The sequence below is a fragment of the Phaethon aethereus genome, assembly GCF_964289735.1.
Source record: "Phaethon aethereus genome assembly, chromosome: 1".
Taxonomy (NCBI): domain Eukaryota; kingdom Metazoa; phylum Chordata; class Aves; order Phaethontiformes; family Phaethontidae; genus Phaethon; species Phaethon aethereus.
The window spans coordinates 81,267,825-81,332,866 of record NC_138575.1 but is presented as its reverse complement, the minus strand read 5'-3'; the positions used below and the strand labels follow the sequence as shown (position 1 = coordinate 81,332,866).

At 47.3% G+C, this 65,042-nt stretch overlaps 1 protein-coding gene across 1 annotated transcript; it reads left to right on the top strand.

Annotated features, from left to right (window-relative positions):
• Positions 1–4,427: 4,427 nt before the first annotated feature.
• LOC309405649 (uncharacterized protein) lies at positions 4,428–59,714 on the top strand (the record flags this gene model as incomplete). Its single annotated transcript, XM_082000465.1, has 4 exons — positions 4,428–4,658; positions 5,468–5,586; positions 55,116–55,558; positions 59,647–59,714. The coding sequence occupies 4 exons, from the start codon at positions 4,428–4,430 to the stop codon at positions 59,712–59,714; spliced, it is 861 nt and encodes a 286-aa protein (XP_081856591.1).
• Between the last annotated feature and the right edge of the window lie 5,328 nt (positions 59,715–65,042).

Genomic DNA, 65,042 nt, shown 5'->3' with positions numbered 1-65,042 from the left:
CCATTCATTAAATAAAAACACCCTATGTCATATGTTATGTTCCTCCAAAATGTTTAAAGTTTTTAGCGTATGAAATCATATGGTGCCTGCAATTTTTTTTTTTTTTTTCCAGAATGCAGTACTAACCTCTAACTCAGTTACTGAATATTGCTGGAAGAGCTTGTTATTTTTCATTAGCGTTGTGTTTTGTTTTCATTTGGTAGGATCCCAACTTTATGCAATAGGCTTTTTCAGAAACACAGAACTATGTAAATGTGATGCTTACAACCAACCACAAAGAGGCTGCTCACCAAAAAAATAACCCAACACAAAAACATCTGCATCTGTAACAATTTTAGGCATTCTGGGTGACATTTACATGAGAATCTAACTCTGCTTTTTTTTTTTTGCTTTTTTTTTTTTTTCTTCTATGGACTATATTAATTGCCTTAGGATCAAGAGGTCTACAAACATCTTCCTTATATAAACAGAGGAACTGGCCTGGCTACTTTCTAAACCCTTTAAGGGAGATGACCCATCTCACATAGCAAAATGATGGCATTAAGTAACTGATCTCAGGGCTTGAGATCCGAGTTCTGGTTCTGGCTTCCCTGGGTCATGTTATGCATATTGCTGCAACTCTTGGCACTTACATTTCTCCCCTCCTCACCCTTTTCCTAATCTGTTTAGACTTTAAGCTGTTGGAAATGCTCTGTTTGTACAGTACTGGGTACAGTGGGACTTCAGTCTCAGTCAAGGTCTCTACGTACCAGGGTAATTAAAAATATAACAGTACCCATTACATTCAAGCTTACCACATGTCGTTCATGTTAATCAACCAACAAGGGAATCGTACATCTCTAGGATGCAAGATCCAGGGCATTAACCTGCAGTAATGTGATGTTATTACAGAGAAAAATTGAAAGTGGATTCTGCAAGCATCTGGGAACAAGAAAAGTGTTATGAGGTAGGTGACAGGCTCCTCAAGACAAAAGACACCTTGTCATCCCAGTGACCCCACACTGGAAACAAACACAGTCTTTTGGAGGATACCACTTAGGAAAAAAAAAACAAAAGCCATAACCCAAGAACAGCCTCTAAGTTGATCTTCTCTTAAGAAACCTGCATATCAGGTTCAAAACAATCTCTCCCTTTTCTCAGCCCTCTAAGAATTTGCAGCCCATTTGCCAGTAACTAAACTTACAGCTCCTTGCTCCTCCCCAGAAGTGCTCTACCAACACCCATCCCCACCACTGGCAGTCCAGCCGGGGCAAGAGCCTGCTGAGTCCAATTACCAAAGGGCTGCCATTGGTGCTCCTAACCCCGTCCACGGCTGATACAAACCAGCCATGCCTAAAATTAAGTAGAGTAAGCTGGCATGCCAAAAGGCAAAAAATTATTTCACTGAAGCTGGTCTATTGCAAAATGTACTGGGGCCGTGATTCAGTTGCTTATGGGAAAGATGGAAAAAGAAAGCCCTTGTATTTACCAGCATGTGTTCTGGGTTTCCCTCATAAGGAGTTAAGCATTTCTCGGAGCAGAGGCCTAATCTGCTGTGTTTTTTGACTCTAACAAGCTGCCTGGTTCTTCGGTTTGTTCTGGCTGCCAGCAGCTAAACTGGGCCATCTATTCAGAGACATTATCCAAAAGCATCACTTTAAAGGATTTGTCACCTTGTTATCTCTAGTTTGAAAGGCTTTTTGAGAACAACTTCCACTCAGAACATTTGCAAAGGACAAAGCACTGCAAATATTGTAGTTTAATAGCTTACTTGAACGACAATGACAAAACACAGATGATACTATGAGAGGCCCAGACAATTCTCCTTTTCTGCTGTTGCCCCCCACCTCAAGTCTGTAACAGACAGGTGGAAAACCACAGAAGCAGCAAAAGCTATGGTCTGACTCAGTAACTGCTCTTCGGACCTCTTATAAAGAGGCCCTAAAATAAGTTCTTCTATTCCTGGTGGTCTCCAGTACTCGCAAGCCATGTGCAACCTCTCAGAACTCCTTTGCCCTTCCAAAACAACCAAAACAACACAAAATTAATCCAAGTCCTCATCTGGCTTTGTGGATGTCTGAACAATTTTTGAGCCTACAGCACCCCATCATTTCAAGAGAACCTGAGAGCAGCCAAAGCTTCTCAGGCCAGTGGGGAACCCTTGCTAATAGGCTCCTTGCAAGTCTTCAGAGCAAACTGTTAGACCTTGCTAGACCCTTCCTTTGGGTTGCTTCACTCTGCTGTGGTTGGCTTACTCAGCCCCAGAGTTAGAAACAAAAACCCCAACTCTCAGCACTCGGCAATCAAAAGAGGCTAGTCAGCCACCCACCAGGCCAAATTAAGCCTGCTGAGAACTCAGGGCCAACTCCTCAAAGGCATTCATGTGTCTAAATACCTTTGAAAACCTGTCTCTCATGCTCTAGAAGATGGTTGGCAATAAGCCTTCTCAAGGTGCCTGGTGGGAAGGTGGAGGTTGGGCTCTAATGAGTAAATGGCTCTGAGGGTGCGAGGTCACTTCAGGGTTTAATAATGCTGAGGTTTCCAAAAGAATAAGTGTTCGGGTTCTTTTTAATGTCGTCTGCTTTTTCAGACTTGCTTCTTATCCACAGGTACCAGGAACTCATTCTACTGGAAAGGAAAGATTCAAAACTCTCTAGCAGTAGCATGGCTTCAGGACCATGAGCTTTAACACAAAAAACTGATCAACACAGCAAACTAGTGCCAAGGGCTTACACCGGGAACCGAGGTCCACTTTGGCTGCACATGTGAAGGGTTGACTTCAGCTCTGAACATATGATCTGGAGAAGCATTTGGGAAGACTTTACAAAGCCAACTAGCTTTGGGTCAAAGCTGCTGGAGTCCTATTTTCAAGAGTGACTTTAGCACTAGGGCACCTCAACTTCATTACAATCATGCAGACTTCCAAGGTCGTGTTCTCAATAATAATTACAGCAAGATCATGTAGCTACATCATTTTTCTGCCTGTGAAAACTGGTTTGATTTACTTGAATTGATTCTAGGTTGGTACTACCCCTTCTGTGAATGCTCCTAACAGCATTTTACAATAGCCATTTATTTCTTCTTACAAATTGTTTATTTTTGCAAGGATGACTTAGGGGAATCTTTCAGTGAGAACAGCAGTATCTACTACAGCTTTCTTGTCTCCCTGCAGGTTATTGGTAGAAAAAGCTGATGATAATGCTAATAAACTGGTTTTCTTTTGTACATTCAAATACCGGGCATCTGTAGCTTGGGCCTTGGAGGCTGGTTATTTCTGAAGAATTTTACAGAGTTTGTATTTGATTAACAAGCAATTTGATTCTTTTCCTTTTCAGCTCCTAACAAGCGATAACAGCCCATACTTCAAAAAGTCAAGTATGATGCTTTCTTTTCTCCAGTGAGTACTTAGCTCTAGGTCTGGAAAAGGTCCAGAGCACACAGGGGCACTGTTCCACAGTAACATTTTGTATCCTATTAAAAAAAATAACAACAACAACAGCCAACTCTCACATGAAATAAAATGTCTGTCTTTTCCTCCTTCTCTTAAAACACAAGTATTTGTTTATTCATTATATTTTCTTCATAAATGCCTGCACACATACACATTCACACTGAATTTTTTCGCTGAACAAATGTGTTAAGATGTCTTGTTTTGTTTTTATGAATTTAGTTTGGCTTACATTAAGCTACTATGAAAGATCTCCCATCTCAAGGGCCCTGAGGCAAGGAGTTTCTGGGTGATGGATGGTTTGGATTACTTCAGTTTGGGGGTGCTTCTCTTAAAAAATAAAAAAATTGTTGAAACCCATCACTTTTAAGGTGACTCATATTAGGCACCTTAAAGCTGAGAGACTGCTAAGTCACTGTGGAAAATATTGGCCTGGAAGACTTCACCCATCTGTGCAAATACACCACAATCCAATTAAACCGGCAGACTTCGCAATTATTTGCAGATTTCCACAATCCAGCAGCAGCAAGCAGATACAGCCCATATTGCATAAGCAAGTTGTCGCAAGCCAGCGTGCCCCACAGCCTGACAGAGCTCCCCAAAAAACCTGGAGGAGAGCTGGTTGGCATGGTGCGGTCTGAAGATGGGCATGCACTGCTCCTCAGCTTCAGGGGGCTGCAAAGGGGTGGTCTCCAGCCCCAAAAGCCCGGCTGCCCACAGCCGAGCCCTGGCCCCCATCCCAGCAGGGCATAGTTAAACATTACAATTTGCTGCACGATCCCCTTCACAACTTAATGACAATGTCATAAAGCCAGTTTAAGAGGTTTCTGCCTTTTGCCACCCTTGACCACTCGTTCCCACCTCAACTTTAGGCAAGGTCTTTAAAAGGAAACTGAAGAGTAAGCAAAGAAAAAAAAAAAGATTGTGGGGTAGGAATAATCCAGATGATTTTGCAGCTCTGCTGTAAACAGTAGCACTTTCACAACTGAGGAAGAGGGAAATGGAGGCCAACAAGTGGTCTTTCCTGGGGAGGGAAAAAAGATACTACACTCAGGAGCAGTCCCAGGACTATTTCCCAAACCTGTCTCAGCGTACAGCTGCACTAATGCTTGTGATAGCGAAGGGGAACGAGGGTCGGGAGAAGAGGGAAGGCAAGCAGGGTGATTTCTGTGGCAGTGCCACACCAGAGTTGTCTGGTAGGGACCAGATTGCTGCTGCCAGAGAGACCAAGGTACTCAAAGGCTCAGAAGTACTTAAGGTGCTCAAAGATACTTTACATTCACAGAAGCAGGACGTTTGCCCCTAACAGCTGATTGGAAACAAATCACATCAGCTCAAGCTTCAGGCTAATGTCTTCAAAACTCAGCCTAAGCTATTTAAAAAAAAAACGAACAAAAAACAGTCTTAGGATCTGCTTCAACATTATATTTTCTCCACCATCACCACTTCCAGCTGCGCATTTTCACCCCGATTTCACCTTCCCCCTCGGTGGAGTGGATGCTGCTGTTTGGCAAGCCATGGTTTGAGCGAGGTCACTCAAGTGCCCCAGGCTCAATGAGCAATGAAGGAGGGATAGTGAGGGGTTTTTTTTTAATACTTAGTGTAGCTCCCAGGTGTGGTTCACAGTGCAGCCCCCCAACAGGATGGTGGAGCAGTGGAAGGAACTGACTCTTTTGGCCACTCTAGCATCCACGCGTGGCCCCAGGTGCTCAGCCACAGAGGGGATTCCCAGTCCAGGGCTGGCCTCGACGGCTCGCTGCCCCACAGACTGCGTTGTAGATGGTGGTCAAGCTGGTATTTCCATGCAAGACAGGAGGAAGATTCCCCAAAGCAAACGAGCTGTTTTCGCTAGCTGCGAGGTTGCTGGATCCCAGTGCCCTGCACGATGTGGGCAGAGCTGTACGGAGGAGGTCTGCCAAAGCCAGCACTCTGGGCAAGGGTCCAACCAGGTAAGTAAGAGGAAAGGCTGGGATGAAAAGTGGTGGCCTGAGACCTGCCACTCTCAGGGCCCGCGATAGTCACCGCCCAGGGCTGCTGCAGGCTCTCCTGGTAACCACGAAGCTGCACAAGCCACAGAAGCCACTGGAGGAGGGGATGAAGGAGGCGAAACCTCACTACATCGCGGTAGCCAGCCTGTTCGGGATGGCCAGCTCAGGTGGGTGAGTCTGTGCCATTTCGGCAGCTGGCTCCAGGCTGCAGAGGAGATAGATGCTTATTTCCTTTCAAGACCCACAGCGGTGAAGGTGCCCGAACTCTTCCTTTCCAGGAACGAGGAGGAATCAGTCCTTTCAAATCACGTCTGTATCCTCTCCCACAGCACAGAGCTCATACAGCACCCCCACTTCAGATCCCATCTGCACTCAACAAGCTCTCCTGGGTCACCCAGCCTGGGGCTTCCTCATTGTTTTTTGGGGTTGTTTCATGTTCAGGGCCTGAAGTTTAGGTACTTTTTAAGGGATATAAATGTTATTAATTCTCTCAACTTCTTTGTTCTCATAGTTAATTATGCCATGCAAAATGAAAATATTTCACCAGAGAAGAACTAACAGACTCTCTGATAAGCAGTTCAGTAGTCTTGTCTGAACCTCCATTTAAAAATGGATTCAAGGAGGATGATGTTCTACCTGTGTGGTGTAGGCATAGAAACAAGGGAGAAAATGGGCAAGAAACTGAACAAAAAAGCAGAAAAGTTAAAACAAATAGCTCCTAGAGCATCCTTCTCTACTTGGTTTACACAGCTAAGGCTTTTAATCTGAAGGCTGGGGTTTGTCTCCATTACTGCTGATATACTCACCTTTCTTCTTATTCCTGTAGAGTATCTTCTTGCCAGCTCCTGCATCACTTTCTGGGAATAAGCTAAACTCTCCTGGCAAGTGAAAGATCTCATGGCTTGTCAGGTAACAGTCTATGGAGGTGCAATTAGCATTGGCTCATCATTTCTGGGGCAGTTTCCAGTGGTCTGTGAAAATCACAACGGTTACAGAGGACAGGATTCAAGTAATCTAATTTTAGCTGCCTAACATGGGATTGCTAATCCAAACTACTCACTTCCCCCGAAAATGGAGCACCACCAGCGGACAAGCCATCCCTCTTCCCTTGGACACCAAACTCACCACAGGTGAATCACCCTCTGGACGTGCCTGTGTCTGTTCACTCTCTACAGAGAGTACCTATGCGTCTGGTTCAGACTGGATGCGACCTTCTAGTCAGTCAAAGTTAAGCAAGTTGAGTCCTACCCATAGTGCTGGCATCTCCCCATGGTTTCCATTTGCAGAAGTGCTGTAACAGATGCTGAGGATACATTAAATGCTTTCCTAATGTCACATTCCCATGTCTGCAATCATGGTAATGGCCCGAGTGAAGTTTTGCAATTGCAAACAATCAGGAATCCATCTGCAAAGGAATCTGTCTATTAAGATGTGGCCCCTACTCTGAAAGTGCTTGAAAAGCCCTGGCACATTTCTTGGGCTAAAGATAAAAAACATAAAGGTCAGACTCCTGCAGCAATATGGAGAGTATCCAAAATGCACTCCAGTGACCCGAGGAATAGACTGACTTTTGCTTCAGGATCGTGCTAATTAAATACTGCTAACTACATCTGAATAGAATTAAGTCTAATTTTAGGCCCTTTCTGAGCTCCAGGGCAATATAGGCTTGTCCTGAAAGAAGAAATTACCGACTGCTGACAACAGGTGTCAGCAACAGAAGCGGCTGAACCAGGGCTGAATGTGAATTAGATGCAAGTGTGGACAAGGACAAACTAAGTTCAGCACTGTTTCTGCAGCCACGCCGAAGACCTCGCTGGAAGCATGGAGGAACAGGTATGAAGCATAACAGTCCCAAGTACAGCTACCCTTGCCAATGCGTGCAGCTAACCAGCACAGCTCTAATTTTTGCGGTGTAGATAAGGTTTGTTTTAGCACCATACATGCCAAAAGTACCTTAGGTTCCCATGGGAGTTCTTGGGTGGCAGCCAAGGGGAATATTTTGCAAAGAGTACTCGCTCCCCTTCCTCTTACTTCTTCCTCCCGCCCTGCAGTCCTCAGGGATTCCCTGAACGAGGGATCAGGTGTTTTTCTTCTCTTTTCCATTTTCCAACCTCATTTCCCCCACACCTCTCCTTCCGTGTGTCCTCAGGTGCGTACACCCCACACACCGCACGCCAAATCCAGCAGAAAAGCTCCTACAAAGGTCTTCAATAAACAAAAGGAGCAGAACACCGTTGGCCCCACCGGCCCTTTTGCTGGCAGCTATTTTGCTACCATTTCCTGCTGGCTCCTACATCGTCTCTCTCATCAAGTTTCTTTAGCAACATCCTGGGTCTTTTCTTCTCCCCCTTGCTCTTATTGCTTTTAAATATACATTTAAGATGTTTAGTTTCCATGCCCTTTCTTGGTAATTTATCCCATATGTGTGCATGACTCTTCACATGAAATGCTTTTGCCCAAGTCCTTCTTTGCTTCTTTGCAGCCAGTTTTTTATGTTTTGGTTTTATTTTTAATACATTTTTGCTGTCACGTTCCTTTTCTCCACTGCTTTCAAAACCAGTCCCGTTTAACTCTTCCTACCGTCCTTCCCCTCCTCCACAAAGTGCAAATATCAGTTTGATGAGGCCCCTCATCTTTGGTTCCCCATCCATATACTGTCTTTCCCTCCCCACCAAGAGAGCAAGAAAAACGGGTTCGCAGTTGGTATTTATTAACAGAACAAAACCAGCAGGTTTAAATTCCTCTGGGCTTGTTTTTGTTTTGGTAAGAAGAAAGGGCAAGGGAGGACTGAGAGCTGAGGACATGCACCCAGGCTCTGTGCTGAGCAAGGCACTCGCTCTCCCACAGGCGCGGGGAGGGAGAAGGGAGCAAATCCGGACTCGGTGAAAGGGAGGGCAGTTTCACCCATTTCAATGAGATGAGAATCTCCACTTCATGCGAGTCGCAATCATTTACATCCATTCCAAATTAACATCCCTATTTTATTTTGCCTTTATACCTCCTGTTAGAGTAAGTTCTCCTCTGAGTCCCATTACGAAATAAGAGTTTTGCCAGGGGTTAAGGGTGTCGGACCAAGCTCACAGGCTTTCTCCATTTGTAAATATTCAGCACCTTCACATAGGTTAGATTCCCTGTAAAGGAAGGAATGCAAATTTCTGCTCCTGCTTTGTGACGAGGCTGTGTAATGGGCTATGATCCATACCTGAGCCCAGAATAAAAGCCTTCAATTCTGTATCAAGAAAAACATTGTGCATATGCTTAACTTTCCACTGACAGTAACTAGACCTAAATATTATGTATGAATGATGCGCATGCTTAACACTGCCTTCAGAAAGATTAAAGGAGAAATGGTAGCAATGGGCAGAAATTGGGACCATTGTTGGTGTCAGCGTGGAACAGATGCAGCCATCTTCTTGGACGTCCCACATCAAGAAGACTTAACTCGCCTATTAGATCTTTTCCATCTCCACTTCTAGGATCCAAGGGTATCTAGCTAAGGTGTGGCCAGAAAGAATCACTGAAGGAACAAGGCTGTTGCTACAAGGCCACTAGACTCCCATGTTTTTCAGTGGGACTTGCCAGGGCAGGTTAAAATCTCTCACTTGGAAAGAATGAGTCTGAACTTATCTGGGTCTGAACTCATTCAAATTGACCAAATGTGTTGACTATAAGTCTAATAGCAGATGATTCACTTGGACCTGGGAGATCACCCTCCATGACATATTTTATTCTCTTTATGGTTTTGTTTTGGTGTGGTTTTTTGTTTGTTTGTTTGCTTTAAATACAGTATCTCAGATAAATCAGGGTATTTTTCAGAGGGAATTGCACTGGAAACATGCCAGTTTGGATACTGGGATCATACCACCAAGCCCCATTTTATGCTAAAAGGAACCAGTTAAACAAACACCTAAATGTGCAAAGGAATAATTGCCCATTTGTTTCAATACCCAACTGCCAACTTTGCCATTCACCTTCTACAATACTTCCACTTAGGTTAAGCACTTGCATGCGCTCTACTCTCATGACACATGACACGGGGTGGTGACGACTGCAGAAGCCATCTACAGCAATTTCACAGGGCACTCTCTTTTTAAAGGCTGATGGAGTTTTCTGTGATGAACGTTCCTATTCCTAGCAAACATTTATACACTGGCATGCTGATGATGACTGTAGGGAGGCCAAGAGTGTACCAGTCAGTTGAAAGGTCCATCTGACCTAATTTCCTGTCTCTGACACTGGCTAAAAGCAAATGCCTCGTGAATAATGTATGAACAGGGCAAGCATATAACTCTATTTCCCAAGAGTATTCTCCCAAACCCTAATGGTTTGAGACTGAGGAATTTCCTGATGGTTTTGTATTTAATAACACAGGATGGATTTCCCTTCTGCAAACTTGTTCAATCACCACTTGAGCGTGTGTAAACTCTTGACACCCACATCTGCTGGCGAGGCGTCCCAGGGCTCCACTACACCTGAAGGGAAGAACCGCTCACCCTCAGTTATTCTGAACTTTCCCCTTGACAACTTCTTTGCTTTGTACTGGAAGAGACAGTGAACAATCACGCCCTCCAAGACATACTTGAGTTTATAGGCTTCTGTCATAGATGTCCTCAATCAATCTTCTCCCAGGCTGAAGAATTAGGGAAGCTTAAAAGAGCTGGCTTTATTAATTGTTGTTTATAAGTAAGGTGTTCCATGCCTTGGATCACCTTTGTTATCCTCTGAACATCTTCCAGTTCTGCACCTCTTTTCCGAGGTGGGAAGAGCAGAACTGCTCATGGACGTGGACACACCGCAGATTTGTACAGGGGCAGAGTGAAGATTTCTGACTTGCTCCCTAAAACAAGACAAGATCTTTGACTTCTGCTGATCCCTGAGGTGGTTTCCTGTATTACAGCACATGACTGTGTTCCTCTGTGATAGCAGCAAGTGCTTAGTCCGTTGTTTTCTGTGTGAGGCAAGACCGCTTTTTCCCATATGTATCACTCTGTGTTTATCCACGGTGACACTAATAACGTATCCACACTGCACGTTCAGCCTACGCTGCTCCTTGCTGCTCTTCGGCTTTTACAAACCCTCTTCTCAGCCCAGTGCTCCTGCGCAGCTCACTCTTACCTTGGGCACAAAGCATGCGATAAGAGTTGCAACGTGAAGGGCTGGCTTTCATCTAGGTATCGAGCCACAGGCGAGGAGGCAACATGCCCAGTCCTGGTGGGGGTAACAGCAGCGATAACTGGCAAGTATGGGCAGACACCTACTTACCTGACCCTTTACACATACCCCTGCTCCTCACAGCCAAGCCAGAATGAAGCACTTCTGACCACAGCCTGTACTCTTAATTGTAAAAGCAATTGGCAACTCATGGACTCTTCCCTCCTCCCTGACACATGCTGTAAGAAACGAACGGCGGTGGTTGGAAACCTAACGTTTCAACCTGTGTTTCAAGACTCTGCCTGTTTGGGTCTCCAATTTACTTAAATGCTTCTTATTACACACTAATAATTTTTCTTGCCATTTGCACTCCTTCTTGTGTCCTTCAGTCAAATGGCGAATCCATCAAAATCAGATTGACACCACAGGAGACCACCCAGCTCCCGGGTGGGCTCCCGTAAGCCCCACTCAGCGTGGCTCAGCTACTGCTGTACTGTTTAAGCATACAAACAGCCCCAGGACCAGTGACTCCGGTCACTGAAAGATGGAGCCGTTCTTCCTTCCCCTTCTCCTGAGTGTCAGGGCTAGGGGATACCTCTGGCCAGCTGTGAAGAGGGCAGGTGCACAGCGCAGCTCTGAGGACGGAGGGGAAGACCCAGGAAAGACATGGCGTGGCACTGTCTAGCCTTTGCCTCTCCAAATCTGGCCCAGAGGAGCTGAGGAGCTGAAGAGACCTTACAGTGCCTTGCTGGAAGTGCGTGAATTCCCTCTGTCACGGGGACCGGGCGGGTGAGGAAGGAGATCGTGAACCCCCTGTGGCTGTGCCTCTTGCATCTTCACCTGCCTCTCTTCACAGCAGGACAAGGTGAGATACAGCCACCTTGAGGATCTTTCCTGACTGCTTTGTACTCAGACTGCAGTAGACCTTACGTTCATTTTAATACTTTGCATTTACAGGTAAGTCCTGTGCTAATTCTGAAGCACAATCCACCCCCCACCAACCCATTTAGATAGCAAGGCTTCTATAGAGAGACCAGAACTATAACCAAACATATAGAAAATCTGACATGTTTAATGGCATGCCAAAAAAAAGATACTAAGATAGGACCTGAAGTATTTGGGATTTGTCTTCAATTTGTGTCATAGGCACACAACTGATTTATGTGTAGAGTGACTACTCAGTTAACTTTACAGTGCACATAAACATGTACTACTTGGTACGAGATCCATTTTTATATGAATGTAAAACATGGTTAATGAAAGAAAACCCAGATATCGTAAGATATTTCATCTGCACCATTTCAAAGGGAATCTGGTAAAAGCCAAACAGAACACAAATCTGCACTAAATTAAAGCACCCCCACCACTCCCTCAAACCCTACTCACAAAGTCGTTAAAGTGATTTGGGGAAAAAAATGTAAGCATGGAAAATCAGTTTGTTGCTAAACTGCAGGATAAAAAAAAGACAGTTGTAAAGAGCAAACTCTCATTGACTTCTCTGGGACCAAGTATAACTCTTGTTTCTTAAAACCTCATAGGTTAATTCCAAGGAATTTAGGATAGGAATATAAATCACTTTATGCTTGTATGTCATGGGCTGTGGCATCTAAAGTCGTCTCTCTACCAAACTATAACATATACAAAAAAATTAGCAGCAAAATAAGCTAACCTAATATTTGTCTGTTTGTATTACTAGAATCTATACTTCTCCATGCATTTATTATCAGTCTGAAGGAGGGAGATTAACATAAGGTGATAAAATTTGGCTGTTCATAAAGATTCTTAGATTGCTTTCCTTAGTTCAGATGTGCTTTACTATGAGAAATTTCATACTGGATGAGAAATCAGTAAGAAAAAAACTGTAGCAGAATGTGACTTGCAATAATTTAGGTTTGCCAAGTTCTGTGAGGAGCCAGAAGTCACAAGCAGTGGTCTTGTGGTTGATTGCTAGCCTGATGCTGACAATATCCCTTGGAGGCATTCATGCAACACAGTGCTAAATGTGTTCGAATGACAGAGAACTCATCTAAGAAACCAAGAAACACTCCGTGGCCCAGGAACTTAACTACACACATCAGTAAATGACTGTGAACTGTTGGATCAGAAGCCCTTACGAAGAGGTGAAGCCCTCCAGAGGCTCGCTGGTCACTCGGGGTGGCCACTGAAGACCCTGCCCAGAGGACAGCATGAAGAAGAGCAGTGTCCAACATACGACACATACCGCAAGTGAGGAAAACATGGAAGATAATTGCTGCTGCAATGATAGAAAAAGACCCAGGAAATAAATGAGGCACTGAGAGGAGTGTGCAGTGAGGAGAACAAATGGCCCAAACACTGTCAGAAAAAAGACATCTGTCCTCTGGTACATCTGTCCTCCCACAGCACCCTGCCAGTGGGGCTGATTAGGTCACAGGATCCATTGGAGTGAGGAACTGGTGGTTGCTGTCCTTACTAGCTTTCCACAGGGACATCCTTCCAAAGGGATACCTCCTGTCTTCCAACTGTGGGCCCTTCCCAGCATTGCCTCTATCTCACTTGGCAAGGTTTGACCAATAATTTTCAAGTATACCTGTGTTTTTTGCTGTTCACCCTGCTCACAAGAAACCTGTAGAGCCCCTGAATGGGAAGGATGACTGAGATCTTTCCACTGTCTTTAATCCTTTCTTGGGCCAAGGGAGAGTACTTATGGTAGGAAAAAGACACAGCTTCATAACACTAACAAGTCCTATAAAGAGCAGCCAAGGCAACTTCAGTTTTTAGTCTGGAGAAAAGGTAGGCTCAGGGGAGACCTTATCGCTCTCTACAACTACCTGAAAGGGTGTTGTAGCAAGGTGGGTGTCGGTCTCTTCTCCCAAGTGACTAGTGATAGGAAGAGAGGAAATGACCTCAAGTTGTGCCAGGGAAGATTTAGATTGTATATTAGGAAAAATTTCTTCATCAAAAGTGTTGTGAAGCACTGGAACAGGCTTCCTAGGGAAGTGGTTGAGTCACCATCCCTGGAGGTATTTAAAAGACATGTAGACATGGTGCTTAGGGACATGGTTTAGGGGTGGACTTGGCAGTGTTAGGTTAACGGTTGGACTCGATGATCTTAAGGGTCTTTTCCAGCCTAAATGATTCTATGATTCTATTATTCTACAAACTCATAACTGTTCTTTGAAGATCCATTTGCAAGACCCCTAGATGTGAGGATGGCCATTAGAAGAACAAATGAGGCACAGGGCCATAGTGCACAGCACTTTTGAGGATTTGGGAGATTAAAGTCATAAAGAATAGCAGTCTCTAAACAACTCTCCTTGCCCCCTCTGCCCATGCAGAAAGGGCTTTTTTTCTTTATTTCTTTTAAAACTAATTAGCATACATGAAGAATATCTCAAAAGAATGCAAAATGGTCCCTTCCTGACAAATCCACGCTAATTTCTGGAATTCACAGATAAAGGTAATTGAATTAATTTCAGAATTTACCCAAGAGATTCAGTGATAGTGTGTTTTAAAAGTTATTATGATACCAAATGCAAGGCTAGATATGTACCTTGGTTAAATTATACTGCAGATTTCAAAATATTTCAGACCACATCAGCAAGAAATGTTCCCAGGGAGGGTACACAAACAATGACTCAAAAAGGAAGTTTGTGAAATGTAGAGAAATACTCAGTAATTACTTTTGGGTTTTGTTTTGCTTTATTCAAAACAGTTAAACAAGGGAACATAAAAAATAAAGCAAACAGCAATAATGAACTTATCCCGGACTAAGTTTGCTATTTATGAACACCTACCACCTCCACAAAATAAAACAGACAAATTTCTCTCCAGAAAACCTCTCTGGTGAAATGCAGGAAGAGGTACCTTGAAAACTATGACCAAAAGGCAGAGGAAATCACATTTTATTTAAGCAGCACTAGTCTGACTCACATTAAAACCAGGAAAAGCTCTCCATCAACTTCAAAGGGAGCTGGATGCAGGACAGTAGATGAGAATGAGCTGCAAGCTAAGGTCATCCTTCAGCCTCTCTTGATAAATTCCTTCAGCCCAAGGCCATGCTCTGTCCAGGTACCACATTCCTGGGTCAAAACATGGCACTTCCTTATATAAAGCATGTGCCTGTGGCATGAGAGAGGAGAAAAGGAGCAAGGCCCTGCAGGAGTTGTCCCAGGCACTAGGTGTCACTCTGAACTCTGGGGGAACAGGGAGGAAAAGGTCAGGAGAAAAATGATGACCACAAAGACGATGTTTCTCATCGTAAAAGCGGGACGGAGGCGAAGAGCGACCCTCCGCATCAGCAACCTTATGACCAGCTGTGCAGATGCGGTTGTAAAACCAGAGATGCTGTTTAAGTGGCAACTCAAACCAGGAAAAAAAAGTTATTTTAGGAAACAGAGAAGAAGAGAGAGGTGACGGGGACCGAAACAGTCTGTATTTCTGCAGCACCAGGCAGGAACCGGCCTAGCCAGCTTTTCCTTTCAGCAGGGCTATGGGGAAGATCTCAACCGATGGCAAAGCGCAAACCAGTCTTTGAACACAGATGTCAGCAGCAATGCTCTTGAGATGGTGCAGGATAAAAGTTGATAGTTGTTTCCTTGCTTAAGCCAAGTCAGAGAACTGAATGAAAATACATTTTCCAATTTATTTTCCACCTCCCTCCCTATTTCTCCCCAAACAGTAGCAGGAGGATCTTGCCACCCACATTCGCACTGTCCTTAGGAATGCATTCGTCTAGTTTTGGATAATTTGGAAACCTTTGGGAACATTCCTTATTAATAAACACACTTTCTATTTTTTTTCCTCTATTCCCCTGTGAATTTCCTCATCTTCCTTTGCCAGCTATTGTGTATTGAGCAAGGCAATCCCTGGAACTCCAGGAATCCTAACCTGGCTAAGCACTTAGCACGCAAGGGGGAAATTATTCCCTCGACCTAAAGAGCAGTTGTCTCTTCAGTCAGCTCTAGGCCTGCAGTGTTATAGTCAAGCTGTTTTGTCTGGAAGGCAGAAATAGGGGAACCTCAAAAGGTTCTGCTCAGAAAACTCTCCAATCTTTTGTATGTCTAAGGGGCAAGGACAAGGAGAAGGAAGAACAAGTTCACATGAGTCTCTTGCTGTTTACTAGAAATACTGCCGACATGATGCTTCTGATAATTTTGTTTGCAGTACTGGTCCAGAAGGAAGAAGTGCAGATGGCTGAGGAGATATAAAAAGCATTTGTTTTTCTTCTCCTTGTGACATGTTGTGTCACTGCAACCCTGGAGAGAGTTGCCCGTGAGGAGCACCGTTAGGGTCTGCTCCACCTTTCCCAGGTGAGTACCCAGGGAGAATGCATCGTGGCTCACCTCGCCGTCCCACTGCCGTCCTCTCTGAGGGGCTTCAGTCTAGGATGAAGCTATAATTTATTTTCCCTGCCCATCCAGTCCATGGATTGTCAACCTACCTAGTCAGCTATCCACTGGAGACCAGGTTAAGCCAAACAACATACACTCAGTAGTCTCCTAACAGTTGTCAGATATCAAAACTATTTTGCCCACTATCATCCTGTGCTGAATTTAAATTAGGATAGGGATTCACTGCAAAAGTGGCTCAAGTAATCAGATTTTTTTTTCTCAAACATAAAAGTTTGAACTTTAAATAGCCAAAAATCTTTATCCTTTTGAGATATTCAAAACCTGACTGGACGTGGCCCTGAACAACCTGCTCTCGCTAACCCTGCTCTGAGCAGGACAGCTGGACCAGATGATCTCCAGAGGTGTCTTCCACCCTCATCAGTCCTCAGATTCTGTGTTTGTGTGGCAGTGCATGGACTCTTCCAGGACCGTGTTACCCCTAACAGCCTTTCAAGGCTTGTGGGTCCCCAAATTTTCTTTCTCCTGAACAGGTCAGTTAGATTCTATGGGTTTGGTCCATGGTTCTTCATGCTACAATACAGTAAGCCATTCTGTTATTTTTCACAAGGCATGTGGGAATATGCCTGCTTTTATGCCCATGCAGCAGAAAACTGAAGGAAGGCAGTGTGGGACTATAAGGATTTTAGTAATTAAGCCTTCATCTTCCATTTACGTAGGATACGTGCAAATGAGAGAAACTCAGCCTCTCTGAACCTGCCAGCCAGGGCTGAAAGTACTGTCACACTTTAGTGGGGCAGCTCATGTGTGGAAACCTTGGGGTTAGGGACAATATCTAGGTCTAAGCCCGAGATAGCTCTGCATAGAGTCCTAAAGGTGAAAAGCTGTACTGTCCTTCAAAAAATCTTTGAGCCTAACCCTTCTAGCCGGGCTGTTTCCCCTCTTCTCAAAAGGCATAAGCAAAAAGAAACAAAACATCAAAGAGTTTGAAGCTTAAGAAAGGCAATTCCTCTGTTTAAGGAAATTAAGGAAATGAAGTCAGGAAATTTCCTGACTCACTGAGAGTCAGGAAAACTGAATCCACTCCTCCTTTCTTTGGGAAGTCACTGCCCCGCTATTATCTCCACTACACAAGTGGCCTAATAACTAACAGAAATATTTTGAAGGTTAAAGTGATGTCCGGTAGGTCACTTGGAATTCACACAAGGAAGAGCTAAGGGTGGCGACTGGATTTTAGGCCTTTCTGCAGCGTGCTGTGCCACCCCCTCACCTCTGCCGTGTTCAACCCGATGACACCCCTGCGAGGCAGGGCAGTCCCCTTTACCCATTAACTCCTGGGGAACAGAGACTCAGACGTCCAGGTGGCTTGTCCGAGGTCACCCAGTGACTCTCCAGATCTAACGGTCTTGCGACCAAGCCTTCCTCCCTCTTGCCTGCGCCGGAGATTTGTCTCCCCCTCCCTGTCCTCTGCAGCTGCCTTAGGGCGAGTTTCAAACGCCGGCAAGCAGAGGGGCTTCTCTCTTATGACCACACAGGCAATGGGACCTCTACTAGCGGAAATTCCCAGCGTAGACACTGCTTCTTCACACCAACCAGTTCGCGCCGCACCACATGCTGGCTCCGTTATCTCCCTCGTGTCTCATCCAGGTTTTAGGCTTCTGCTCTCCACCAAGTAGGTGGTCACGGGGGCAAAGTACAGTGCTGCGTGTGGCTGAGGCACCCGCCAGCAAACAGTCCATCTTCCTCAACAGAGACGACTTGTCTGAGAACTTGCGCCTTGCCGAAAGTCTCTTCTGGATTTACATTTATTATTTGCTACGCCGAAAGGATCCCTAGAGGAGTGACAGGGACCCAAAATAGGAGGTGTAAGGCAAGTGCCATAGCAAAGGTCTTTGGCAACAGTCTTTGTTTCTGCCTGGAGGTGCTACTGGCCGCAGGCAGCCCAGGGGGAAGAGGTTTTGCCAGTACCTGTGGTCTCACACCCAAAAATCAACCACCATTTCCTAACCTAGCTGTGCTAAGTGGGTCCAACACACCAGCTGCCTTCAAGACCCTTTGCTGATGATCTCCTAAGCCGTGCTGCCGCAGGCTGCCAGCGCAGCGCGCGCGCAGCCCCGCACCGGCCGGCCGGGGCGGCTGGCTGCAGGCAGCTCGGGGGGGCTGCAGGCGCTGGGGCTGCACCTTCTGCTCCTGTTCCTAAAACACCCGGTAGCAGGCACGTAAAAACGTCGTCTGTAATCCCTCAGCTGAAAATGCGGTGTTATCAGCTACGGCAGAGGCATTCTGCTCAATCCGGAATTATTTAACCGGTGAAATTAGTAACACATCTTTCAACTTGGGATGAATATCACAGGGCCTGGTTAAAGCTGAGCAGTGGAGAGCGGTCCATAGCATTCAACTTCTTCAGGACAGGAAGACTTGGAAAGCACTGCGACCCTCAAGGACAGGAATACTGTCAGGATTTCTGGAGGAACTGTCAATGGGATCTGGGGGGTGCTCCGAAAGAGGTGGTCAGTCTTTCCCCCTCCCTCAGTTAAGCCTCTGCTCCCCCCTTAGTCTGCTCCCTGTAAGGCCAGGATCTGTCCCTGGAAGACTTCATTTCATGGTGGAAACTGCACCTTGATGCATAAGCAGGACTCTCAAATCAACTCTCCGACAAACCGGTACTTCGCCAGCCCCGCAACATCCCCCTACCCCAGCCCCCAGCAGTTTGGCCCCACAGCTCTGCCCCTCTTTGGCACCTCGTTTTCACAGAATCACAGAAACGTTAAGGTTGGAAAAGACCTTCAAGATCATCAAGTCCAACCATCAACCCACCACCACCATGCCCACTAAACCATATCCTGAAGTGCCACGTCCACACGTTTTTTGAATGCTTCCAGTGATGGTGACTCCACCACCTCCCTGGGCAGCCTGTGCCAACGTTTGACCACTTTCTCGGTGAAGACAATTTTCCTAATACCTAGTCTAAACCTCCCGTGGTGCAACTTGGGGCCATTTCCTCTTGTCCTATTGCTAGTTACCTGGGAGAAGAGACAAAACCCACCTCACCACAACCCCCTTTCAGGTAGTTGTAGAGAGCGATAAGGTCTCCCCTCAGCCTCCTCTTCTCCAGACTAAACAACCCCAGTTCCCTCAGCTACTCCTTGTAAAACTTGTGCTCCAGACCCCTCACCAGCTTCGTTGCCCTTCTCTGGACACGCTCCAGCAGCTCAATGTCCTTCTTGTAGTGAGGGGCCCAACACTGAACAGAGGATTCGAGGTGCGGCTTCACCAGTGTTGAGTACAGGGGCACGATCACTTCCCTACTCCTGCTGGCCACGCTATTCCTGATACAGGCCAGGATGCTGTTGGCCGCCTTGGCCACCTGGGCACACTGCCGGCTCATGTTCAGCTGGTGTCAACCAGCACCCCCACGTCCTTTTCTGCCAGGCATCTCTCCAGCCACTCCTCCCCAAGCCTGTAGCGTTGCATGGGGTTGTTGTGACCCGAGTGCAGGACCCAGCGCTTGGCCCTGTTAAACCTCACACGGTTGGGGGAGAGAGGGAGAGGAGAATATTGCCAGGCAGGGAGGTAGCAAGGGGAGCGTGGTCTGCCTCCAGGCTTAGCCCCCCGGCACTGACACAGACCTGGAGAGTAGGGGCAGGGCTGGAGGAAAAGGCGCAGAGGAGCTGGGCAGCCCACTGCCCCGACACGCGCCTTGCCGAGCAGAGCCCTCTCCCTCACGGGGGTACTGCGGCACTGTCAGCAGTTGCTCACATTGCTCTCGCTTTCTCTTCAGGGCAAGGTACTGCCACACACCCCGCAGCCTCTAGCTGAAGGTCATCAACCACTGTGCCCGGAGCAGCTGGCACGGCTCAGCAGTGGCACAGCGGTGCGGACTTGGTTGAAGCTCCCGAGCCATCACGCCTGCGTGATGTCGCAACAGCGCATCACAACCAGGTCACGGTTTGAAGAGGGAGCTCTAGTTCTGATATTTAGGTCTGTTGTTTAGGTCTATTACACATGCCTGATAAACCACAGTTTGCTTTTGCTGTGCAGCAGTGTATGTGCTCATATACCGGTGAAATGAGGGCGGGGGTTCCTGCATCAGCTGAGTCTAATTTCTTTTCCACTACCAACGCAGTTCGGTCAGGGAGTCCCCTTCCTCCTGACCCCTCACACAGCACAGGTTGTGGGGTCTCCTCTGGGAAGCCTGAAAGCAGGGGCAAGACTGCAGCCTACCTACCAGCCATACCTCAAGGAAAGAGCAGAGCAGACGTCCACGGAGAATCCCGAGGCACATGGGCTGCCCGCGGAGGTCTCTTCTCTACTGAAAGCACATGGTGGGTGGCAGATGGCTGCTTACCTAAAAGAACTGGTCATCAGCTGATACTGAATTGCAACCACGTTTTAGTAAGCTCAATGAGTAATCGGACTTTTCTTTCTTTGATTTCAAACCACCTGTAGCTGCTCTGAATTTCCATTGTAAAACTCTGCCTGACACAATAATGCCTTTATTCACACAGGCATTGAATACTGAATCTGGCCAGGTGGGGCTCATACTCTTTGCTTTTGTGTTTGCTTGGATATTACGCATGGTTGTGCAAACTTCAAATCGCATGACGATACGAATGCAGCTGAAGTACAAAACCCTAATATGGTTACATGCTCCATGGGAGCAGGCCACAGGTTATTGATTGCTGGGGTGAAAAACGCAGGATGCTTTCCAGGGAAATCATGTTTGGCAGCGTGCAGGGAATTTCTGTTGTCAGAAAGCTGAGTCTCCAGCTGAGGAGATCTCTAGCCTTCAGTCTGCACTCCATCAGAGGAGTAATAAAAGATTCAACCTAAATCAGTATCTCCCAGTTATTCCTGTAGATGTATATGTGTATGTATGCGTGCGTGTGTGTTTGCACTCATGTACATGCAAATATATATATGCGTATGTGTATGCATCCTTGTACATGCATAGCATATATATGCTCGGACAACTCATTTTATAAATACAAATAGCATGATCACCTAGAACCAATAATTAGAAGGACAAGTATGTTGAGAAGACATACAATAATTTGTACAGGAAGTGTTCTGTATAGCCTATGCTATAGATGAAATCTATGCTAGAATCTTTATATCAAAAAAGACAGGGTAGGCCAAAATGCTTACAGAATTTAGGCACCGGGATCTTAAACCACTGGATTTCCCCGTTCCCCTACCCTGCTATCTACCAGCTGAGCTCCTCAGTGATCTACACATCTGGCTGTGGCCAGGACATGGAGGTCCCAGGTCCTGGGGTGGCTGAGCGACCCCAGGTGCCTGCCTGAAGCCCAGCCAAGCTCCAGAGCCCGGGCTGGGAGGCTGATCTGCTGCGCCTGCTCATCAGGGACGTGGTGCCTGTACACCAGCTTGAGATCTCCACCCAGTGCAGCATCTGCCACCACTGCCCTTTCTAACAGGGAGGACAGTAGACCCCAACGTGAGTGGTAGGAGCACCTCCCAGATAGGACGCTTAGGCTGTCTTCATGGCAGGGTTAAAACCATTGCACCCTCAGAAATGCTCTAATCATCAGCCTCTGTAGGCTTTTCTGGACACTTCACGCACCTTCTCCAAAACAGCTGTGTCAAAAGAAAACATTAGTTTAACCATCGAAAGGCTGAGAAACAAAATAGTGCTCTGGGGTAGTGACTAGTGAATCCTATGTTCTTTGTCCCAGCCCCAAGATTACCTCTGATTTTTATCCACCAAAAATGTCTTGGAAAGTACATAAGGGGCAGGGTAGAAGTAATACACAGGAGCAGAGACCAGATCAAGGGCTTTCCCTCCCAAGCAACTACCCTAAGGATTAGGCTACAGAATCCAGCTCCTACCTGCTCTCTCTCTGTCTGTAGGAATCTGGCAACCTCTGGTGCACAGCAGCATAGCTCTAACAAGAGTTGTCCTCCTGAAACTTGATGTTGCTCTGGACTTGGGACAAATCTGAACTAGTTTGGTGTCCAATGTGCTAATCACTGAACTATCGGAGGAGGCTCCCATTGGTGATGGGTTTGAAAACCAGGTATGCTGTATTTTGCGAGATAGCTATGCCACTCTGCTGCATTTTTGGATCTGCTGGAGCAGATTTTTGACATTTATGCTGAGATATGTGTGCATGTACTGAAAGCACCACATCCAGAAGATCTCTGACACGCTGAACTTACTGAATATGCACTGCACAAATGACAAGCATAAGTGCAGCAAACAACTGCTCCAACCAAGCTCAGAGGCATCCAGAAATCTTAGTCCAAAGTCCTCAGATTTCACCTGGGTAAGTGTTTCAGCTGGAAAAAGAGGGCATTTCTGGGGAAACTGTACAGGCAACAGCTGTATTTGCAGGGCAAATAAAGATGTTTGCATCCAGGACAAGATGGCTGTAGGGTGGAGGTGTTTAGATCAAAATCTTAGATTTAAGAAGCTGAGCTGTTTCCATGAATGATCACCTGAATCATTTGGGGGTCTGGCACATATTTCCTTTCGCAGCTTTGTAATCCTCTCCACACAAACTTTTCAGCAGGTGGAAGGAATCCATTCACTTAATTTAAAGCCCTCGGTAAGGGTTTATACGTGCATATAAATGCAATTTGTTTTCTTAGCTAACCCAGCCAAATGGTTAATTCTTTTGTAACAAGACTTCTTTACAACTCTAATGTAGCTTTTTTAATGGATGTCCTAAGTTGCATCAGAACTATTGCTAGGGATCTGGTTAACTAGGAATCCACCCCATGTGATTACAGGACAGCAGAAGAGACTGCTTTGATCATTTACCATATGTGCCATGCTTGATATACACATGTTGCATGTGAAGGTCATATCCCAGTCCTACAGGGCTCTAACTCCAGTGTCATGGTATCCACCGAACAGGACCAGCAACAGAAGGAAGAGAATTAACCTTCCAGATGTGAGCAGCACCTCAACTGAAGTCAGCTGAAGAGGTCCTATTTGCAAATTATCTGAAACTAAGGCTCTTTTTCAACAGCAAGCCACCACCAGAACTAGCGCCAAAGGCAGCACGTGGCAGATCCTGAAGAGCAGCAGAAAGACTTGGTGCAGGCCAGATGCGGGAGATGGAGAAGCTGTGCTGGGCTGCATCTCCTGGGTCACAGTTTCTGCAGAGTTGTGCATCCAGCTGGAGCCACAGTCTCTCCAGGGCTAACACAGTGTCTTGGTTGCCCTCATGCTCCATGTCCCAGCTTTTACTCACTCTTTTGTATGAGAAGGAAAGATGCAGTTGGGCATCTTTGTAAGGTGGCTCACTCCACTTTGGAAACTCTCAGGCATTACCACTGAAGTGACACACCCATAGAAGAAAAGTTGAGGAAGAAAAGAAAAGCTCAGTGGAGGCACTGAATGGGTTGCCATACACATGGCCATACACAGGAAGCTCTCAAGACTCTGTATGTCAAGTGGATGAACAAAATCATCAGTATTTCTGTGATCCTTAGCTTCCTGAGGCCACTGGTGCACTCATGGAAATGGCCAGCTTCAGTCTGCTCCTAATGCAGACTTTTTCTCAATATGAGACAGAGAAGGGGTGGGTCAGCAAGGGATGATTTTTTTCACCAACTGAAAAGTTTGTAGTTCGACAGGCTTGTAGTAAACATAAATTAACAAGCAGGTCCTGGTTTAGACCCTGAAACTTTGCAGCAGCAGCAGCTAATAAAGAGTAATGGTGGGGATTTCCCTTGTATGCTGAAGTGTAGCTATAATTAGGCCATTTAGATATTATCTTCCCAACAGAGAAAATTGCTCAGCTCCACAATGCCTGCTCCTGCTGATTCTGGAAGTCCCTCTGTATATTTATTTACACAAAATCAAAGATCTGAACTCTGTTTTCTTTGCTGAAGCAGAACTCCCCCTGGCTTCATGGGAACCCCACCCCAAGTAGTTCGAGATTAGCCTTCTAGATACTGGGAATAAGAAGGTACTTAGTTATTTATATTGTTCTCCTCTTTCCTTCCTCCTCTACTTCCATCCCTCAGGGACTTGCTCTCTTTTTGAGTGATGAGCTGTCAACAATGCAATATACATTACAAATTATGAGTGCAAAGAGGTTGGGTAATTGTTTTCAAAATATGAAATACTGTGTAATCACTTCCTTCACCGGTACCAAGAAATACCTTCAACTCCCAAACAAGCTGCCAATTACTGAATTTACACATAACAGGGAAGGGCCAGATCTTCCTCCAAGCTCCTTTAGGCAAACAGAGGACGTATGAGGTCTAGTCCAAAGACTCATTTCCCAGCTGGGTTCCCCACCCCGCTCCCAGCTTCCCCAGGCACTAGCACCTTTGCTGAACACATCCCTTCATCACCTTACTGTCCCACTCTCCCTCAAATGGGGTTAGCCTGTTTCCTGTAGGACAGTACTGAAAAATTGCATGCACAGTAGCCTGAACTCACTTCCAAGGAAGATTTGGTTTGCATGGCATTTAGGCATCATCTGGTCAGCTATGCTCTCAACCTGTTATTCCACCTGCCAGCAAGAAAAAAAAATGCACATTTTCAGTTAATTTTCATATTATTAAGAAATATTACCACCCAGGAGGTTTCAGTATTGTTGCCTTATAAAGGAAAAATGTCAAAATTTGTTAAGGTGGCTGTTAACAAACACCTTGCATACCTGCTGATCTCATTGCAGTAACATGAAAGGAGACTTTACCCCACCTCCCTGGATAGAAATGGGAGCTGAAGTCATGCAGATGGCTTCAGGCCATTCTCACCTATGCTGCAGCCCTGTTCCACTGCAGGCAGCTGGGTCTGTATCTTCTCGGCAAGCTCACCCCTTTTGGAGTCGGGAGAACAGAAGGAAAGAAAGAAATACCTTGTCTGAGAGCTGGTGACAAGTGAATTTGGGTTCTTGTGTCTTTGGCTGTTGTAAAAAAATCGAGTGTTTGTAGAGAGATACTCTTTACAAGGTCAATCTTGAGCTTATGGCAGGGTGAGAAGCCTAAAATAAGTATTTTTTCTCACATCACTGTTACCACTGTTGAGGGTGTAATTCTTTGCTTTGCATCCTGTGCTAACAGAGTCTCAACCTCTTTTCCAGCCGCTGGTTAGAACCACAGGAGCTCCTGGTGGGGAAATACTCAGCACTGACCAAACCAGAAGAACCCACCTGAGGTCAGTGAGGGGAAGCGTAACGAAGGATGGCACCTCTGGCCGGCGCCTGCTGGTTTCCGACATCCCGGCGTTCCCAGACGCCAGGAGGCAGCTGCTGTCACACCTCACATCACCTGCTCGCTTCAGCTGCGCGACAGACTGTTGTGCGGTCCGGAGGGGAGCACGAAGACAAGCGAAGGAGGAGTGCCGGGAACTCTAACGGGACGCTTCCATGCCTTTCTCGTGGCGTGGCATTGCTGATCCTGCAGGCTTGGGACCCAGGTCAGCCTAAGCAGCATGTGCGCGCCCCTCCAAGCTCTGCAAGGGTCTTCACACAGAGGCGTGAAGCCACTGTCATCAACCTTTACCCCAAGGAGGGGGGAGCAGGACAGAGCCACCTGTGCTGACAGACTTCCCCGGGAAGGGAAGGGCATGGGCAGCCCCCCAAGAACTCTAGAAGGCATTAGGTTATTCCTACTATGGAACAACTGATACGTGAATCAATTAGGAAAGAGTAGAGATTTAAGGTCTGACAGACAGTTTCAGCAGAGGTTTAAGAGAAAGGTTGTGCCCTTCCGGGCAGAGAGGGAGTTTGTGGGCTGCTGCTTTGAGGAAGAAATATTATTTTGAGTTTTCTCTGTACTAACAGGCAAAAACCAGAGAGAAGTGAGCTCCCTGTTGACCCTCCCTTGGCCTGGTGAGAGCAGCTCATGGCTGTAACATCACTCTCTGGCTGAACTTTTGGTTGAACCATCATGTTGCAAAACACCGGACAAGTTTCTCCTCACTTGACATGTCCTGCCCTCTCACAAACACCTCCCGAGGAGCCTAACTGTGAGTCTGCAGAAATAAGCATGACTTGCTCCTTGCCTATGGATGTCAGGATTAATTTCAGATCGCGTTTCTGACATTATTTAGTCATCTGAAGAGGCCAACCAAATGTATAGGGATGCTGCCATCTACATATTTGGACACTTAAATAACTGCAGCCCTTAGGCTGTGTACACACATTCTCTTGTAGCTGCAGCCATGCTTGTTAAAGAGATTACGACAGCCTGTCCACAGCTGCTCTTCAGTCCCCTGCCAAAGCTGCCAGGTCTGCCTGGTTATCTGCCGGCATGAGCAGTTCCAAATGCATTCCGGCCTAAAGGAGAGGGACCAGGAAAGACTCGCTGCTTAGACCATTTCGGTTAACCTGGTTTGTGTCAAATCAGCCCGAAGCTTTGTTCAGGACTCCGACCAAACCTGAATTTCTTTGGCATTTGGAAAAAAGTTACCACTTTTACGATTACCTCAGCACTTGGTGTAAAATAGCGGACCTCTGATCTCAACTCTGCTAAATGAAGCTGTTTTTAAACCCAGAGAGGTTGTAGCCATTTGCACTGATAAACTGGAAACTTGCTTTATAAATGCTAGAATGCTGTAGGAAAGTTTGTATCATGGTGTTTCCAGGCTGACTGCAATTAACATGTTTTCTTAAAATTTTCAGCCCTTAGATGAGCGAACCAATTCTTCACACTTTTACGGTAGTGTAAATCAGTATTTACTTCACTTCAAGGATATGAGGTTAGGTTCAGCGCGCAGGATCCCAGACGTGACATTCACACGTTGGCACACATTCCCCAGCAGCCAGGGACACCGCTCGTGCATTTAGGCAGCGCAGCACAACAGCGGCTTTCCATACCGTTAATACCGGGTGTGAGCTGCAGGTGACGATGGCACTACATACAGGTGGTACTATAGATAATGCTGGAAAGAACCATACCAGAAGGTACGATTCACAGCTACCAACTACTGACACATCATGGCTTGCATCACACAGCTGGAGGCATCAGACATCCCCTGCCGCGTGGTCTTATGGTATTTCCTTGCTGCTCTTGAAGATACCTGAGAAGTCTGATCTAGTGAAACAGAGGAAAATCAAGTCAACTTGATTCTCCTCAGCTTTGCATTGTAGGACTCTTCCACCTTCGTGTGAAGCAGATGTAAAGTACCTGTTTCTTGTTATTAATTCTGGTTTGAATGCGATTCCCCTGCCCAGTGTCATTCCTTATGGTAAACAACGAGGCTCCAAGCTTGCCAACGCTTACATATATTTGTGGTTAATTTATAAGCGCATGAATGGTTCCACTGAAATTCATAAGACACTTGGGGAAAAGGAGAGTTCAAAATCAGGCCTTTCAGGATGATCTGCCAATAAAGTGGTGCAACACCATCATTTCACACTCAGCGTTGGAAGATATGGGTATTTGCAGAAGAATATACAAATGCATATGCACACCGCTAAACCTGCTTGGTGCCCATGGTTTCAATTTTAATGCATTTTTAGAACATTTAGATAATACTGTCTGGGGTTTTTTTCCCCCCATATTGCTGTTAGCTTCTTCAGAGTTTAAGTATCTGCATTTCTTTTCTCCCTGATATTTCTGCTTGTTATGCTTTTTAATGCAAAGTCAGGCACTCAAAGCAAATTGATGCAGGCTTGGATGTTCACTCCATTTTACCTCAGCTTTACACCATTGCCAGTCCATCACCTTCACGTTTCCTCCCTGACTTGCAAAACAGACTTAACAGGCGAATCTGCTCTGCATATCTTAGGACAGATTAATTTAGCCACAGACTCCTAGCAAAGACAATCTCTCAGTGATTTAGGTGCCTGTGTCCTACTGCCAGAAGTGATTTGGGTCTACATTTTAAAGGGATTTATGTAAGGATGAAGCTAGGAGTCAAAGCTAAGGATGAAGGAAGGAGTAAAAGCTCCGCTTGAGCTCTTGAGACTTGATATTTGGGACAGCTAGTCCAAAACATCTGTCAATAAGCTCCACAGCTCCAAACCAGCCTGCTGGCTGAGGATGCTCAGTGGGATACAACTGAACCTTTTAAAACCTCCAAGACTGGCAAAAATACTACTTTATCCTGCCATGCGCTGGGAACTACAGGTCGACCAAAGAATGGGAAAGCCCAAGTAACCACATTGGTTATTCCCCTCCTGGGAAAACACTCTTCACCTGAACGCTACCTAGTTCCGAACCCCATGAAACTCTGCCAGGGAGGCAAACTACAGTGTCCCTGTGTCAACCCAACGAAGAGGCAGGAACAGCAGACAGGTCATGAATTGTGCTGAACAAGTCATGGGGGCAGCCCCGCTAGGAACAGCAAGGGAGATGTCATGCAGGTGAGGGCTGAGGGGGGCCAGCAGAGAGGGGGGGGGGGTGCTGCAGGGTCACACGGAGCTCCATGGGGGGTCGGGACTGGAAGAGAGTAGGAAGGACAGCAGCACAGGTCTCAGCTTGGGGGTATGGACCAACCTGTGTGAAGCACCTAGGGCTGGGATGGCTGGGAACAGGAGTAGGAAGGAGAGGAGAGCATGCAAAGCCCAGGAAAGGAGGGACAGGGGGGCTACAGGGCAGAGCGTTACGGGGGAAGCTAAGAGATGATAGCGAGATATGGATGGGGAGGAAGACCTAGGATAAGAACAGCACCATGGCTGAATTGCAGGACTGCGGGTACTTCAGGAAGGTCCGCTGTGCTGGCGTGGGACGGCAAGGAGCTGAGGGGCAGGAGCCAGGCTCACAGGAAGAGCCAAGAGACTGTCGAGTGCAGTCCGGCTCTTACGACTGTGTCTACACTGCCGCACAGACACTTGCTGTTTTGCAGTCCTGGTCCTTCAGGTGTCCAGAGAGCCTGGACCTGCTGGAGGAGGCGGCAACACCCTCCCAGCCCAGGCATCCTTTGCCTGGATAGCAGGGTGCACTGAGAGTTGTTCCCAGGTCCTACTCTGAAATGAAGGCAGGGTGCAGCCTGGGGTTTTCCTTGTTTAACCAGCTACAGTAGTATAGAAAATCAAATTCCCTCCTCCATACGAATTCAAATTCCTTCAAGTGGCAGAAAAGCATGAAGCAACCAGAAAACGTCCAAATGCAGCTGCAGTCAGTGCCTTCCTGTTTCTGTCTAAAGTGGGTATAATTCCTCTGCTCAGGTGACAGTAATGCAAACACAACCAGGGAAGCCAAGTGTTGTGCCCGTCAGGGACACATTTACTGTAAGCAATGCTCACCAGAGAGAGGGCTCTAGAAAGGTCTGTGCTGGTGTGTAACTGCCCCTTCCCAGCACAACGTGAGATACTCCTCATCAGATCCCTTAATTAAAGATGAAGTAGAAAGGTACACATCAGTTTGCAGTGAGTATTGAGGAGAGACACGTTCTGATTAACACCCAAGGAGATGTTCTTCCCATTCTCACAGTGAAGACATGCAGGTGACTCCCGTTAGAGTTAACAAAATTTAAATATGCCAATAGCTTTTGCTTGCCACCTCTCTTGGGAAAAATATAATAGAAAATAAGGCTCTGGACTGTCAGACAGAAAGAGCAGGCAGAGGGATGTAACAGGACATAGGCACCTCTTGTCCCTCATCAGCATCTGCTATGGCACATGCTAATGAAGTACTGACTGACAGACATGAAAACATAACTGGAATTGGGAACGAGCATTCTGTTTTATACCAAACAGCTTTAATGCTCTCCTGCCTAAAGGAAGTCCAGCCCATACCGTGAGGGAATGCACTGAAGCTGAGCCAGAGCAAAAGCATCCCTCCCGCTCCTCCCTTCTCCTGCTCAGATATCAGACTTGGCAGCACAAGAGACAGGACTGCAGTCAAGCTCCAGCGAAAAGCCCTCTCTTTATAAAATACTGCATGGTCTGGAGATGAGGAGAGAAGTTTGTCTGCCTCGGTGGTTGGCAAGTCCTCTTCTCCCCCAAATCTCTCTCTTTACTCCACCCTTCATAAGTACTTTTTTTTTTTTCCAAGGGAATAAGGGGGAAAACACATTTTGAAAAGAAAAGCCTTCTTATTTCCCTCATTTTCCAAAGAAAACCAAAGACAGGCAAACACAAGCTGGGACACCAAACTTTGTAAGAGATCTCCTTGCTCCCAAACACACCTGGCCAAGCCTAACACGAAATCGCAAAGTGGGCTGCCCCTGCACCCACAACCCTGTTTATGAAAATCCTCTATTCCAGGAGCTCCTGAGAGCAGCAGCAGAAACAGTGACACAAGGACAGCCACTGCCTTCCCCTTCCTAATATTTTTGGTGTGTTCCTCCCAGTCTTCCACCGTTCCTTCAAAGACAACTGTGGTGGTGTTGAAACCCGGTGGCTTTGCTGCTCCCCTCCCAGCTCTCCAGACGTGGTTGTGCCTGCTGAGCTGCCGCTATCAATCCTCTCTTTCCAGCTGCAAGCCTTGTGACTCAGATTCTCCAGAAAAACCCTTGGCTCAGCATCATAAGAAGGAGGGATTAAAACTCATGAAAAACGAGCTCTTACCAGCCCTTTTTATAAGTCTCTAATGGAGGGTCATATGAGCTGGTCAGACCCCCTGCCCTCCCCTTCTTCCCCCTTCCCCTTCTCTGGTCCTCCTGTTATTCTTGGCCACAAACTGCTGGGCGTCCCAGCCGGGGCACTTGGATCGGGAGAGGATATCCCATTCAAAAGCCCAATTCCCAGCGTGGCCTTTTCCTGCTGGAAGCAGTTGTAAAAATTTCTGCTTTCTTTTTTTTTTTTTTTCCCTTTTCTTGGTACAGTTTGCCTGACCTACATATTCCAGTGTGGTGTGACTTATGCTCTATCGCTGACCTACATTTTCAAACTGAAGAATAAAAACTCTGGGAAGACATGTTAGTAGATGTGTATGAGAAGCAGGAACCCAGCCCTGCAGGGAGATCTCCAAGCAGTTGCCCAAAAGTAAGGCTGATTAAGCAGCTTTTTTTATTCCCCCCATCCCTTTGCCCCAGCTGTTTCTACTTAAGAACCAAAACAAAATGCAGATCTCCTGCTAATTCAATTTCAGTTTGGGAGATATTTTGAACAAATCACTCAGGCTGCTCTAGACAGTTCCCCTTTACCCACAGCCCATCTAAAAGGGGAGGCCCAGCACCTCCGAAGGGATTTGAGCTGCTGGTACCCCATACGACGATGGGTGGCTGGATGTGGGTGCACACAACCATCTTCCCTTGGGTGGGATTTTTAGCAGCTATTGGCACTGGCCAAAAGTTGGTCTCTTCCAAGTCCAGGAAAACAGTCTCTGGACTTCAGTGGAAAAGAGTTATACCAATATATCTATCTTTTTTCAAAAAATCCCCATAGCAATAAAATATTACATCCATGTAAAATGTGTCTCTAGTGAACAATATGCACTTATCTTTGCAGATATATGAAATTATTCACCGCTGCTATTATTGTACTTGCTGCTGGCCATTAAAGTGTAGTCCCTAGAATTCAAATGCTGTTATAGCTTTGCTACATAATGCATGAAATATTTAAAGCCTACAAAGCCAGGGAGCTGGGAGCACAGACCCCACAGAATTACAGCTGAGTGCCCAACTCTCAAAAAACCTTGTGGGCAACCACAGTTGCAATACCAATTTCAGACGATGGGTTCTTGTTCTAAGCCACTTTCCACCACAGATTTCTAACAGTAACTATAGTTGAATATCTGCTTAAGTATTCTAATATATTGTTATTATTTAATTCTGTGCTCATCAATTTAGATGCTAAGAAGGCCAGCAGGTGTGAAAGTGTTCAACTCAATGGACTTCCACGTAGGAAGGATGATTTCTGCTGGCTGAACATCTGTACCTTGCACTCCTTTTTTCTTTACAGCTATTTCTAAGAAGCTGTGTACTATAATAGTACACAGTTCTATTATTTAATATGATGCTAAATACAATTCTAGACTGAAGATGGCTGTTAATAAAAAGTTAGCTTTCTTTCCAGACTTTGAAATTGTCTTCCTTCTTTTCCCAAAGCATCAGATCATAAATGTTTTGCCACTGAGTCATGTAAAAGCTTTAGCTTACCATAATGTATCCCTAATTGATGGTTCAGTAATTGGTGCTTAGAGCCAGAATACGTAGGGGCTCCCCATTGCTTCGTAGACCCTGGCCATGAGTCTCCATTGCATTGCTCTGTCCAGGATGGATGGTCACTGCGGTGTGAGCCTACAGGCTTCAGGGAAGTGGAAGTGGGTCGAACAAGGTCTCTCTTGAACCCAGCAGTGGGGAAGCAACCTCTAGACTTTCCACAGGACAAGAAACCTCGTCCTCCAGAGCACTAAGCTCCCTGAGATGCCCCTGGCTCCAGTGGGAGTCACCACTGCATGGCATCCTGCAGAACACAGCTTACTGTTGGGGCCCCGAAGCCATCCAGCACGTTAGCAGCTTGGCTGTGTTTAAACACGCAAAAACCTCCTCAAAGTCAGGGGGACTACTCACATACTCCACTCGACATATTTGTAGGAATGCTTTGCAAGGTTGGGGACGGTCGGACGGTCGGGGCACCAGACCTCTCTGAGCTGAACACCACAGTAGACACTGTGGGCGCCCGTCCTCAGCGACCCATCTCGGCAAAACCAGCTGAGCCTCCCTTGTCTTTCCCATTCCCCCAAAACCTAAAGAGGCAGAGGGAAGACCTTGCCAAATAACAAGCCCAGAGGCTTTTGTACCAGTTCCTAGCGCTCACACGTTGGGAGCTGGGGGAGGAAGAGAGCTGCTTTATTGGTTTTTGCTATACCCTAAAACACCTAAGCTGGCATTGTAAGCCTATGTTTGAGAGACTGACTTGAACATCAAATGATAGTTTGCTTCTGGTGCATTGCTGGTGCTCTGTAGAAGTTGGCTGTCTTTCTAGGGAGGCCACACATGCTATAGAGAAATGACATACTCCTTCAGGAAACAAATCCTAAACTAGCAGCAAATTTGTTGCAGGCTTACGGCCAAAGCAATGTGATGTTCGGAAGCCCCCATTGCTTTCTCAGAGGTGAATTGCTTTTTACCTTGACTAATTTTGTGTTTACAGTGAGGACTCATAGGGGCCTCTGGAGATGCAGGTAATTGCTGTTCATATGCATATTCGTATCCCCGTTTCTAATGCACACACAGGGTAATTAATCTGGGACCGAGTCTTGTCCTGGGTAGGAGGACAGGAGGCAAGGGGATCCAGCAGCGGTTCGGTGTCCCTGGTGAGGAAGCGGGTGACGGCGGGGAGGCTGGGTGCTGGCACGGGGCAGCGGGCACGCGGGCTGGCACGCCAGCGAGCTGCGTGCCGCCACAGGCTGGCCGGCTCCACTCAGCACAGGGTGGACGGGGTCCAGGCACAGCCCCCACCTGCCGGGGCGATGGCCGTGCCTCCAAAGCACTCCGGCACCGGCAGCAGCCTGGGCCAACCTCTCCTGGGCCAGGGAAGGGGCAGGTTTTGCATGGCCAAGCAGACAAGCCTGTCCTTGGGCAGTTGCCACAGGTGGAAAGGGCACTTTCCCAGCCCAGGACGTGTGGAGATACCCTCAGTGCATGTAGGACTCCAGGCACCACAGACATAGCTAACCTGGGCAAAGCCATATGTGCAGGGATGTAGAAATCGGAATTTCGGAAAAAAGCTTCAAAACACCTTAAAATTAAAAAAACCCCAACCCTTCTTGAATTGGGATCCTGAAGTACCTCTCCTTCCACCTCTGCCCTACCTGGTCTCAGACCGTAGGCAAGAAGGAGATAATTTTTTTCACGGGTGTTGAAGGATGGATTTCAGAGCCTAACAGGAGGGACTTGGTTTGGAAATACTGACTGGGTGTGCTCAAACATACCGTGATTGCTAAGTAGTCACCCCAACAAAGGAGAAAGGAATTCTCCTACGGCAAAAAAAAAGCTGTACTATGGGGATGGCTGGTTTTCCCTCCTGGGCATATTTCTAAGGAGAAATCGTTGAGGGCTGGGACTCCTCTTTGTGTTCTCTCCTTACATCACACCAACCGGGCAGGTCTCCTGCTGAGACACGCTCCTTTGCCATTCATTTCCTGCACCAACCACATAAATCCCTGCATGATCGCAAATGTTCAACGCGGAATTTCCTGGTGAGTATTTTGTGGTGCCATGGCTTAGCAGGGCAAGGAGGTAAGAACTGCTGGTTGTTTTTCCCTCTTCCCCCTTACAGTATGCCCCGTTTTAAGAGACGATGAGCACTTTCATCCCCAAGACGCAGTCCCCACTCAGTCATATGGGCAATGAGAGGGCATGGTGGGGCTGAATACAGCTAACGTGGTGCAGTGATGAGGCTGAAGAGAAGCACCTTCACAGTGGGGCCACCAACCTCCTATCATAAAGAGCATGCATCACCCAAAGAGGGGATAAAGGCAAGGGTTGAGCCACTGTACGAAATCTTTCCGTATATAAAAAACAGAAACAAGGAAAGCCATGGTTATACCAAGCCTGAGTGAGCTGCAAACATCCAGGGAGGCGGCAATGAAAAAACAAAAGGGACCCCGGCAGCGGTCTGCAGGGATTTCATGAGATAACACCAGGTCAAGCAAGTCACCTCAGGGGTGCAGTGCAGTGTGAACACAGTTATATGGTTTCCCTGCTCCAAACACAGCCAAGCTAGTGCAAGAGGAGCATAGGCATGAAGGCAGATGCCACAGAAAGGACTTGGCTCCCCTAATCCACTGCTACCCCTTGGACTGGCTGAGCAAGCGGCACCAGGTCTCAGTAGTCTCCTCTCCCCTGATCCACTCCTGCCCAGCCTCCATCCTGCTCGCACGACGGGATGGCACCACCTGGTCAGACCCTGGCGACTGAAGGGAGGCTGGGGAGGCCTTAAAATAGGAGAAAATGAGGGAGGATGCAGAGAGGGGAGAAGAGCACTGGCCATGTAGTGAGAAACCTGGAAATCTATGGCGCTGCTAACCAGCAGCGTGGATGACCTGTTCCAAGACAACCAAAACCTGATGGCAATTTTTGCTGCTCAGACATTAATTCCCTCCTTTTGCTGTTTATTTTGAAATCTTGGCAGCTTTGAGTATGGTGCTTGTGAAGCCAAGACCAAGTCAGGGGAGATCCCAACCAGACAGGGAGGGTTCTAAGAGGGGCTGACGAGTAAGGCGTAAGTAATGAAAGGGAAACAGAGACACAGAGTACCTTTCGTCAAAAAGTAGGATCACAACGGCAACAAGAAGAAAAAACTGCCCTTAGTTCTGGCTACAGAGTTGAACTTCTGTGTTGGGACACCTGAGTGGGAGTCAGCTAAGGAGGCTGTGAATCTGCTTTCCTAGCTTGGTTCCAGATCTGTGCCCCCACAAACTGTGGTGTCGATTCCCCAGCACCTCTCTGGAAGTTCCTGTGGGAAACCAAGCCACCTCCAAGGGCTGTGCCAGCCAACTGCTAGGACTCAGATGTGAGCTGATCACCTTGTGGGATGGCCACAGCACTAATAATAGCAATAACCAGAATAGCCTAATATCGCAGCAAGTGCAAACAGGACCTTATATGGTTAAGGATCTCCAGCTGCTTCAAATTCCATGGCTGGGACTACCAAAAGGAGCCTGAGTTGGACACCCATACCTCTACTGAGCCAGGGACTATCAAGGCCCTGACTTGCCCAGCCCAACCTCCTCTTATGCACTACACTCAGTATTTCTAATGACCAGCCACCTGTAAAGGTCTGGAATCAGCCCACCAGAGAGACGAACAAGGATCTGGGCAGAGTTTAGGACATACCCCAGGGCTGGGTGTCTGTATGCTTGCACATCTGCTTGTCCAGCAGAACAGCCACTGGCAGCCTGGGAGGAAAACTGGAAAGAGAGAGAGAAGAGCAGAGTCTTTGGTTAACAATGCTGTGTCAAGCCCCAACCCTTAAGATGGCATTTGGGGATCATAAGAGTAAATGCAGAATAGCATGGAGATTAATATTCCACAGTTTCATGCAGAAGAATACTGAGGATCCCTCTGAGAGAGATAAGAAGAATTCAGTTTAGACACCCTAGATTTTCCAAAGAGCCTCAAAGGGACCTCCAGTTTTTTACCCTCTTCTTACGATTTTGCTACAAATAGCAGGGACTGTTTGGTGTCAGGTGCCCCAGATGAGAAACAAAGAGAGCTTCTTTAAAGTTAGAGGGTTAGAAATCAGGAATCTAAATCTGTTTCTTGATCCCCTAACACTAAGTGACCCAAATTTCCAGAAGTGCTCACACTGTGGAGCCGAGATGGAGTGCTACGCAGTCTGCCAGGAAATGAAGTGAGCCACAAACCTGGAAGCCCAAATGACCCATTTTTTCACAAATCATGGTTTCCTGACCTGGTTGTTCATGACTGCAAAAAATTCAAGTGTGGATCCAGAGCATGCCTCTTAAAAAAAATCCAGGCTGGAAAATTCACCATGAGAATGTGAACAGAGAGGATTGAGGTTTTTTTTCCCCCCTAGATGACTAATGAAAAGCTTTCAGGAAAGAACTAAGAAAACAACTATGACATGTGACGCAGCAGTCACATTGCACAAAACTGATGCATGGCAGTAACCCACAATCCTCCTTTTATAGGTTGGGAGGGAGCAGGTGGCAAATGAGCCGATGTTCTGATGCTGCAAAGGCTCTTGAGTGGAGCAACAGTCATCAGGCTCCGAGAACGTCAGCAGGCTCAAGCCTCTGCTCAGCACAGCAGCGAGAGGGTGAGGCCTCTTGCCTGCAGGCTATTGAAGCACAACGTGTTTAAGATCCCCAAGATAAGTAAACCTGACATTGCCTTGTTTTGACTGGAAAGAAGCCTCCAGCTTTAGAAGCAGAAGTGGTGAAAAAATGTATTTTCTTCTTCCACCTCTTTCCCCTTTCTGTAATCTGTATGAATTTTGGGAGCCACGTATAAATTTTCAGTACTTCGGTATGCTGTAAAATAACACATGAGGACTAGCTAAAAATTGAACTAATGAGAAATGAGAGAAAGGCTCATATCAAATCGGGGAGAAATCACAGTACGATTCCTGGGAGAATCAAAGGAATACTTATGTCATACTTAACGATAATAAAAAATGTGCACTTAGAAGGCTTTTGGGAAGCCCTTTTTAGACAACCTTTGCTGGCTTGATTAATGTTTTTCCAGATATGCCCCTTAACAGGACTGGATGCTGTTTTATCAGTCAACACAGAAGTAAAACGTGCCTTTCCAGAAACACTGCTGACCACATAAAGAAACAACAGGAAACATTCACTTGCACTTGCTGGTGCTCGACTATCTGCGCTAAAGACTTCTCAAGAGTCTTCCTCAATACTCAGGGCCTCTAAAGTACTTCAGTCTGCCATGTCCAGCTATGAGAAAGGAGGGAGGAGAGGACCTGCTGGTATAACAGGTCATGCTAGGGAGACGGACCACAAAACTGTAGTGCAGGAGGGGAGTGTGCAGAGAGGAGGGAGCCCCAGGAACCACAAAATCACAGGTTGGTTGAGGTTGGAAGGCACCTCCGGAAGTCATCTGGTCCAACTCCACTGCTCAAGCAGGGCCACCGAGGGCCAGTTGCCCAGGACCAGGTCCAGATGGCTTTTTAATATTTCCAAGAAGGGAGATCCCACAACCCCTTTAGGCAACCTGTGCCAATGCTCAGTCACCCTCACAGTAAAAAAAGTGTTTCCTTATGTTCAGATGGACCCTCCTGTGTTAAAGGTTGTGCCCACTGCCTCTGGTCCTGGGTGGAGCCAGGTTCTTCTTTGCGCCCTCCCTTTCAGGTGTTTATATACATAAAAAACATGATGGTGCCCCATCATCCCGATCATTACCTATGTTGAACAGTATCGGGCCCAGTACTGACCCTTGGGGCACTCCACTAGTTACTGGTCTCCAACTGGACTTCTTATGACTGATCACTGCCCTGTGGGCCTGGCCGTACAGCTAATTTCCAATCCACCTCACTGTCTGCTCATCCAGCCCACACTTCAATAGCTTCTCTATAAGGATCTTACGGAAGGCAGTGTCAAAATCCTTCCTGAAGTCATGGTAGACAATATCCACCATGAAAACAGGAACAGGCCTGCAGGTAGCAACAAACACCTCAGTTGTGGTGCAGTGCTGCAGCCACTGCCCGGCACATTCCTTCACAGAACGCACCGCTGGTCACTGGCCCCAGCAATCCGTGTTCATGGGTTCACGTACGCATGCTACATGCATCTGTCACAGCAGAGCACCTGCAGTGCTGAACCATCTGAGATGCACTCCGAGCTGTGGAGAAGAGTGCGATGGAACCAGCCACATAAGCCAATGCACGACTGTCATTGCACAAGGACAATGCACATTGTTAAAAGCAACATTGAGCACTAGATATGTAAACACCACAGCTGACAAAGTTAAGAGGTTAGTGACAATCTGAAATGGTAAGTAGGGTTGGGCAAAGCAGTACTGGCTCATCAGCAAGACTGATGCCCAGGACTCCTCTGTCACCTGAGCTAAGTAAGCATCAGGTAGTTGAGAAGATGTGCCTCTACTACAGCCGGATGGGACACGCTGCCCTCCGGTTTCACAGAGACTTGTCAGCAGGGGAGAATTGGAAACTCTGGTTCCCTTCCAGGTTTGAGAGGGCTGTGCTCCTTGGACAGATATTTCTTGCAAACCATTACAGATGAGCCCCTTCCTGCGCTGTCCTGTCTTCTCTCTTCCGTATTTCTAGTTCCCTGCTCCAGGCCTTTTTTTTCCCAGTTAGCCAAGGCACATCTCTCTGTTTCCCTGCAACACAACCAGATCATCTATCCCTGCTCCCACGCTCCCTCCATGCTCCAGCTTTCACTGGTCATCCTCCAGTCTGCCTTCTTCCCCAGCCTGGCCACCAGTCAGCCTTTCACTGACTCAGCTTCATTTTTAACAACATGCTCATACTCACCACCACGGCCCCTTCCTGCTGCTTGATCCACGCTCAAGCAGCACCGATGCGCAAAAGTCGGATCCCACATGAGAAGTTGGGGGTGTCCCCTTGCCTGTCCCTCAGCATCCATTTCTCGGTAGGGATTGCCATCACACGCCAAGGAAGAAACCCCGGAGTGCGCTCTGTACAGCGATGGAGCAGCAGCAGCCATGGGATGGACATGAAGAGCTCTAAGGCCATGACAAACTGTGGGCTTAGAGGTGGTGTGCGCCGCCATCCCAACCCAAAGGGTCAATACTGGAGCAGCTTCACTGTGAGGTACGGTGGCAGAGATGCAGCACTCACGCAGCAGAGGCAGTGTATCATGCAATGCTAAAAATACCAAACCCACAAGAATTTTGCGTTCAGACCTTCTCCCGCTCTCCCCACAAATTAGTCAACTGCGTCAGGACAGTAGCTGTCAAAAATCCCACTGTCTTCTCCAGTCCTTTTTCTGCGTCACCTACCTCTGTAACAACAGCCTGACTTCCCTTACCCTGCGTGAGAAACAGGGCGTCATTCATCCAGTGAGGGATAAATTAAGACCATCGCAGAAATACTCTGCCTGCCCGTAGGGCTAAGCTTTCTGCCAGACCTCAGCACCATTGGCAAAGCATGACAACATCCCAATAAACATAATAATTAATTAACGATCTTTCACACTCTGAACCTTTGAATTTGCATAGCTTTCTGACTCCGGGAAGCCAGGATTTTAGCAATGCCTACACCATCTGTCTTTTGTCTGCGGAGGAATTTATCCCCGTTTTCAGACGCCAGCAGGGAAACTGGGTCTGTTTAGCATTCTCACCTAGTTACAGTCAGTACGCTGTGTGCTGCTACTGGAAATAAATGTGTGCCTCTTGCCTAGACTTAAGAGAAGATGTTGTGTGCCAATTTTTTTTTTTTATATTCCATTGAAAAACATGATTACTTCAAATCTGGGGAATGTTTTATGGAGACTTCCTTACTTGGTAAATAATGCTACATCTGCCTTGTTTGTTTGTTGAAAGAAAGGGCAACAATAATTTAAATCTTTAATCCAGAGGGAAGTGGGAAGTTTCCAGCATCACGCCTGTCTAATCTCCCTCTGTATCATGTTTTTTTCCTCTGTGCTGCCTAAGATGCCGGGAGTGCTCTCGCATTACAGACTTTCCTGACGGATAGGTCAGACAGGAGTGCGGGAACCGCGGGCCAGTGGGAAGGATTTGGGATGGGATACCAGAGAACTGAGTCAGCCCATTCCTGGCCGGAGCGTGCCACTTCAAGTAAACCTCTTCTCTTGGCCACCTCTCAACTTCCTCATACAAGCAAAATGCGGGTAACAGTCTTCCCTGCGTTTAGCCAGGTGCATGGAGCTGTAGGGATGAAAAACCGTGTCTCCTGGGTAGTGACCCGCTACTGTGGGAACACGGCACAGCGCAGTCCTCCGCGGTAAGAAAGAAACTCACAAAAATTTGGGGGAACGATGGAACCAGAGGCAGGAGGAGACCCAGCTCCTGGGTAGCAGGTAGCCGGGTGGGAGAAGACGAGAGAGCAAGCGTAAGAAGGAGAACGGGGAGCACAGAGCAGGAGGAAAGCAGGACAAGTGGGAGGAGACATGCCGTGTTAACAGGCATCTGATACACCGTGGCTCATCATATCAACAAGGGTTAATGGGGAGGAATTAACGGGGGAGGGAGGAATTAACTGGGGAGGGAGGAATTAACTGGGGAGCAAGAACCGGAGAGGGCAGAAAAGAAGGGAAGGGACCTTGGCTGTTCAGGCGGGGCCCAGTTCAGGACTGGTTTTGTTTGTGAATTTTCTCATTCTTTGCCCCGTTTGGTTTTAAAAAATCCTGTCCTCGTGATTTCCCCTGGGAAACTAGTCAACAATATAACAGCTGACAGAACATCTTTCCTGAAACTGAGACTAAACTTTCCTTTTGTATATCCTATATCCCAGCCTTTGGCTCCTCGTTACTCATGATGTGCCATGTGAAGCACTCCCCCCTTCACCTCTGCCTGATTGTGCTTGAAATGCTAGCCCAACCTCCCCTTACTCCCTTCTGCCGCCCATCATCTTTTAACCCAACGATGCTGACGTCATTTCGCATCCATCTCTTCGGCTCAGTTGGACAGGGAGCTCGGGGACAACTCCGAAAGAAGCACCGGTGTGGTTTTTCCATCGCATACCCGTGCTAATAAACTGATAGCACCACCGCCGCCGTTGACGCTTTCTAGTCTGAACAGTTAGCTGAACGTTGTGCCTTTTTTTTCTGTTACGGGGAAAAAATGGCTTATGCTTCTCTCTTTTACTACAGAGCATGTATACCCAGCCTGTAGCCTCCAGACACACTGTAGGAATAAAAAGGCAGCAGTCGGTGTCTTTGCTCACAGTTTCTAACCTCCTTCTACCTAGCACCTAAACAAAAAGCCCCTCCTCACATTTTCTGGGGGTTAGTCGAGCAGTCATATTTCTGTGCCTGTTTTTAATCTTCCTTGACACTTCTGCAGCAATGCAGATGCCCCCAAGACTTAACTTGTCCCAGCTGAGCTGTTTCAGAGCACATAATGTGAAAACAGGATAAAAAAATCTGCCGTCTCCCTCGACGGTACAGGCTCACTTCAGCCCCTGATGAAAGCATAAGCTGTATGAAGAGATGTCCAGCCAACTGGCTAACTGCTTCAGCTGGGGACTAGCCAGAACTAGGAGTAAACATTTGGTCTGGAGACCAGAAAATCTGCCCTGTGAAGGATGTTACAGGCTATTGTCTGGGCTATCACCCCTGGTGTTCAGGAGAAATGAGGTAAGTAACTGAAACAGGGAAACTGAAGTAAAAATAAAGAAGTCCCAAGAAAGGTCCTAATCTGATTAATATTGTGTTTGGATCCCCTCTTCTTCTCTTTCAATGTGTCAGGTGATGGGTTAAGGGATGGGAAACTGATCCCGAGAGCTCTTTTTGCAGATGAAGCCATTAGGGTGTTTTTTTTGGTGAGCACGTTCGGTGCGGCATAAGCATTCGTTTGTGTTTCCCTGAGGTGGAGGAGGGAAAAGAGGGAGGGCTCGTGCCCTGGTCAACCTTCACCGAGCTCCTCTCCTCCCTCTGCTCTGCCACCCCTGGGGGAAGAGAGACAGCTCATTTCCAAACACTTGTTTCATTCAAACGGCTTTATTTTTGGTAATGCTACACCGAGGCTGCAAGCAGCTCGAGTGGCGCATGGTGCTAAAACTCTGTCCTGGGCACGTTACCAGCTGGAAGGACATCACAGGACGCTAGCCCACCAGGGAGACAGCAACGTTGGCATTGCAACACCAGGGCAGACCGATGCTTCATCCAACCCAACGTCCTGTCTCAGACAGTGGCCAGTGCCAGATGCTCCAGAGGAACGCATAAAACACCCACCGAGCTCCTAATTGTGCAGCATTACGCGAGGAGGAAAGGTCCACTCTTGCACCTGCTGGCCATCAGGCACCTTGCTGAGGCACGCAGACTTTAAAGACTTGATAGACCTGGGGCTGCTTTGATGGTAGGGACATTACAGAAGCCTTTGCTCTTCTGACTGACCAAAAATGAGCATCTTCACTAGGAAAAAAAAAAAATTTAAATATTACAAAACAAAACAAAGCTCTGCACTGTGAGCTCCCTCCCTCACTATCAGGCCTCAGGTGACGCTAGGTGACCATCCAAGCTGGCCCCTGCAGTCCCCAGCTGGAGGCACCAGGCAGATCACCACGTTGGACAGGTTAGTCTGTCCTGTTGGATCTCTTCTGTCTCTTGCAGTCCCTAGCTTGTGTGAAACAGCAGGTCACCTCTCCACCATGTACTTCTCCCCCTCTAGGCCCTTTTATGCTGACCCATCCCACCCACGGCAGCTTTGGGGAACTCAGGTTCATTCCCAAGTCACTCAAAGGCCTAACCCTTGGATGACGGAATGTAGTACAGTCTCTGGACTATGGCCTTTCTTGGGTTTAGGCTGTCTCCCATGTTTACATGGCACATTTCTCTGCATCCCACATAGTAAATAGCCCTTCTAGCAGAAATCCAATACATGAGAGATACCACATCCACTCTGCTAAAATATAGTCAGATATTAACTGAGACATAGTGAAAAACAGAGGTGTGAACAGAGCTACAAACACTGACCAGCAACTTTGAGCCCAGATCCCATGCTGGGGAAGACATCCTATTTTCAACAAATGTTTTCTACAGTGTAATAAACACTGATCCTTGCCTTTTTGGGACTATGTCAGTAGGTAGGAAATCATGTAATTACTGGATAATAACTACAATGAGAACATTTCCCAGAGCTTTAGGTCAAAGGAGAGGTTGGAGGAGGCCAGGTTCACCACTCCTTGTCAAGTTCATTTCTTCCTCAGGAAGCTGCACAATACTTAAAAACTCAAGTTGCTCTCTCTAGTTTTCAGACAGCCATGAAAGACCTCCTGTGCCAGGCCACCCTGTACAAGCCCAGCTGCAAGACAGCGTCCACCTCCTCAGGCCTGCACCGCACCATGCTAACATGGATGCACAGCTCACACCTGACTTAAAGCCCACGCAAGGCTCTCTCATGTAGACCTACCATGGAGCCCTACCTGAGTAAATGCCTTTCCAGAGACAACTTGCAGCCCAGCACACCCTCCTCATGATGAGTCAACTTCTTCCCAAAGGGCACTGGCACCATGTGCACCAAGCACCCTTATTGCCGAGGGTTTAAAACCTCAGAGAATTAGCGTTGGCCTAAATTGCCCTATGCAGCATCTCCATTATTATTTAACTGAAAAATTATTTAGCTGTTGAAGTTGCCAAAAAAAAAATTCTGATTAACATTTACATAGGTTTTTTTGTGCTATTAGAGGTAACCACCTTTACTGCCAACAAAACAGAGGTGGAGAGACACAGGCAACGTCTACAACATTAAGCGACACAGCGACAGGGACCATTCTCTGACTGCGAGGCTAAGCGCACACGCTGCCCACATCCCTGCAGCGTAGGGTTTGGTCCGTTGGGCCCTGCATGGTGCTCTTAAGATCTGATTTATTTTTCCTCTCAAAGTGGGAAGTGCTGCACATCCTGGAGCATGTCATGAGAGCACGCACAGTTCTTTGAGGGTGCCAAGCCCATTGAGGTAGGGATGAAGAACTGCGTTGCATGGAGGGCACCAAACTTCATGCACTCCCATCCACAGTGCTGACCAGAAAAGGTGCTTGGCACGTAGTCCCCCAGACCACAGCAGGGAACCACCTCAGAGTGTGCAATCTGGCAAGCTGGGGAGCAAGCTAACACTTTTGGGCTAGAGGTGAGCAGGAACGAGTGATACACTAGAAGTCCACAGTTTGTGAGAGTAAGCAGTAGAAGATCTAGGGTAACCATGCCCACTTGTGTCCCCAGTAGGGAGACCTCGGCCACCTTGTGCTCCTCAGATCTCACAGGCCTCCCAGATAAATCCTAGAGACACTGAGATGCTCTAACTTACATCCTATTTTTCATGGCTACATGCCCATGTATACATATATACAGGATTAATCAGAAAAAGGAGGCATGGGGAGAAGATAACAGCCATAACATGCTGCATTTGTCACATTCTTACTCAGCTGCCATTTTTGCCTGCTCTCCAAAGCGAATGAGATTTACCCTCATCCACCCTGCTGTCGAACCGCCCCTCGCAGCTTTGGAACCTGCTGACACGTTTGGTAGAAGGGAAAAAATATCAAAGAAAACGATGTTTTCACAGGTTTTGTGAAAACTGGCAGCTGAAGAAAGGAAATGCACCCAAAGTGCCAGTGCAGGAGGCAAACAGCATTCAGTCATGTACTCTAATCCGGCAGCGTCCAGCTGGTCAGGCAAGGCATGCATAGTTTTAGCCTCGCCACAGATCATGTGTGTCTCAGCTCGCTGGTCAAGAGAGTGGGCAAAGGATTCCAATCCTTAAGAAGCAGTTTCATCACTTCTGACACAGAGTTATAGAATCATAAATGTTGGAAAGATCATCAAGTAAAACAGTCAACCCAACACCACCATGCCCACTAAACCACGTCCCAAAGTGCCACATCTACACGTTTATGGAGCATTGGCTGCACTGGTGTCCCTCTGAGAGAAAATGACTGAAACCGTTTAGCCTTGCCACATCCTTAAGACTCCTACCAGCTTTAGGAGAGTGGGAAAAAGGGGCAAAAAAATACTGTCAAATTTAGAATTACAGAATGGTTGGGGTCAGAAGGGACATTTCAAGATCAACTAGTCCAACCCTCCTGCCATGGGCAGGGACATCTTTCACTAGATCAGGTTGCTCAAAGCCCCATCCAACCTGAACTTGAACACTTCCAGGGATGAGGCATCCACAGCTTCTCTGGGAAAATTTGGATGTCAGATTGGAAACAGACAGAAGCTGTGAACTGTCTCTCACTGAAGGACAAGCACAGGACAATGCCTGCCTGACAGAATTTCCCTCCTTCTACCACCTGATGCTATTGGCCCTGAGGTGACCTTTGCAGCTTAGTGAGACTCTTCGGATCTCCATAACGATTAGACTTGCAGACACCCCAAAAGTTTTCTTTACAAAACCAATTTACATAAATTCATTTTCGCTCTATCTGCTGGGTCTGTGAGACTCTCCAGAGCTCACTGGGAACATCACACAGTAGCTTCCACCTTAAATAATGGGTTAAATTCTGGATTACAACATTGAAAATACAGGTAAAAATAAGAGCATTTTTAAGAAAGGAACAAAAATGCAAACCACAGCTGACATCATCCCCTTGTTCCCATTTTATCCTGGTCTCCGGAGGAAACAAGGCCTAAGCGGTCAGGCCGTTTGTCTGGCAGTTCTCCTCTAATCACTTTTAACCTCATGGCTCAGTACCCACCAGCTTTGAGGAGCAACGGGTCATGCCAGTGCCCAGGCCTCCTTGGGTGCCGTATATATTCCTGACGCGCGTGCTCTTTGGTCTGACAACGGCTAGGACGTTGTGTACTCCTTCACATGGTGTACCCAACAGGTAATGCCTAGATCTAGGTCAGCTGCCATCAGGCCTGCTGCCCAAAAAGGGAAAGAAGAAAAGCAAAGGCTCAGGAGCGCTGTGTTTCCATCTCCTGCTTACACCTTCACCTTTGACATATCTCTGCATGGGAGCGAATGAAGGCAGACGGAATTACAATATGGAGCTCAAGAACTCTCCAGAAGTATGCTATTAATTTACAGAGCTTTGTTTTGTAGTCTTGCTGCTTGTCACTTGAGAAAAAAACTGACCAAAAGGCAGGCATGACTGAATTTTTCTGCCCAAAGACTGAGTGCCAAACTCTGATTCAGGGGTGGCACAGAGCAGCTCCAAGCATGCCCTTCAAACACCCAACAGTCACAGGGAAGCCCTGTGTCCACGGCCAGAAGCGAACAGCAAGTTCTCCTGCACCTTTGCCTCCATTTGCCCGGTCCTGCCAGAGCGCGCTGGGGAGAGCAGGGCAGGTTCGGGATGGGCAGTGCTCTCTGCCTGCCTTTCCCGTTGGTGTATGAACTCTCCTCTCCGGCTCTCCCAACCCGCACGACCATGTGGGAGGGCACCAGGGAGCACCAAGAGCAGCACCAGCAGAAAAGCACAGGAGGGAGGGAGGTGTCGATTTGGGTTGACAGCTTTCACCTAGCTTCTGCTTTGCCACATCCTGCCAGTGCCCAGCAAACCCGCCCCGGAGGGTCGGCAGCTCTGGCACGGTATCGTGTTGTCCCTAACTGCTTGCAGACGGACCACCTCAGTCCTTCTCCACCTCTTCGTCACCACCGTGTGGAGGGGTGGGCACAGACATCAGTGTTCCCCTGAGCTGCCTGTGCTATGCTGGCAAGGTGGGGGTGAGCTGACAGAGCAATCAGCCAGCAGACGCCACACTTCTCAGCAGGAAACCCATCCTTTCTCTGTTTCTCCTGCTCTTCCAGCCCTCCCCATCCTCCATCATGCAATACTGAATCCAGCTCGAGCATGAGGTTGTCTCACCTATGCAGCTCTGGGCACCATGAATTGCAATTTGGGTGTCCTGACCATCTCATGTCCAGTTCTGGGCTCCCCAGTTCAAGAGAGACAGGGAACTTTTGGAGAGAGTCCAACAGAGAGCTACAAGGATGATTAAGGGGCTGGAACATTTCTCGTACGAGGAAAGGCTGAGAGACCTGGGGCTGTTTAGTCTGGAGAAGACAAGGCTGAGAGGGGACCTTATCAATGTCTATAAATCTCTGAAGGGTGGCTGTCAGGAGGATGGAGTCAGTCTCTCTTCAGTAGTGCCCAGTGATAGGACGAGGGGCAATGGGCACAAACTGCAGCACAGGAAGTTCCACCTCAACATGAGGAAAAAATTCTTTACTGTGAGGGTGATGGAGCACTGGAACAGGCTCCTGGAGAGCTTGTGGAGTCTCCTTCTCTGGAGACCTTCAAAACCCGACTGGACGCGTTCCTGTGCAACCTGCCCTTGGTGATCCTGCCTTGGCAGCAGGGTTGGACCAGATGATCTTCAGAGGTTCCTTCCAACCCCTACCACTCTGTGATTCTGTGACTCATAAGCAGTCACTCCCTCCCAAGCTGAAGCCACCTACACCACCACTTCTCTTCACAAAGAGCACCCACAGTAACCGTCCTCCTATTCCTCCCCACAGAGAGGGCTCTCCCCACCTCCCTCCCAACACAGAGCCTCCTAGCTATGCTTTTGCATTTACCACCTCTTCATACAACCAACCCTTTTTCCTTTCCTCCATACCGTATCGGCTTTCCCTGCAATAGCATCTGTTACATCTGCACGAGTATTTTTGATGTTTATAGCACTAACCTTCCTCTTTGCTTTATACATATGCTTTCTTTTTCAGTATTTGTTCTTGCTCTCCCTGCTCAGGGATATGTCAATGGGCAAAAGGCCGTGTAACCGCTCCATCTCTAACACAGGGCATACTTGCTAAGAAATATACTTAGCTATATTTTCTATACGCTAACTAAATTACACGGAATATCTTTCTCACTCTTGAGAAAGTAAAAGTAGCTTTTTTCGGTAGGTGAGGAACATTGCTGATATGCAAACTAGTGAAAAACTTGTTTACTGGGGTAGAAGGGGAGAAAAAGTCTGGAGTTTCCCTATGCCCTCAAAATCTTACAGGGTCTAGTTTCTGTGACTAAATTTTAAATGCAGTGTAAGAGAATAAATAGAGTGCGAAAGACTGTCCAGCCCTTAATTTTTCCTGTGTTTATGTCTGGGTTTTTTGTTATAGCCAATACTCCTCAGGCTATTTGAAAATTAATCTGCAGTGAACAGGTGAATAGATAATGGAGCAGTGATTCTTCTGCCTCCATTTATCTTTTCACTTATAGAGTTAATTGAAAATAGGAACTTACTCAGTAACATTTTTCAAGGCACACACTATTAGAGAGCAGTGGCGTCATGCAACAATTTGTCTTTTGGTTCACTGGCACTTCATAAAGGCTACAAGTTACAGAAAATACAAGCCCTTAGCTTTGCCCAGAGACCAGAGCTGATATAATAATAACAACGTAGCTGTCACTCTTCACATTTGTCACACTTGCCTTAAGTTAGCAATCCTTTCCCACCAAACCCACCATCATCCTTCATTTTCCTTCATTTTTTTGGTTTGAGCTGTCACACAATGTCTAGGAATACAAACACTGTATTTTTTTTATTATTATTTAATTCTTATTGGTATGCACCAAAATAGGAAGCTGCAAAGCTCTACACAACCACAACTGAGAAAAAAATATCTTTGTAAAGATCTGCTGTGTCCGTGCTCTTGCCTTTCTTAACCTACTTTTCTCGTCTAGAACTACAAAGGCAGCATCACATCTCAAAGTGCCGACCTCGATGGATCAAAGGAGATGGAGGATGCAACCAGTACCTGACTGGAACAGAGACATACATATGGCCTCCTCTCTGCTGCAAGCCCTTGCGTCATCCCGTTGCCTTCTCCTGCTGTCAATGACTTGTAAGGCAGTGGCTGTGTATCAAGTTGAGAGCGAGAGACATCAAAGGATCAGTGAACTCAGAAATTCAGAATGGATGGCAAGCCTAACTCGGAGAATCATCCTACAGAGAATAATCCCCGCTGTAAAAAGCACATTGCAAACCAAAAGCAGAACCTTGAGGATGAGGTGATGCTTAAACATGAATTGGATTTATAACCTTACGAAACCTCAGACAGTGATTTGAAACAGCTAAAATGGTGATTGACAGCACTTGTCAAAATAGAACTACATGCCTAAGATAAGGCACATGACTGCATGCAGCTATGCCAGAAATTGTATTATTAATCTGAGCTTCCCAAAAAAATAAAAAATCCAGTAAGAAAAAAACAGAATTCTGTTTCCAAAGAGTTCCATTTTCTGTGAAACGAACCGAGCCCTAACATAAATGGCATTGCTACTTCCATAGGAAATTACTCTACCTAGACTACAATAAAAACAAATGTTGCCAGCGAAACACACGGTTTCATAGTTTGTGATTTGACAAAGCAACGATCCCAAGAAAAATTTGCCCAAAACACAAGGCTTTCTTAAAAGATGAAGGACAACCAAAAAACGCTTTGCAAGATGTAACAACATAGATAGGGGCGGGTTTTCTTAACATCTGAAATTGCCATTAAACTTTAAAAAAGAAAGCTCTCCTTTTGCAGCCTCAACACTGAAAGGCTGGACTTGTGCAGGAGCACCGGCAGTGAAAATGGAGCAAAAAGGGTCTCCCCATTCCACGGGTAGGAGGGCTGGGGGGGATTTCATCCCTCCACCGGACCACGACGCTCAATCTCCCACCGCACAGTCCCAGCGGAGTCGTTCCCCGTGTTGGGGGACAATGGTTCGCCATCGGTGGGTTTGGGGATGCGGCAAGGGCACACAGGGCAGCGGGTGGGGGCACATAAGGATGCTATGAGGGGCTTGAGGGAGGGTTATATGGAGGCTGGACAAAGCTGTGGGCTTCTCCGATGGGAAAGGCTCAACGTCATCCCCACGCCACGTGGTTAAGCCCACCAGCTTCTGCAGCTGAAGGCAGACAAGAAGAAGATGTGGCCAGTGCTACCACTGGGCTGGATCCCACCCTCGGCGGGGAGGTGCGGAGGAACACCACCAGTCTCTGCTCTGACCCCCTCCTCGCTGGCTGGGTTTGCCTGCAAGAGATCTCCCGCCCTGCGGACAGTCACGATCCACATGGAAATGCAAAATGCCGCGTCCGGTTTCCCCCGCAAGACTTTAAAGATGGTTTTGAAGGGGGAAGATACAAAGCAAAGTTCTGGCATTGCCTTTGCAGGGGTAATGCTCAGGCGTGGAATATAAAACACATTAGGGGTGGAGGAAGATGGGCAAAAGGGCCCTGCTGCCTGAATTTAACAACAGTCGTGTTCTCACAGAATTAATATTTTTTTCCCCTTTCTCAGCTGAAGTCTTCATCTTTCTGATTGTTAATGATATTTTTCTGCCTGGTTTGTAAATAAACTAAAGAAAACGGTAGCCCTTCTCCAGTTCGTCCCTCTCTTCCCGCTCACGAGGGTCGGTGCAGAAACCCAGAAGAATAAAAACAAGCAGGCCTCTCAAATTCAGAAATGGGAAGTCTGAAGACGGAGCTCCCCCAGTGCTGCCAAAATGCCTGCCCGCTTCTGCCTGTGTATCGTAACCTGGAAAATTGAGTAAATAAACACAGACCTACCTTCAGCCTGCCTCACAAGCCTTCTGAGAGCAACTGGGAAATCAGCACATGAAAACACTTCGGTAGAAATGCTAAAGGTTACTAAAGCCCAGGGAAACACAGCGTTATCATGATACATAAAAGTACGTGACCAAGTCTGGCCATGACTGCCAAGGCTGTGTTCATCACAGCAGCACCTCCTCCGCACCTCCACCCATACAGACGGCGGACGCCCCCCGTGCCCTTCACCACAAGAAGTCACCGTCAACATCGACAGGCGCCCAGGCTTGGCCTGGGCACCCTCCTCCGCGGGGCTCAGCTGCCCCTGGAGCGCCTCAGCCGAAACCCGGGGCAAGACCCTCAGCACTTTCCCGCCGGCGGCAAGAGGGGACGCGGCCAGGCTGCTCGGCGTCAGCCCCGCCCCCGCGCCGAGCGAGCCGTGCTGCTGCCCTGCCACCGGCCCCTCCCCGGGGGCTGCCCGGGACGCAGCCCCCTGCCCGCCCCGGGGGGCGGGGCTAGCCCCGCCCCCGCGGGCGGTGCCGTCGGCCCCGTCGGGGACCGCGAGGCGGCGGCAGCACGTTGCAGCGCCACGTGCGCCGCCGCCTGCGCGGGCGCCCACCCCGCCCGGCCCCGCCCAGCCCCGCCCAGCCCCGGCGGCACGTGAGGAGGGGGCGGGGCCGCGCCATCAGCCCGGCGGCGCCGCACGGCCCCGGCCCCGGCCGCCGCCTTTCGCCTCCCGCCGCCGCCCCGGCGGTGGCACTCGGGACGCCCCGCATGTAAGTGAGCTCCAGCCGGGCGCCCCGGCGCTGCCGCCAGCCCCCGGAGCCGGGAGGGAGCCGGGGGGCGGAGGGGCGGTGGGGGCGGTGCGGGACGGGACAGCCCAGCCCCGGGGGCGAGGTTGCCGGTCCCGCTCGGTGTTGGGTGCGCACCTCCACTTGCAGGCTCACGCTCCGCCGTGGGTGTAAGCAAGAGGCGGGGCGCCGGCGACCGGAGGGCATCCTCGGGGGTCAGAGCCCGTCCCCGCTGCTCCCGGCGGCGCATCGCAGGTGCCAGCACCGGCATGGCGGGGGCCTTGGCCTTGCCTCCCCACGGGGAGGCCCCGCCCGACTCCCTTGTTCCCCTCCCCCCCTCAGCCCCCTCCGCCGTACGAGCTCGCCCCGGCACGGATCCCCGCCGGGGGCAGCACCGCCATGAGCGCCGCCCGGGCGTTCCGTATCTGTTGTTGAAGGTTATGACCAAAAAATCCCGTTCTTGCACCCCCAACCCCCCATCCCTTTCGGCCCCGCACAAAGCGGGTGTGTGCTGGGGACGGGCGGTGGCACTCGGCTGCGCCGCCCGGGCAGCGGGCACCGGCGGAGGTGGAGCGGAGGTGTGAAGATTTAAGGGCTGGGACAAGGGCTGTGGCTCCCCCCGCACCCCGAAGGGACGGGGAGACCTTTTTTTCAGCTGTAGAAAAGAATGAGTTAAAGGTAGCTGAGCACCTGCCACAGGCAAGCGGTGCATCTGAAAATAAGATTTCGAGCTAGCAGCGTTCATTATCAACATTATTCAGGAAACAGACCTTCACTGAAAGTATGAAAATGAGATATCCACAGCATTAATTCCCTTGCTTGTTGGCATTTTAATTTTTTTTTTAACTCATGCATGCCTAGGAAATTCAGAAATGTGAGAGGACGTTCCTCTGATGCTCTGAAAGTTTGGTGCAAGGAGCAAGCGCTGAACTGCCTAGGGAACTTTTGTTTCTTTTCAGCTCATTCAAGCTAGCACAGAACTGGGGAGGAAACAGAAGCGGCCACTGCTAGTGCAGAGCTCCAGCCTTCAGCGTTTGTCCCGCATCTTGGCTCCGTACGGATGCGTGTATGGATAGGTACGGGCGTGACAGAATGGGGCTCACAGCTGCTGCTTAGGTGGCGCAGAAATCACGGAACACGAAAGGAGGGGCCCTACCAACAATGCCTTTGCATTTCAGAAACATTTCAGTCTCATTTTATGGGTGTTTTAATACACCCAGGCCGCTCAGACTAAGCTGCGGGAATAGTGACGGTGCAGCTTCGGAGTCAAAACCTGGAAAGAGTCCTGAAAAAAGCCAGGAGCTGCGTCCTGGTTCTGCTGCATTAAACTCGCACTGACTTCTGTTAGGGCCAGGATTTCACCCTGGATGCGACCGTGAATAATGGAAATGACACCAGGCAGTATATACACGTGATGTAAGTTTAGAAGAGTTACTAAGCATTTGTGATTCATGACATAACTAAGGGCATTAGGAGGAAACTTTCCATAGGGAAAGGTTATTCTATAATTATCCTCTCAGCAGGCTTTTTATCTTCCTTTGAAACACCTGGAATTAGACGGTCTTAAAGATAAGGCACGGGATTCGCAGGCTGCGCTGGAATAGGCATAACCATTAACAGGGCAAGGGAGAATCTTTTAGAGTTCATTCCTGTGTGATATTGCAATATGCTGTTAGGAAAGGCCATAGTTTTTTGATAAATACCCTCTTTCTTCCTCACCCTGGCTCACCGATATCCAACAGTTCCTAATAGGTGTGAGGAAAGTTTCTAACACAGAGGAATATTCCCGCAGGGCACTGCGTATCCTTTCCTTAGACCTTTTGCCTTTTCCTAAGACCTGACTGCCTTTGAATTAACTCAGTTTAAGCTGCCGAGGGATTGGCACCGGCTGAAGACGCGGCGGAGGTGTGGTTGTTATTAGCCATAGTGACAGCCCAGCATCCCGACGGCTAAAGGGCAAGGCTGGGCACAGCCCCGGGGAAAGTTTTGCGTGAAGTTTGGGGGCTCTGGATGCCACCTAGAGGATTGTCCTTCTCGTCATGCTCTCGGCTGCTTTTCCTCGGGAAAAGTGCTTTCCCACCTTTCCTAGGTCCTGCAGGGAGCAAGGGGAATCTGCTGGGCAGCTGCCAGCTTTGCTCCTGTTGGCAGCTGAGTGCTGGAGGCCGATGCCGAGTGAGCCGGTGTAACCACACGGCATGGCGCGGTACTGCTGGTGGGACCCAGGTGGGGCCCAGGAGGCACTGTAGTCCCTAATGATCATCCCCAGACGGTGTCCCAGACGGAAGGCGGCGACTCTGCTTCCCGTCCCGGAGCAACGTGGGGAGACATCAGCCTCCAGAGCATCACGCCCAACATTTGGAAATAAATCCATGCGCCAGAAGGGCAACCCAAGCCTGGCACTCACTGGTTTAATTTCCTGTGGCTGTGGGTCATGTGTTTGCAGGACGCTGGTTCAGAGCCGCTAAGGGCAAGGAATAAGATTTACGAACGGATGCAGGAGCTGGTCTGCCTCGTTGGACCTCTGCCGCCCAGGTGTGCTATCAGCTTCCACCTAGGAGGAGGTAGCCGCATCCATCAGTATCTGAGTTTTCTGTGGCTGACTATGTGCAGAACCATCAAAGTGCCAACACTGCCCCATTGCTGACAAGCTTTTGATACCGGAGCCACCAAGTGACGTTCTCAGAGTAGGCACTGGGGGTGTGATTGCAAGGGGGTGCTTGGATTTCACGTGGGTTAGGTACAACCCTGCAGAGATAATAGGGTGGGCGTGATGATACCAGTTGCATCTGGGTTTGTGTCAGCTGCAGTTGAAGCACCCTTTGGGATGGTGGAGACCAAGCCCGAAACTTGAGGTTCTGTATGAGCTCTGCTGCTCTGACTACCTGCATGATCTGCAGACAAATCACCAGCTGACCTCTCTCAGCTCTGTCCCCAAACTCTTTATGCTCTTCAGAATTCGGTAGCGCAACAGATCCAAAATTTGGCTGTTTGCTAATGTTTCTCTGAAGTTTCTTTTTAGCCTGTCCACTGCTACACGTCACAGCTTGGGAGGGGGGCTGAGTTTTGTGGATCCAGGGAGAGAAAGAGTTGAATGACCTTTAAGATCTATGTTCAAGCTCTTCCAGAAATTAAAGACCTGGTGCAGGAATTAGTGGGTGAAAGTATTTGGTATATTTATTGCCTTCTGGCCTGTGAAATCTGAAAAATGCCTGATTCTCCATCTTGCCATGCCCCCACCTTACCTGCCAGAGGAGGGTGCAAACCCCATCTCTACTGTCCCCATGCCTACTTACCAAATGGGAAGTCTACAAACTGATGCTTGAATGGGATTTGCCGTTGTAGGAAACAAGGCAGTGGTTTTGTCTGTGACTGGGATCATTTCTCAGGCAGTTGCTTCAAGAAAAGGGAATGAAAATGAACAGGTGATTGCTCTGATCATCTTCAGCTTCCAACTTGGCTGGCACTGCAAAACAAATGGTAAGAGTAGTCAGGAAAGAGATACCACCTTCACTGTAAAATTAAATGTGTCTTCTGTACTTTACTGATTACCGTCACCCTTCATTTTCCTGGAAATTCTCATTCTCAGGCCCTTTCCCTTGTTTAAGGCGATACACGTGGCCATTTTCCCCAAGTACCACTTCTGTGCTTTCGGTCTTTTGCTGCACTATCTCCAGGGATGTTGTCTACTTCCTCGTGCTTCTCTGTCCCCTTAGGGCAAGCCCTCACTCAGTATACACTGAAATAAGGGTGCACTAAAGAGATGAGGGCTTTTCACCCTTCCCCATCCTTCTATAGGCAGTAGATGGGAATTCTCACTCTGGACTGGAGACAGGGATAAATTTCTTTCAAAATAAGCCAAGGTTTCCTGTAGCAGGATCAAAAGTATCTAGGTTGACTGCCACACTCCCCTTAAAGAGTATGCAGTGCCCACTAAACTGAGCGTGCAAAGGGTGGCTGATGGTCTTTCTGTCCTTGGCAGGGAGTCGCTGCTATATACGCTTGCCAGAGAGCGGCAGCGGAGAGAAAAGATGGAGTGGAGGCCGAGGAAAATGACCCACACCCAGAGGAACCTCTTTGGCCCCGTAGACCATGAGCAGCTGCAGCAGGACTTCCAGCACATGCTACGCAACAGCGTCGAGGGGGCCCAGCAGAAGTGGAACTTCGATTTCCTCCAGGACATGCCGGTGGAGGGGCTTCTGCAGTGGGAAGAGCTTGAGGGCCACGAGGTGCCCACCTTCTACCACAGCTGCGTGGTGGGAGATGCTCGGAGACCACTGCAGCACTTGAACTGGCCCCTGGGCTGCGAGGACAAGAGTCACCACTTTGCCCAGGTGGCACTGACTGAGAAACCCAAAACTTCCAAGAAAACAGGGGGCAAGAGGATCTCGGAAGGGAAGAAAAGACGACAGACATCTTTGACAGGTGTGTGAGACCATGGTGTGGCTCAGATGATCAAAACTGGTCCCAGCAGCTGCTTAGAAATTCTCTGGTGGGCCCATAAACCAGTCTTCCTGTAAGAAAGTGCAACCCTTCAGAGAAGCATCTGCAAGAGGAGGAAGGCACACTCTAAATCGGTGGGCATGGGACTTGTGTTTTTCAAAGGTGCTGTGCCACAACCCCCCTCCTGGACCTGGGGGTCTGTTTTAGGACTTGTCACAGAGCAATGAGATAATGACCACTTCTTGTGGGAGGATAGTTGGGATGGTTAGGAGGGCTAGATGTTTAAAAAGGAAGTCTAACAAAAGTAATGAGGTGATTTCTTGAGCAGGAGCCCAACAGGAAAACAGGGTCGCCCATTGGATCAGAGTTCTTGGTTTTTTGCTTGCTTATAGGTTTGGCCATGTGCACCCTTTCCCGAGTGCAATAGGGAACACTGTTCAGTCAGCTAAGCCTTAGGAGGAAGACCAGAAACCAGAGAAAGCAGCCAGGTCTCCTGCTCGCTTCAGCTTGGATATTATACTCAGTGAAGGCATCCAGGAATTTTCAGGGCAAACTGATTTTAAACTTGGCCAGGTGGCAGAAGAGGCTGGGTTTTCAAATGCCTCTCACCAGGACTTGCTGCCAGGAGTGGTTTTCAGCACCCATAAAAGAGATTTAGGTTTTTGAAAGTCCTCAGCAACCTGCATGCTAAGCTCTTCTGAACATCTGGCCCCTCATTTTCTCTTTCCAATGGGATTTGAGCTTGTTTGAAAAATCTAATCTGTATTTTAGATTTCTTTTGTCCATATTGGGGTTTTGGTTTATCCAAGACTGAGGTTTTCAAGACGTAGACCAAGGATTTTCTTTTGTGAATTTGATGTGAGATGCCAGCTTGAAATAGCCTAGAAGATAATTGAAGCTAAAGTTTCAGGAAGCGCTTTCTAAGCAGTGATGTTGATCTCAGTTAAGTCAGACAATAGACTAATTTGCTGTTTGAGGGTATGAAACTTAATTGCTAGTGAAAGGTTCAGGAAGAGGTTGGAGATTAATGAACAGTGGAACATTGCACACTGGGGTACAGAACAATGATATTTAATGAGTGCTCTTTTCTTCTCCAAAGCACTTTACAGCCATTAACTAATTAACAGTATAATTTACAGGTAGGAGTACAGAAGCGTAATTCAGAGCACAATGTTGTGATGGTTTGAGGGAACTGCTGTTCAATTGTAAATCTCTCACTAGGTGTGTGGGAGTAAATTATGCAGATATTTCCAGGGGATATTTTTCTTCCGTTTTGTTTTCCCCAGGCAACAAACATTTCATCAGGGGATATGGAAACCAAAATACCACGCTGCACAGTTTAACACTTTCCCACATGTGTTTTCATAAGAGAAAACACTTTAGTCTAACAACAGTATCCTTCTCCCCAAGGAATCTGGGTGTGCGAGATGGGCCAGGAAGATCATTTGGAGTCTTCTCTTTTGATGAGGCTTGGAGATCAGCCCCTCTCTCAGTCCTCACAGGCGCACACATTCTTCTTACTGCCAGCTGAAGGATGCGTTAGGAGTTTCCCTCTAGCTGCAGGAACCTTGTCCCTCTGGGCATGACTGAAGTTGTTCAGGCAAAACTGAGCCAGGGAAAGTGATACCTGCTGATAGGGTCTGACCCTATGCTCCCACCCCTTCGCTCATCTTCTGCTATCCTATAATGAAAGGTTAGATTAGGATTAGGTTCTGAGGTTGGATTTGAACCCAGTTATCTGCGTTCTGCCACCCAGTTACCCGCATTCTGCTTTGGTCAACAAGAACACTAATGCTTTACATTAAGATCCAACAATGTGAGTTTAATTTAGACTTTTAAAGACAGCTGTGGCCCACTAAATAAATATTGATAGATTAAAAACCAGCCATGGGGATTTTGTGGACATTGCTGCCTCCAGAGTGGAGGGAGCAGAGGTTTTCCTGCTGCATTTGACTCCTCAGACATACAGAGAGCTAACCAGTACAAAAGTAGATTTTCCTTTCTATCCCCCAACCCTTTTATATAGACTTACTCCATCTCTAGTCTCTCATTTTTGTTGTCGACCCAGTGTGGTTCTGCTCTGTTTTCTGGGAGAGCCTCAAATTCAAAAGCAGCTCAGATACAGGCTATAAGCGTTTTTCACCTTTTCCTTTTTTTTTTTATTTTTTCCTTCACTAGTCAAGGTTGGCAAACCATGCCAGCTCTTCACTCTTCTTCTTTTGCAAACTTTTTGGCTTGCCTCAGTCTGATACACTTAGACCTTGGCTCTCCTGGGAGATACTCATACATCCTCGCCTCCTTTGCAAAATGCCAAAGAGAGAAAATTGGCAACAACGCTATGTTTTCACTAGGTGGTCTTTCTTTTGAAGCAGGCGGTTCATGCAAGGTGGCTGGGGAGGAAGGGAAAGCAGGTATTTAGGTAGGTGTACTTAAACAACAGAAATCTTTCCCTCCTAGGACCCTGTGGCCAGGCGTTCCTACTGACAGGCTGCAGGCAGCGTCCTCCTCAGTAGCCTACTTATGCCAGTGCCAGGGCTGTTCAGGGTCCCTTAGGCAAACCAGCCAATTTCTGTGGACTCTGTTTTAGCATCTTAGGTGGAGGCTAGACCATCTGAATATGGCTCTGAGGAATCTGGCTTTTAAGCACCTCTATCAGTTTTGAAACTAGGCTCCATTACGTGGACATCTGAGCAGTTGGGCTCTTGCTAAAATTCTTCGCAGGCACGAATGGGAATACCAACTATTTAAGTCTTTTCTGAGTTTTACCTACTAAGCATAATTCCTAATGCATTTCTTTTCCCAAAATAAAATGGAGGATAGCCATATAGAAGTCTTTTAAATGGAAGAAATAAGTAGTAAGGCTTACATTTGGTAATGTAAGCTTGTTTTTCTTGCTGCTATTCCCTTCCTCTGCTGCTCCACTGAGAGACTACAGCAGGTTATAGCAGGATTTGCTTTTCTACTGAGTTAACAGTGCATGCTTCTGCCTGGGAGAATATACTCTCCTTGGGATCACGTCCTGCTCCAGAAGCTTAACTTGGGGCTAGCTCAGGTGCCGCTGCTCTCCGTTGCGCCGTGCCATGCAGGCCTATCCTTAAGGAAGTTGGCTGCAGGAATCTCATTGCACAAACTTGGCTGTGAAAGGCTACAGCATGCCAGTCATCCCGCCAGTAATGTTCTGTGTGGAAATGAGCACAAGACTTCATGCCTGGGTGTTGGACTTGATGGGTGTTGCCAGTTTGACTATATAGAAAGCTCAGGTTTAAATATCACGGAGCTCGTATCCTCAACTGAAGTTGGAGCAAATTCATTACTGTGAATACAGACAATTTGCACCACATGAATCCCACGAACTCTAAATATAAATAAGCATCTAGCTTCCATTTCAGCTAATGCTGCCTTATTTACCTGAAAAAAGTATGCGGTTTTTCTGCGAGGCTAGGAGGCAGGGAAGGAGCTCATAGGGAAACTCCTGTGTTGCAATCACAGTTCTGTAGTTAAGGCTGATTTACGTTTGCACCTGAAACAAAGATCCAACCACGTGAACGTATGAAAACGTAACGGGTGTTCTCCCTATGAGCCACAGTGCTTACTCTCTGAGCAAAGGATTAGTTATAATTCAGTGATAGCGCAAGGTTTTATGCGGTCCTCCTTGAATCTGCGGTTTGACCTAATAAGCAGAAATAGTGTCCCATACATATAGTTCTTCTGATGTTATTTTGCAGAGTATTTTTTGTTATTAGGGAGGAGAAAACCCACCTATTTCTGTCTGGAAAGCACTGCAGCTGTGGATCTAAAAGTTGGAGTGAAATGTCACATTGCTGAGCTTGCATAAGAGGGTCCAAAGTCTTTCGATCTCAGCTGGATAAAAGCCAGCACATTCCCTTTGTTTTGCCTGGTATTACATAGTTTTATGTGGAACATGCTGAAGGTACTAGCTTTTGTTCATTCATGAGCCGTAGAGAAGTCTAGATGACTTCTTCAACACAAAAACGAGATTTGAGAGATTTCTTGAAAAGCAGCAGTTACCAGTGTTGTAGCCGTAATCCTGCTTATGTGTTGTTCTCCAGATTACTACTCGGCAAAGAAGCGAGTCAAAACGAATATGCAAGCTGCTGCAAAGAAGTCAACTTCTTGAAAGCAAGGAGAGGATTGCTCTGCACCAGAGAGGTCGGGAACATCTGCCAAGCTTCCTCAACCTTCAAAAACTGACTGTGCAGGCGCGGACACTTAGGGGCATCCCACGGAGATGTATTCCTGAGAGCAGCAGTGAAAATGGAAAATACTTTAATTGGGATGGGGTCAGGCCAGATAACTGGAATCACTTTGATGAGAAATTCCTGGCCTTAAAAACCACTGGCAAGCAGGTTTGGACACTAGAGAAATTGGCTAAGGCTAGCAGATTAATTTGCATTAAAAATCACTGTACGTGAGAAAGCGGTAAACAGTTCAAACAACCGTATATGTGTAATAATGAGCTTGGACGAGTCACTGTACAGTTGGGGTCTTTGATATTGTCATGTCTTTTACATATCCTCTTTTTTGGTTTTAGCAGGGACGGCTTACTAAGTTTCACCATCTCAGCTTTACTGATCTGACACGCTAAAAAAAATTCCCAGCTCTTTCTGTGATTGTTTTTCAAGTACAGAATTTTGTGCTTGCAGCTACGTAGGGCATAAGTAACAGCGCTTGGGCGCCAAACGCTGGGATGTAAATGGAAAAAGCTGAAATTATTTGGAACTTTTCCATTTATATCAGCAGCCATTTTAGCCTTGTATGTCTGCCCCCCTCCCCAGCCCCAAGAATTAGGTTGTTAAACTTATGGGGAGAAATTTGCAGATTACATTCGTGTATCTTTCAAGTCATTCCTGTTCCCAGCTGGGCCAAATTCAGCCTTTAATTTGGGTTGTGCTGTTCCATCTAGGTCTATGAGTATGCACGGCGAAAACGAAGATAAAATTTGCTGTGCATTTGTCCGTGGTGGTTGACAATGCCTGCTGCTTGTAAGAACATCTTAAGAATGAGGGAGACGGTTTAGTTGCCATTTTGTGCTTTTTATTCGTACTGCTAGACTTTCTATAAGAAGAGAAAGGGCATTAATAACACTGAAATGTTACACATGGCAGCACTCTTGGTGTTGCATGAACTGCTTTTCTGTGGCGTTTGTTAACATATACTTTTCCATCACCTATTTTTATTTCCCTTTTTTATTCCCCTGACTAGTTGGGATAATTGAGGTTTTACAGCACATAATAATCAGCGGGTAAACCAGAAAAAGAAACCCATAAAATATACGCTCTAAATTATACTGCTGCATATGGCCTTAAGATGCATGCAGTGTTTAATGAACTCATTTGGAAACAGCTCTGTAAATGTCAGGTTTTTAGAACGACATGAGATGATGGACTGCTGCTTTTTGTCTCAAATCTAAACTGAGGTTTCTCTTGGATAGTATAAATTAACGTGCTGGGGTGTGTGTGTCAGGTGTACACATGAGAACTGGTGTAAGCAAGTCGTACACCCTGCATTACATGCAACATCAGGAGGGTTTAGTGTGTTTCTTTTTTTCCCGTTAAGAGCTACAAGTGTTTAGACATGAACAGTAGTTGGGTTTCCCCCGAATGGCACAAGGCAGAGATTTTACTCTGTTTCTGTATGCTGAGATAAAGCAAATTGCAGGGTCAGAGCTTGTTTCCAGCTACATGCAACAGTCATGAGATGTGATTTGTTTTTTTTTTTTTCTCTCTTGAATTTTTGGTTTATTTAGGAACAAACCTTGCTCCAGCTGGTGTCAAAGGGAGTTTTATCCACATGAAGCAGGATGGGGGTCAACCTGGCAATATCTGGTCGCAGAGCCTTCATTGTGTGTGGGGGCCAGGCCAGTCTGTTACAAGCTTTTCAGCCTATTGAGATGTAGCATAAAGGTGTGGGACTGGGCTTTTTATACATTTGGTTTTGGTTTTGAACGTTAATTAGAACGGACTAATCTATTTTTTTTTAAAGTGTGGTGAATTTCTTTTATTAAGAAAAATTGCACAACTGTTTCTCCATGTGTTTGTGATTTTAAAGCAGACCAATGACACTGTGCACCTTCTTGGTTTGTAGCAAGGTTACTTGCAGAATTACTTTCCAACCGGGATGGCATGAGCTGTGCATAAAAGCCCTAAAGTCTGCTGTGCACGAGGTTATCATGAAGTAGCTGAGCCTTTTTCTCTCAAGGGGAAAAGGGATGCTTCTCTTTATTAGGAGAAGTAATGACTGTCGATGTACTCCTGTCCCAAAGAAACAAGAAAGGATCTTTTATTTTCTTTTCATATTAGTTACAAAACAGCTCAGTGCTTAACTGTACTTTTAAAAGGAAGTTTGTCCCTTAAATGCTTTGTAATCAGGACACTACAATATCGTAGGAATTCGTAAAAGAATTGTTTAAATTATCAATTACACAGGTCTCGGGTATCTATGCAGATACTGGCCTTAGAGAGTGGAATTTCAGTATATTCAGACTGAAAGGTGGAGACCATGGTTGAACATTTGGCCTGTCTGTGTTTATAGCATCTCAGCTAGCTGTGATTGTGACTGGGAGTTCAGGGCTAGCATGGAAAAGTTTCCTGCTGGTGAGACAAGGTGATGTCTTTCTGCTTGCCAATTACGTGTTTGTTAATGTTTTTTTAAGTGGCAGAATATTGGAGATGAGGATACACCGTAACACAAAAGAAGAGGACGAGGGGAGGAAATACTGTTTTCATACCAGTGTTTGCAATGGGAAATTCTTATACTTGTACCCGGGGGCCTAATCCTCCCCTGGTGTATGCTGTATTACAGGTCCACTGACCTGTGGTGGAACTACCTGGATTTACACCAGAGGAGAACTGAAGCTGAGATGTTTTGCACTAGTCCTTTTAGTTACTCTACAGAATAAATGGACAAGCAGCTAACTGTGTAAAGCCATTGCCTCCTTTCTACATACACGGGTTTTAAAAGAGAAAGTAAAATGGTTTCTGCTCTGGTTTTTTTTTGTGTGTGTGACAGCCAAAAATAAAAACAAACCTCTGATTAGTGTCTGAGCTTCACCATCATCAGGGTAGATAAAGTATATCTGTATTTCATTACCATGCTGATGAGGAAACAGTGAAACATGGAGTATTTCATTATTTTGTTCAACTTGTGAATTGCACACAGTATGCACAAGGAGGTACATCAGTATGTAGGAAAGCTGTAAAAATAATATTTTTTTAATAGTAGGTGGGTCTAAAACATTCCCATTCTTGAAACGAGGCAGCAGACCTGATTGGAAAAAGCAATACGCCGACGCTTTGGTCCGCTGCGTTCCCTGGGCACCACCAGTGCGTTGGACGTGCCAAGCCTAATCCTGTAACAAAGCTGTTCAGGGTTATTTGCGGACCTGTGGGTTTGGTAGGCTGCAGGGGTCTGCGGCCATCCGCCGAACCCCGAAGGGGCACTTTCTCATCAGGAGAAGCAAGGGGATGTGTTCAGACTTGGAGCCATAAAGACAGGGTAGCAGCACTGGTGCGAGGTCTCGTGCGGCCATGTGAGGATTACGCAGCGGAGCGGGGACGGCAACAGGAGCCCACAGCATACCGTAACCTCGGCATGCTGGTCAGTAGGTACAACTACGGCTACCCGAGCCTCCTCCATCCCCTCTTGTGAATGTAAGCTGCCTGCGTGACTCAGGGCCATATTTTACTCAACAGCCACAGCCGAGCTGCTGCTGATACCGCGGTGTGACCAGCATATACATCAGGGAAATCAGTAGTTCAGATTTTTTTTTTCCATCCGAGATAAACGCATCCCATGTGCAACACAACCTGAGCTGGAAATGGGACAGAGCAAGTCCCAGAACACTTGTTCTATGTGTTGTACAAAGGTGGAAATAATCTCTCAGGTATGGATTATTTCATTGAATTCCTTTCAACAGCAACTGGAGAAGGTTGTTTCGCTTGGGTGAAAACGCCGGGAAAAGAGGTTCTCCACATGCTTCCAGTTATTTTCAGGGTGATGCAGGTACAGCTTTCTCCTTAAAGCAACTCCTTTGCAAACTATTCTGAAGTACCCTTCTGTTGGGCAGTATTCGTTTCCTGGAGAGGCTATCAACTTGCTATGGTAGATACTTTATTATTTCACCATTATCACTGGGATCCTTGCTAATAGGATTTGGGGGTGGGCCTTAACATCACAGGAATGCTTGGCTGGAAGGGAACCTGGGAAATCACCCGCTCCATCCCCCTGCCTTGGAGCAGGATCAGGACTTGCTTACGCCGAAGCTTGCCAACTGCTACGACAAATTATTATTTTCTCTGTTCACGTGGCAGATCTCAGGGGTAGCCAAGGTCAACAACGTTCCTCCCGAGATTGAGAGGGTCTGTGTGATGCAAGATGTTTTCTTTCGGGTATTCATTTTGCTTCGCTTGTTTTGTTGCAATGCCCTAGACGCAGTTGAATTCCGCATGAGCAAGCTGGTGTGTTGAACTGTGTGGTTGTCAGATGTGGATATTTGCCATGTCATCAATAAAAGCTGGTGCGTAGATACGTTTTAATAGCAAAAGAAGTTGAATTTTCTCCTTTTCAGGCAGGTTCTTCATGTTTTGTTTCTGCATTGCTGTGACCTGGCCTCCGTACTCTGATCCTCCTGTGCTGTTCCACTTTTTACAATTCATCACTTCTGTGCGCAAAATATTGGCTCGGCCTGTGGGGTATTATAAGCTAAGCTGACCTACAGACCAGAAAATGTGTTTCTGCAGTGGATATTTCATGGTTTCCCACTGAGGTGTCACAAACCATATAGGAGGAAACTTTGTTTTTCCTTTCTTCATTTTCTGAGATGTTTTTTGCTTAGGAAATGCTGCCGCTTTCACTTTCAGCAATTTGTTCCCTTGACAAGAAATACGACTATCAGGTGTTTAAAATTAAAGTTGTTAAAATCAAATTTGCCAAGGCAGGAGGGTTTGCCCCGGTGTCCTGGACACAGTCCAACTTTGGTAATTACGTCTTGCCTAACTAAATCCTTCTTGCAGTTTCGTGGCATTCTTCCTGTCGCGCTGAAATCTGCTATGGAGAGCTGCTGTGACATGACACGTTAAACATCTGCCATGTTTTTACCCAGAAGTGGCTGCACTTCAACAGGAGATGAAGTGATTTATAGTACATAGCGTGCATACACACAGACTTTTTCATTACTGGGGCTTCTACTGAACTGGAGGAGTTACTTAGGAGCAGCACTTCTGAAAAAAAAAGCAGCTCAGGATCTAGGTATGGATTTAAAGGTCTGATTCTCTAGGTCCTTCTTTCAGACAATCCCTTTCTCTTGTAAGAAATCCCAAACCCATCCCTTGCTCTTATAAGGAGGTGCTGAGAAGTGGGGAGGTTCGTGTGATCAGCCATGTTTATAGGATAATAACCTTCACTCTGTCCATTAATCCCCTCCATGAAGGCCAGGAGCATTCCAAAG